At 54.1% G+C, this 69,662-nt stretch overlaps 2 protein-coding genes and 1 pseudogene across 2 annotated transcripts; 1 reads left to right on the forward strand and 2 right to left on the reverse strand.

Moving 5' to 3' along the window:
- Positions 1-5,132: 5,132 nt before the first annotated feature.
- On the reverse strand, positions 5,133-5,412 carry LOC132528270 (small ribosomal subunit protein eS27-like; annotated as a pseudogene).
- Positions 5,413-16,349: 10,937 nt separating this feature from the next.
- On the reverse strand, positions 16,350-19,053 carry FOXQ1 (forkhead box Q1). Its single transcript, XM_060163833.1, has one exon. The coding sequence runs from the start codon at positions 18,304-18,306 to the stop codon at positions 17,182-17,184; it is 1,125 nt and encodes a 374-aa protein (XP_060019816.1). The 5' UTR covers positions 18,307-19,053; the 3' UTR covers positions 16,350-17,181.
- Positions 19,054-20,070: 1,017 nt separating this feature from the next.
- LOC132527963 (uncharacterized) lies at positions 20,071-46,818 on the forward strand. The gene is made up of 5 exons (XM_060163956.1): positions 20,071-20,291; positions 20,604-20,659; positions 32,719-32,849; positions 42,804-42,937; positions 45,329-46,818. The coding sequence occupies exons 1-5, from the start codon at positions 20,071-20,073 to the stop codon at positions 46,008-46,010; spliced, it is 1,224 nt and encodes a 407-aa protein (XP_060019939.1). The 3' UTR covers positions 46,011-46,818.
- Positions 46,819-69,662: the final 22,844 nt, after the last annotated feature.

Consider the following 69,662-nt stretch of genomic DNA (forward strand, 5'->3'; position numbering starts at 1 on the left):
GCTCTGAGATCCTGACGGGGTGAGGGCCGCAGGCTGCCCATCGCTGCAGAGAAGGAAGATGGGGTAAGCCTGGCTGCCTGGCTGGAGATGCCGTCGGTTCTGGGAGCAGGAGCTGACAGCGCCAGGATGGGTTCCCTCTGATGTCAGTCCTGAACACTTAGATGGTGACAACTAGAAATGACCATGCCACCAGCCGGTGTCCTGACCTGAGCAGTGCGACCAACAAGAGCCAATCACGTCCACCTACGGACGCCCCTGCGGGAAGTGGGACGCGGGAAGCAGAGTCGCCGGGCAAAGTCACCAGCCACTGGTGTCAGCTCAGCCCTGGGCACCTCGGAGCTCATCAGGGAGGATCCTGCAGAGTCCAGAGCTCGTGAGTGTGTCCCGGTGAGCCTTTCAGGGGGGACCCAAGGCCACTGGGATGCACGGGCTCCCTGGCCCCCGGGACAAGGGCTGGAGAAGGGAGGCTGGCGGGAGAGGGCGGCAGCCCTTCTCGGGGTGTGGATGAGGTGAGGAAGCTGGGTGAAATTCCTTCTCTAAAACAGCACTTCTCAAAAGTGAAGGTGTGTGGAAATCATTTGGGAATCTTATGAAAATGCAGACTGTGTTGCAGTGGGTCTGGGATCGGGCCGGCTACTCTGCATTTCTAATGAGCACCCAGATGATGCCCGAGCGAATGGTCAAAGGTCGCCCGAGTCCCACGGCTTTACTGGAAGCTAAACAAAAACGGGCTTTTATTTTTTTTTCTTAGATCTCCTCCACTTACCTACCTGCCTGTGATACTGCTCCAGATAAGTACATTAAGAGTTTTCATTAAGGGCTTCCCTGGTGGCGCAGTGGTTAAGAATCCGCCTGCCAATGCAGGGGACACGGGTTCGAGCCCTGATCCGGGAAGATCCCACATGCCGCGAAGCAACTAAGCCCGTGCACCACAACTACTGAGCCTACGCTCTAGAACCGGGAGCCACAACTACTGATCCCACGTGCTACAACTACTGAAGCCCGTGCGCCTAGAGCCCGTGCTCCGCAACAAGAGAAGCCACCGCAATGAGAAGCCTGCGCACCGCAATGAAGAGCAGCCCCCGCTCGCCGCAACTAGAGAAAGCCCGCGCGCAGCAACAAAGACCCAACGCAGCCAAAAATAAATAAATAAATTTATTTTTTTTAAAAAAGAGTCTTCATTAAAAGACTGTTTTGTATCCATGGCATGTCAGTTCCTATTGGTGGACATTTAGGTGGTTTCTCATCTTTGTTCCTTTAAATAAAAAAAATCTTAATCTTCGTGGCGTAGAGTTGATTTACAACGCTGTGTCAGTTTCAGGTGCACAGCGAAGTGACTCAGTTATGCGTATACACATTTTCATTCTTTATAGATTCTTTCTCATCTTTGTTCTTACAAAAGCCAGACTGCAAGGAACAGCCTTGTCACATGAATGTTTCCCGTTTGTATGAAAAGATGTGAGTTCAAATGAAGGAAAGCGTATAGGAGGTGCTTGTCCACTGAAAACTATGATTATTCTAATGAGTGGGGACACCAGGGCTTAGGCTTTCTGACAGTCTGGTGTCATTTTGACTCAGGTCGAGCCGGCTGTCTTCCGAGATGCTGTCAGTTTTGCATGTGCTGCCATTCAGCCCCATTATCTTTCCCATCGTGCACTTGTGCAACCGTTCCCTGAAGTCTAAGTGTGGGAGTGCTTTCCACAGCCTGCTAATTCCATTTGCTAGCTTTAGACTGCCGTTCTCACCTGCCGAGATGATTGTGCTTGTTGACTTTGTCATCTAACATTTACCCTCGCTCTCCTGGGTTATTTCATCTTCACATTTGATATCTCCATCCATCTGTCCATCCGTCTGTCCACCCATCCATCTACCCAGTGACTGTCTCCAGAGTGCCCCACGCTATGCAAGCCTTGTGCTAAGCTCTGGGGTGTGCACCGTGGTGAATGAAACAGAAAGGAATTTGCGTTCTCCTGGACTTTCATTCCAGTAGGGAGGACAGACACTAAACAAAGATAAATAAGTTCCATGGATGGTATGCTGATGGCAGGTGCCCAGGAGGAAAATAAAACAAGGACGAGAGACGGGCAGGGTGGCCAGAGGAAACCTCACACAAATGTGGCATCTGAGCAGAGGTCTGAAGATGTTTCTATCCAGTTCATTGGCCAATATGGTGAACAAGAATTCTTTGATCTGTCACTAGAGGCCTCGCTATGGGGGGCGGTAACCCACGAACTGGCAACTTCGGGGTACAGCCGATGAATCCACTTACATGGTCTGTGCTTAAGTATCCAGCCTGCGTTTCTCTACGTTGGTCTTAAAGGTATTTGAGGAGTGTGAAAACCTGGACTCTTGGCATGCATGGCTCTTCCCTGAGCCCAGCTGGTCAACCTCTCACCTCAGGGAAGTGAGTTTAATGTGAAGGACAGTGTCCCCCCCCACCCCCCCCATCGCCTGACGGAGCGGCAGCCGCTGTGGGCAGAGGGCGGAGAGGGCGACTCCAGCCGTTCTCCATCCTCATGGGCCTCGCTTATAAACCGCAGGTGGAAAGACCAAGTTTTCTGGGCAAAATCATGGGAAATTCAAGGTTTTTTCTCGGGAAATTTTGGCCCTGCCCTTGTGCTGTCAGGAGGCTCCGTGCAGGTGACCAGGTGTTATCTTCAGTCTAACCTGCAGGCTGCAGTGTTGCCATGACTATCTCCTCAGCCACACGCAGGGCTGGGCTCTCCAGGTGAACAGACAGGCGGCGGGGGTGGTGGTGGGGAGGTTTCGGGCAGACACCGAAGTCACGTGAGAGACAGAGAGCACGTGAGATCGCCGTGCACCCCGACATCGGGGCAACGCAGGGCCTGCGTCAGGGCCCAGCCGTGGTGCAGTCAGCTCTCCTCGGCTCCTCTGGCCTCGGTTTCTCCATCTGTAACGTCAGGGGAGTAGCCCAGATGATTTCTAAAGACAGTTCTCTAAGCTTCTTGTATTGGTTTTAATAGAAGCAACCCGGGCAGCAACACTTTAGAACCTGATTTCACACATACTAATTCTGACGGAGGAAGACCCATGTGGCCGGGCGACAGCCTCATGCAGGCCTGGAGGAGCCAGGACAGGCCAGGCCAGGACGCGGGAGGCTCGGAGGCCCAATGGGAGGCGTGACCCCAGTCGGTGAGTGAGGCCAAGGGGCTGGGACCGAGCGTCTTGACCTGGTGGGAGATGAAACAGCGGCAACAGCAGCAAGAAGCCGTCGGCAGGACCAGAAGATGCCCACGGAGTCTGCAGGCAGCAGATACTCCGACCCTCCTCCGAACCCTGGGGACCCCTTCCGGGTAGAAGGTGCCGGCACTGTCTCTTTTCCGGAGAGCGGATCCGTGCAGTCAGTGCCTCCCTGGTCAGAATGGCCCTTTGTTCTGCGTCTTCATGACTAATGATGCTGCTATGCAAAGGCTTATGCAACCTGGCAGAGCCGGGCCCTCGCGCCCGACCCGGGAGCCTGTGATCTGGCAGCCGGGCCTGCAGTTGCGCAAGAAGCAATTAGGGGTCCAGCCGAGGCTTGCTGGCTCCCCATCGGCCGGCTCCCAGCCCCAGCTCCTTGACAGGCTCGTTAGTGTTGAACCCTCCGAGTGCAGGAGAGTGTTTTGCCAGCTGCGGGCACGGCTGTGGAGTTCGCTGTGGGGCTGGGCTGTAGGAGGTGGGCCCGTGGCTCTTCCTGCAGGGTTTGTCCTTCTGCAGGGTTGGCCCCGTGGCAGGGCTGGCCTCTCCTCCTTTTCCATAAAAGTCATTTTTAAAGCCCTCTGAAAATCTCTCAATTTTTACAGAGTTCTTAAAAAATAATCCTCTGCACCAGCCCATTATCTTCTAAAATAGACCTCAAATATGATTTTAACTTTGAGAAATAAGTGACAAGAATCAATCTAGCTTCCCATCAGCTACCAGAATCTAAAAGGGGAAGAGACAAAGCTACTGTATTTGGAAAACCCTCAAGTGCACTAGCGGCAGAGGCCGCCACCGGGAAGCCCTCCCCCTGCCTCCAGGACGGCCCAGGCCTGAGAAAGCCAGCCAGCCTCTTGACCTCGTCTGTCTCATCTCTGCAGAGCCGGGCGAGCTCCCTGCCTCGTGCTCCATGGCGCCAGTCGCTGGGCGGCCCAGAACATCGGGCAAAACGCAAGTCTGTGTGTCACGGGCGGAGGGCGCGTCTGCCTTCCGGGAGCCGTAAGGACTTTCTGCCAGCGCGGTTTGCAGGGACCAGGGAAACAGCCTGGCACTTCCTTGTTTCACGTATAGAAGAAGTTAGAGGGTATCGTGCTCGTGAAGTTTGGTAAAATTGCTAAAGCTTCAGTTGTGCTGGTGTCGGTCTGCATCCAAAGAGGCAAAGGGCTCATCTACTCCAGAGAATGAGAAAGTTTCTGCCCCAGCTTACCTGCCACCCTCCCTCTTCTTCCTTCCCCCACCCCTTGGTTTTCATTCCCTTTTCGTGAAATAGGCTTCTTTAAATTGTAGAGCAATGAACAATATGGTAAAAACTAGTTCTTCCAACCAGAATAAAAGCACGCACGATGAAAGAGAAAATGCTTTCAGCACACCCCATCCCTGCGGCCCCAGCAGCCACCCAGAGGTGACTGTGCAATGTAAGCATTTGGTACAATCTTTCTGAACATTTCCCGGACCAGCACTTTTGCGGGTGGAGACACGTGCAGAGCTCTGTGCTGAGAATGGGGCCTCTGTCAGAATGCAAAACACACATCCTTCCATGACACTGACGTCCTAATTGCTGAGCGGTCCACTGTGAGGCTGTAACCCAGCTAATTGAAACTTGATCCATAGATGGTATATAAAAGTTTTCCCCGGTTTTGGGGGATGACAAACGGTGCCGCCCTACACACTCTTACACGTGCACTTGTGCACAGTCGAGAGAGTGTGCCCTTGTGATAAATTCCTAGCAGTGGAATTGCTGGGTCAAAGGTTATGTGCATTTTACATTTTAGTGGGCGTCGCCCAATTGCCCTGCAAAAAGTTTGCGCCAATTTACAGCCCCGTTAACGTTGTATGAACAGCCAATTTCCTCAGAACTTCACCAAATTCACAGTCTATCAAACTTATGGCTTTTTTTTTTTAATCCAAAATGTGTTTATTGGGATGGTTTCCGATTCATCTGGATTCCAGGGGCTTTTAGTGCTGCTTCCGTCTGAAAGAGCACCGTTCTGTAAGCCTTGCTTTTCCTCCTGTAGGCTGGCAGAGGACGGTAGAGCAGCCAACACACAAAACTGCTGTCTGTGTGCATGGCTAGAGACAGTGGTGATTGTAGCATCCTGGGCATTTCACATCCCTGAAGTAGGACCTGGGGCTCTGCACCAGGCGCTTCTCCTTGTGTTTCCTCTTCTCTTCTGGAGACGGACGAAGGAGATCCTTTGTGAGAGGCATGTTCTCGGGGGAGGTCGTCACCGTCAGAAAGGGCAAACTTATAAGTCTTTGCCAATAGGCAAAAAAGGGCAAGTCATTATTTTCTTAAATTTGCATTTGTATTATGAAGAGTGCTTATGGAGTATTTGCCTTTATTGGATGGAAACATGCTGGTCTTTACTACTGTTCATTTCCATTAGGTGTTTAGTAGTTTTAAAAATTGATCTATAAAAGCTTTTATTTATCATTAGCCTTTATTTGTCAACTAAGTCACAAATACATGCCCTGCTTGCCTATTATTTAAGCACACAGCAGTTTGCAATATTTATAGAATACAATTTATCTGCTTTTCCTGGAGAGCATTTAGGGTTTCCACCAGGCTCACATGAGCCCTGCCTATGTAGAGAAGACTTAACCTCTCCTTGCTGTCCTCTTGCACTGCCAAGGGTTTGCTTCCGCACGTGCGTCTTTGCTACTTCAGATCCGTGTGCTGGCGTGTGCGGTGAGACGGGGATGCGGCTGGAGGAGGCTCTGTTGGGCTCTTGTTCCTCAGCCTATTGGCTCTACTGACGCGCTGCCAGGGCAGGGCTTTCTGCTCCTTTGGAAATAAAAGGATTCAGACAGGCTTTTGGAGGATCCAGGCAGGAACTTGCCTCCTTCCCTTCTTGGATCAAAGATTCGGCCCTTTTCCCAGTCGGGGGGGACCCTGGGCTGTATTTTGAAGGAGGCCTCAAGGAGTAAATGCAACAGGAAGATTGAGAGAAAAATGGAAAACAGGCTTCTGGTGCGAAGAGAAAAACACCAATTTAAAATGACAGAATCACTTACGTGCATAAACCACAGAGCTAAGAGGCCCCGTTTTCACGAAACAGCAGGAACAACAAACACGACCACTGGGCTGAAAGAAGAGCTGAGCAGATGAATTCTGTTTACCGTTTGTTGGTTCAGCTCTGCTCAAGAAAGAGAGAAGGAGTATCCAATTCATTTGTTACTCTCGTTTTAACAGTATCTCCACAGTGAGTTTTCCTGGTTGAACAGATGAAACTCCTTATGGAAAGTTCTAGAGGTCACATTCTGGCCCAGGTTTTCAGTGCTCCTCCCATAGCTCATAAGTAGGTGGGATATTTTTTCTTTAAAGACCAGGTAAGTTAATTGCACAGTCAGTAGCATCAGCGATTTCTATTTCTTGGCACGAGTGACGTGATATGCCTGTTGGCAAAGACCTACAAACTCTGACTTGCAACATAAATCATATAATCCTGTAGATTAAGTTCCAGGCAATCTAGCTGAAGGGTACAGAAGAACCCTTCCCCCACCCCCACCAAGCGCCTGCCTTGTGGTAAACTGTGTAATTTGTATAATAATTGTAAGGTGATCGATGAGGATATGATGCCATCATTAAGGACTAAGGTGTATCACTACTGTTAGTAGCGATCACCACTTGTGTTTCCGTGCTCCACGCGTAGATGCGAGTGTGTGCTCTCACTTCATCCCGCTGCCCCGTGAGCCCTACAGGACCTGTTCTGTGATGCCCGCTCTACGGACGCAGGTTCAGAGGCTCGGCTGACTGAGATCACACAGCCCCCGATGCAGAGTTGGGACCTGCAGGACCACGTGACCCCAAGCTCTGTGTTCTTCCCGTGATTTCTTACTGTCCCTCCCCCTGCAGACGAGACAGGGCCCCGGGAGAGGCAGGACCCTTTCCAGGGGTAGGGTAATCCCACGTCACCTTAAGGATCAGGGTCAACCACACTCTCCCCCTCCGTCCCTTCTGCCATTTACCGAGGAAGTCTTTCCTCAAAGGGCCCAAAGAGCGCCCACCCCTGACCCTGGCCAGTGTTCCAACTCTACCAAGAGGGTCCACAGGGAGCCCTGGGGGCAGGCCTTCCGGCTGAGGAAGGGCTGGACCAGGACCCACCACGACGGCCCGCGTCTGGGCCTGGCGCCCGAGGTGACGGTCCCCAGCGCCACTCTGCAGCCATCAGTCCCACCATCCGTGACAGCCCTGCTGCCGGTGGCCCCTGCGCCCCTGCGCCCCGCAAACGTGGCTCTTCCAGGCTTCGTGATTCGCTCTGTCCTCCCCCCGCCTCTTGCGGCTCCTTCCCTCGAGCCCCCCGTGTGTCTCGCATCCTGGATCCCCACCCTCCCCTCTGCTCACACCACTCACCCCCATTTTGGACATAACCTTAATTTTCTGTTTTTGTGTATTTCTGTCAACTGATTTCCGCCGAAGCCCGCTACACACTGCCCTGGATGACGTCGTCATGTCCTCGGTGGTAGACACTGTCCACGTTTGCACAGTGCCCCATCCCACCTCCAGCCCCTGTCCTTCCCGCACTTCAGACACTGGGATGCCCTACAGGGAGCCAAACTCAGTCACCTACAGAGTCTGCCCCATGCACTCAGGGCCATGCTCAGATGGTGCCTTTGAGCACATTAGAAAAGAGTACTTTCCTCAAAACACTTTAGTGCCATTGGGCAAAAGTCGTACTTGACACATGGAATTATTATGACTGTGACGTGAATAGCACCCCTTTATTTGTGTTAAAGGAGGAACAACTACACACTCGCACCGGCCTCTTGTCCTGCATCTTAGAGACTCCCCCGCTGCCCGGGAGTGTCCACCTCCCCAGGGAGGACGTGCGGAGTCTTAGTGAATTTCTCTTAGTAGAAGGAGTGACACGGGCTTGTCATCCTTCTGGCGCAAGCAGGGAGGTGTCCCCACTGAGCCCAGATCGGGTACCGCCTGGGCCTCCATCCAGGAGGACAACGCGAGCTTTGCTGGAGGAGTCCACAATTCTCCAGTGCGCTGGGGCGGCAGCAGCAGACAGCATATGTGGGACGTGTGCGGAGGGGGTCTCTCCGAATGGCTCTGTCCCCGGGTCTGGCGGGCAGCTGTGTGTGGTTACGTGACCCCGTGTATGCATCCTTCAGGCAGCTTCTGCTTCAGGGCCAGAGCCTGCCCCTGCTACGGGCGCGCTCAGCGCCAGCAACACGGCTTCATTCTCCACAAGGGCCAGGAGGGGACGTGCAGGCAGGCGTCAGGGAGCCGGGCCTGGGAGCAGCGTCCGGACCGAGAGCCAGGCTGGAGGGGCGGGCAGCGTCCTCATGCCCCGCGGTGCCCCGTCACTCCCGTCTCCCCGGAACCTGATGCTAAATGTGGGCTGTGGGCTTTGCTAAGTCCTGCATTTGCTTCCTAACTTGGATACTCAGAGTCGAAGGAATTCAAAAGCAGATCTATTCCAGCGCACTTGAACAATGCATTTGAATGTATGACTCACATCCTTGGACAAAGGAAAAGGGACCCCTAGGAGGGAAAGCTGCCCGTGGCCTGTGGGCAGCAGAACATCTTCACTGTATGGACTGTACTCTCTGCCGGTCCCCTGGACTCACTGCTGGTCACCAGAGGTGTTTCCTTCATACCTAATGTCTCCACTAGTGACGTACGGCAGGCAAAAGCTTAAGCTTGGCAGCAGGAATGTTTCCTGAAGACTCTGCCATTGGTGTTGGTCTGTGGACGGGTGCGTTTGTATGTGGACAGTCAGTCCTCAGAGGCCAGCAAGCCTGTACACAGGCCCTGTAGTTACAGCACGAGGACGGGAGTCGTGTTTGCGATGGAACATGATTGCCTTGGTCTCCCTGTGCCTGTTTTCTCTTTTCTCCTTTTGGAGAATTTATGCCCCGTGTCCACTATATAACTTGACAGAGTGACTCGAGACATTTGAGACAGCAGGGGGACAGGGTGGGCAGAGGGGAGTGGGGGACACGTCCCCAGCAGGGCCCTGTGGGTCCCTTTGCGAAGCACTCTGCAAGCAGCCACTGCTGGCCCAGATGTGGGCTGATGCTGTGGAATCAACTGTGACTAAAAAATGGGCTGGTTTTAATCTCGTGCGATTCGACAAGAAAGCGCCACTGGGCGAGCTGTTCCCAAGGCCCTCTGACGGCGGAAGGGCGTGGCTTGAAGGGGTGCCTGGGGCCACCAGACACCTTTCTTCTGTCACAAGTCATTCTCGGGTTACGAACTAGAAATTTGGGCTCAGATTTGTCTTTACTGGATCCAAGTTGGCAGACAGCTCCTGCCGACGTTGTAGGAAGCAGAGGTGGAGGATGCACGAGGGGACGGGGGCCCAGCGCTCACCTTTCCCGAATCCGGGCAGATGCACTGCACGGCCCGAGGACTTGCTTCAGCCCGAATCCGGAAGGAGCCTCGTCATTCTGCGCGACACGATGATGCGGCCTTTCGTTGCGTTTATAAATGTCCCCAGAGGCTATTAGTCAAAAGAGTTCAGCTAATAAACGTGTTATCTTGGTTCAGAGCGCTGACTTGTGTAACTGCTGTCGGGGTCAACGATGTCCTGTTTGCTCAACTTCCCGGAACCCCGACACTTGTGGGTACAGAAGCAGGGTGCAGGCCAGGGTCAGGGATCAGGGATCTCTTTGCCGCTGGGTCTGAGCGTGGTGGACAGGCTGGGGCTGTGTCACCTGGTCCTGGTGACTCCATCTGGGGCCCCTCTTTCGGTGACCTTTCCTTGCAGGGGTGCTGGACCCTGATGCAGGCCCTAGACCGGCAGCAGCCCGCAGAGCTGCTCTGGGAACTAATCTGGGCGTCAGGTGGGACCATAGCAAGGCTGCTTCTCTTCCTCTTGGGCGCTCGGTCCCTTGGTCTGTCCTCGGCCAACTGGTCAGCCAGAGGGAACAGTGCTTCTGAATGTAGGAGGAACACGTGGAGCATGCTGGGGGGTCCGGTTTGTTGGGTGGTCCGGAGACACTTCCTGTGTGGAGTGCCATGGGGGCCAGGGCCAGGGGCTGCCTGCCAGGCAAGAGTGAGGAGGGGGCAGCTGACCCCTGCGCATGATTTCAGAGGCATCGGGACGCTTACCTTTCCTTCGAAAATACTCCCCTGCCGACCTCCAGTTATAGCCAGACTTCCGTGAGTAAAGCTTTACTTCCTTCAGCCTCAGCGGAGAGTGGGAAACATCCTGGTTTGGGCAGTACAGTGTGTCTTAGCGCTCATTCTCCATAGGAGGGTGTCTGTCAGATGCAGGTGATTGGAGTTAATCTACAAACGGCAGCACATGCATTTCGGTGCACAGTCCTGAGTTTGGGTCAACGTATACGGTCCTGAAACCACTCTCGCCATCAAGATGAAGACTGTTTCCATCACCCACAAGTCCCCTTGTCCCCCTGAGAGCCCCCATCTCAGCCCCTGGCAAGGATGTGATTTCTGTCCCTTTTGCCTGTTTCAGTGCCACGCATGTGGCCTCGTCCGGAGGGAAGCTTCTTCCTTTGCGCGAGGCCCCCTGTACTTGCTGTCGTCCCCCGGGGGGCGGGGGACAGAGCCGCTGCCTGCACTGCCGGCCTGACCCCCGCTGCCCGCAGCCCAGCTTCCTCGTCCCCACATCCTCCCGTGGGCACTGTGGGTGTCCTCCGAGGGCCAGCAGGGGGAGGAAGTTCACACAGCAAAGGCCTGGCTGGCATCGCGCCTGGGCTGACCCCGCAGGGTGGCGCTGAGGGCGCTGATGACAGAAACGTGGACGAACAGGTGTGACTGAAGCAGGGCCGTTTGGGAGGATCTTCCCCAGAAGGAGAGGAGCCGGGGCTCCCACAGCTGAGCCTGGCGGACCTCTTCCCTGGGGTCCCAGGGACAAGTCAGCCCCCCACCGTTTGAGCTTGAGTCCCGCTGCCCCAGGTCCAGAGCCCTGGGGAGAGAGGCCGCTGTCCGGCCCCAGGCCAGGACCCGCAGAGCAGCCCACCGTGTGAGCAGGGCCTCAGGAACTCAGGGGGCAGAACAGATGTTTGCTCCCCATGAAAGAGGGCTGGTCCCTGCAGGCGTCATGTGGCCCTTGTCACTCCTCTTACCCCGGGCCTGAGGATGTGTCTGCAGTTCACTTTATTAAATAATACCTGTTACTGTAGGAGTTGGTATTTCCAGGACTTTTCTCTAGTTTCCAAGTTTGCCCTCCTTCTGACGGCCCACATTGACCTGATTTCAGTATTTAGTATTAGTATCTCCGTGCTCCACGTGTGCACACACAGACACACGTCCGTTTCCAGCCCCGAGTCCTGGGTGCTAGTGCGTGTTCGGGTTGTATCGACTCTGCTACCCAGAGAAGCGCCGTTGGCATATTTGGACTTTGTTCCTCAATAAACAAACGAAGGGCTGGTCTGATCCCCTCATCCCGGGGTCTGAGCACGGGCCTGGAGCTGTCGCTGGAGCGGGAACCCGCCCTGGATGCCTTGCTTATCGCGAAACCTCAGTAAAATAGCCCAGCCTCTCGAAGCCTTCGTTTCCTGTCTGTGAAATAAGCATGTTGGTGTTTTACACCTAATTCTGAAAGCTGGGATTCTGGGCAAAATTTAAGTTGTTGAGAACACACTGGGGCAAATGTTTATTGGAGCTACATGTTATCATGCACTAGAATGACAAGCTATAAATGTCTGCTGAGCCCTGGTGGTCTCCAATATGTTTTGCTGTGTCTATGAGAACTTTAATTATGTTGAATAATGCTCTAAGGAAGCTTGTCCCTGAAACACACATTTGCTCCCAAGTTGATTGAGTTTAAGGGAAAGGAGAAGCACCTGTCAGCATGACATCTGTGACATCCCATGAGCTGAGAGAGGTGCTGGCCCAATCCTCTTGTCCCGCTGAGGCTGGCGGGGGGCCCCTCCCCTAAGGTCGCCCAGCTTCCAGAGACCTGGCCAGAGTTCCGGCTTGTCTTCGAGTTCCCACTCTGAGCTCTCCCTTGACTGGACCACTTCTGTGGTTTTGAGCGTTACCAGATATCTAACTGCAGTGAGCCTAGCCAGCCACAGGTTGCCAAACTTTTCCACCTTTTCCCTTGACAGTTAGAACTTGGCGATCAGAAACAACAAATCCACTTCAAGGCTGTTGAATACATATGTTATTTTGGGCTCCAAACAGATGTGACAGAAAGGATCAGTTATGGCGAATCTTCTAAGTTAAACTTTTCCTGAAAATAGCGGCAAAGAGGGTCCAGGAGTGGTAAGGGAAGTGTGGTATTATGTTAATATTTATGTTGGGCTGTAGTTCACCAGGAAGGAGGGTGTAAGGCCTGTGTGTGAGCTGGCGAATGACAGGAACAGCATTTGCTCCTAGTCGCCCATCCGTCTGAACGCCGAGCAGAGAGGTCCACGCACCAGCACCGTGTGACGTCGGAGCCTCTGCGAATTTGAAAGAGGACCTGGAATCGGGGGCAGTTACAGTTCTATGGTTCTGATCACGAAATTAGAAGATGCTTATTAGGGCCATTTGTTGACAGCATTAAGAATTAACAAATTATGTTGTTAAAGCATGACAAAATTTAATGGTTTCATTAGAGAACTATAAAGTCTGTTACTTAAGAGAGAACTATGGTGGTTTTAGAAAGCGGGAAATATTTACTGGACTCTCTGGGGTCTAATTTCTATAACCCAGGCAAAGCTTAGCTATTATGATGTAAAGAATTAAAAAGACAGTAAAACAGAGGAGAGATACCTTTATATGTGTGACGCCAACGAAGCCCCTTACCACCTAGGAAAGTTGTGAGCCATGTGAGTCCACTGCGCTGGCATTTTCTTTAGAAGGTAAAATTGCAAGGCCGGTTATTGTAAGAAGTTCCTTCTTTCCAGAGTGGGGAAGGGGCCGTTTTTGTTGTTTGGGGAAAGTAGGAAAGGTGTGTGGGGAGAGCGCCCACCGCTTGTGGCACCAGAGACCAGGGCCCGTGGAGGGGCCCTGAGACCCTCTCAGCACAGAATGCTGGCTGCCCCCCTCGTAGGGATGGGGCTGGCGCTCTGCAGAGTGACAAAGGGCGCCAGGAGCACCGCTTAACTGACGCTTGAGGGTCCGTGACCCCCGCGCCTGGCCTCCCAGGCCGAGGAGGGGACAGTTGTGTGAGGTGAGGGTACAACTCTCAGTAACGAAGGCAACCATTTTCCAGTTTGGGAAGCTTGCCTACCGTTTAGTAAAAGTGAACCGAGACGATCACCTGAAGAGTTCAACTAAGTTAGGGCCACAGTATGTTTTGGTCTGAATTACGCGGATAATTGTGTTATGGTGGAGAGAATTCTGAACTGGAGTTGGATCTTGGTTTCCAGTTGGGTCTGTCAGGAAGGAGTGTTTAAGCTACTCGCTGGACCCCGTTTCCTCGCCTGTAACATTAGGGTCTATCCGAGAGTCAATGAGTCATCTGTGTACTTGTGTGTGAACACCATTCCCCGAGAAAGGAAAGCCACGTCTGTGACTCTGTGTGGCAGTGGAACAGGGTGGCCTGAGGACTCTCCTTAGGCTGCTGCCCGCCGCCGGCCTGCGGAGCACCCCCCAGCACCATGAGACCGCTCTCCCCTGCCAGGGGGAGACTCTCTCTGTTTCTCTTCTTTTCTGCACACTCCACGTGGGACCGAGAAGCTGGAGGGAGCCCGCGTGAGGCTGTGAGCCGGGAGCCCAGGGCCTGGAGTGGCCGTCTCCAGGGGTGGCCAAGTCCCTGCAGGGGTGGCAGGGCCGGGGCCACCGCCAGGGCCAGGGCCCTGCTTCCCGTATTTGGGAGACGACTCCTCCCTCTCAGGACGCGGTTTGCTGCTCAGGTTCTCAGCCCCCAAAGGCCGCAGACCGGCTCCTGGTCGCTTGGGGCCTGGCTGGGCACTGGGGCATGTCTGGGCCCTGCAGGCCGAGGCTCCAGGAAGGGGCGTGTGCGTGCGTCTCTCTCTCAGGCCACCACCTTCCGGGGATCGGGGGTCAGGAAAGGGGACTGCAAAGCACCCGGGGGCTGGGGGGCTCTTTGAAAACTGACCCAGGGCACCCTGGCCGACGGCCCAGACTCCCAGGTATCAAAGGGCGTTGCCCAAACCAAACAGACCCGCCCTCACCCCGCGGTCCCGAGCCCCCTACTCGGCCTAGGGTCAGCTGCCCGCGGCAGCCTGGTGTTTGCACAGGTGGGCCTTGGCCCCTGGGTCTGGAGGCTGGGGAGAGGGGTGAGGCAGGTTAGGGGATGGGGTGGGCTGGGGGAAGGGGATGGGCTGGAGGAGAGGGGAGGGGGTGGGGTGGGCTGGGGCCGGGGGAGGGTCCTGGGCGGGGAAGGGGGAGGGGAGGGGCTGGGGCCGGGGGAGGGCCCTGGGCGGGGAAGGGGGAGGGGAATGGGCAGGCGCTGGGAGAGGGGCAGGCCCTGCCCTTTGCCCACCAGAGCTCGGAGGAGGAACCGGATTTTCTGGGCGGATGCAGGAAGGGTGGACCTCGGCCGGGTCTCTCAGGGGACCTGCCGCAAGGAGGCCGAAGCTCCCAGGGCTGGGGCTGCGGAGCAGCGGCGGGACCCCGACCCTCCGTCGCCTCCCGCCTGGGTCCACCGCGAATGATGGCCGCTCGGTCGTGGGAGCTGGAGCTCGGCAGTGGTCGTGGCGCCGGACCGGGGCGCAAAGGTCCCGTGACCCTGGCCTTTCTCTAAAAAACCTGGTGGTCCCTGGTGACACGGCGAAGGGGACCCCTCACTCACCTAAAGTCCGGAGTGTTCATTAGGAAGGAAGGCCCTCTGAGGGGAGGGGAGAACTGTGATTGAGAAAACATCCTTTTTTACGTTGCTGTTTCTGTCCATTCGCAGAACTTTCCCGGTGTGTCGATTTAGAAATGAAACCAGTGGGGTTACAAACCCGACGTGGAGGTAGGCGGCAACTGGCCTCTGGAGGGGGCAGAGTCGGAGGGGAGGGTCAGTCCGCGGGAGTCAGTGATGGGGGCGGGGGCTCCCCAGGCGTTGGGTGTGGCGTCAGGAGCGCAAAGAACTGAGCGAATGGATCCCCGCCATTTCAACCCGCTGAGCCTGGACCACCGCTCCGCTCCCCCCGGCCCCCGCTTCAGTTTTATTTTCTAATTATTGGTCGTGTGGGTGCAAATCTCTGCTTAAATGGGTGCTTTTTGTCATAATTCAACCCTGTTATTATCCCTCTTCATGACTACTAAGTAGATATAACCAGATCGGTCAAGACTTGTTTCTTGTTAACTAGACTTAGGGATCGGCTTTTTTCCCCTCCCATTCCTGCCAAAACACAGCATCCTGAAATGAACTCCACTTTCTTTCCCCACTTCACCATACGTAGACCCCAAATCATCCTCTTGTCTTGGATAAGACGACATCTGCCCGGAGGCAGGAACAACAATGGGGCCGGCACTTACAGCCTCTGACTTTTTCCGTCTTTGTATTACTTTTCGAAGACTGCAATCCATGAATTGTTAGCGCTCTATTGCCTTTGAATTTGAGAAACCGATGTGCACACTGCTTTCTGGTACTTCTGCTGATGGAAACCTTTCGTTTTTAATATGGGTAATCATCTCTGCCCCATCGGAGGTTGCCTCTCTCCTCAGATCACAACTGAAATAGGCCTGGCAGCCCCACCTCTACAAACCTTATCCTCCTACAAAAGGAGAGAGTGACAAATTACTACTGATGGGTTCACACCCGGGTGGACTGGGCATGCCTAAAAAGGTGGTTTTGTTTTGACAAAAAAACAGACTTTCGAATTGCTCTTAAAACTGCCCTGAAGAAGTCTTCAGTGTGTTAACAAGTCCCTTGCCAAGATGGTTTCCAGCTTTTTGAGCAGATGATGAGAAGAACCACTGTACCTGACAATGTCTGCTCGATGCTAAGGCTGTTAATAGCTGAACTTGTCTACTAAAGGATTCTTGGGGAAGAGGGGCCCACACCTTATCTTGCTCTAGTAACTATTAAGTGAATTCTTAGAGAGGTTACTGGTTTGATGTTTAAGAAATCCCACTGATGGACGTTCCACCCCGGAGAATTGTACAGCAATTTGTCAGGTAAGGAAACCTGCAGCCTCTACCTTCACTGAATTATTCAGGAAAATATTTGGTACTCCACAGGGAGTTTCTTAAGAGTCAAACCCGAACCCATTTGGAGGTGGGGGGCGGCGGGTAGGGTGTAAAAAGCTCTCCATCTCCAACCCATCACCACAAAATGCCGAAGTCGATTGTGAGTTTTATTAAAAAATAAGCACTATGCCTGGCTTTCATAACATTCATACATGAACATGTACACAGACACAAATAAAATAATATTAAAAATAAAAATCACACTTGCTTTCACGTGGCAGTGGTCCTGGCACCCCACATGCACAATGTTAACTTGTCCTTGGAAGAAACCGTTTGGCCCAAGGAGACCACAGTTATGAGAGAACCCAACCGCGAATAAAGCCGTAACCGTTGCCTGCAACATTTTCAATTTGGGTTTCAAAAATATATAAATAATTTAACTACAAATCCCAACAATATATATATTTTTCATTTTTGGCACAGTGAGACGTGGGTCAAGAGCAGAGGCACGGCTGGAACTCCTCTGGCCCCTCCCGCCCTCAGCCACACCTGTAGAAGCCACACGCTTGCAAGGAGCGGGGCGCTACCCCCGCAGTAGTCGTTATCATGTATCCCATGGAATGGTTCCCTGACGTGCTTTTTTGTTTTTGTTTTGCTTTTTAAGGGACAAATCACTGGACGGTGCAACGAAAACAGGAGGAACAAGGCGGAGCCTGGACACTAGGAAGGGAGAAGTCTCCGTGGAGGGGACAGGGACAGGCTTGGTCAAGAAACGAGACCGTTGTGAAGCGCTGCTTTGCTCCGCTGTGACGTTAGTTATAAAGGACGAAGGGAAATGTCCGGGACCGCGTCGGACACTGGCGTCGGAAGGCGTTAGCTCTAAGGCACATTTGGTGGAGATGTTTTCTTTGACGGTCTCCGTTCTCTGGGTGGAAAGCTCACCCCCACCCTTCCCGAGCCCGCGTTCCCGGCCGGCTCCGTCGCGCTCAGGCCAGGAGCGTCTCGGGCGGGCCGGGCAGGTGCGGGCCCGGCGGGCGGGCCGAGGCCACGTGCAGGTCGTGGGGCAGCCGCACAGGGCAGTACAGGTGCGCGCAGGCGGCCGGGCCCCGGAGCGGCTTGGCGGGGGCCGGGGCCGGGGCCGCCAGGGGCGCGAGCAGGAGGGGCGGCGCCTCGGCCCCGCGCGCGCCCAGCCGCGGCGGCTCGGCCGCGCCGAACGCCCCGAGTGGCAGCAGGGCCGCGGCGGGCGCGCCCGGAAGCAGCGCGGGATAGGCGGGCGGCAGCGGGCAGGGCGCCGCGCCCCACGGCGGGCGCGTCCCGGGGCCCGCGTCCCCGGAGCGGCGGCTGCGGAAGGGCTTGCTGAGGATGCTGTCGATGGCGAAGGGGCCGGAGAACCTGCCCGCCGGACTGGCACGCCCCTCGGGCCGAGCGGGCGAGCGCGCGCGGGGCGTGGCCGGCGCCGGGGCGGCGGGCGCGGGCGGCGGAGGCGCGGCGTCCGGCGGCCCGGGGCCCGGGGCCGTCGCCCGGTGGCTGAGGCGCTTGCGGCGGCGGCGGAAGACCCCGTCGGCGAAGGTGTACTCGCTGCTGGGGTTAAGCATCCAGTAGTTGTCCTTGCCCCAGGGCCGCGAAGGGTCGCGCAGCACCTTGACGAAGCAGTCGTTGAGCGAGAGGTTGTGACGCACGGAGTTGCGCCAGCCGGTGTAGCTGCCGCGGAAGAACGGGAACTTGCCCATGAGGTACTCGTTGATCTCAGCCAGCGTCAGGCGCCCGCCAGCCGAGTCGCGGATGGCCATGGCGATGAGCGCGATGTACGAGTACGGGGGCTTGGGCCGCCGCGTGTACGGCTTGCCGCGCGCGCCCGCGCCGCCGCCCGCGCCCCCCGCCGCCGCCGCCGCGCCCGGCCCTCCGCCCGCGCTCCGCTCGCCGCCGCCCGCCAGCGCCACGGCGCCGCCGCCCGCCGCCGGGCTGTTGGCCGCGCAGTCCCCGTCCGAACCCAGGGAGTCGTCGCCCGCGGCCGACAGCGGAGACGGCGCCTCGCGGCCGCCCGCCCCCTCCAGGTCACTCCCCGGCTTGTCCCGGAGGCCCTCGCGGGGCCCGAACACCTCCAGCTTCATGCCCGCGCCCGTCCCCGCCCGGCGCGTACCCTTTTCCTCCGCTTGGTCCTGGGCAGCGGGCGCCGGGGGCGGGGTGGCGATCCTGGGCCGGGGTCCTGGCCTCTCTCTCCCGGAGCTCACCTTCCTCTTGGAGAGACAGTCGCTTTCCGGACAGCAGTCCCCTTCCACTGGAATTTTTCTTTGGAGGGGTTTTGCTTATTGGGTGAACCGAGAGGGGCGGAGAGGAAGCAGTTGGGGGGGGAGCCTGTTGCCTTCAGTTCGAGGAGTGGAGACTTCGGGGGAGGCGTGTAGGGCCGCGGTTCCAGCCTCGGGTGCCCGAGCGCGCGGGGCTTGGAGTTCCTGTTGGAGGAGGAAGCGTGCACATCTGCTTTCCGTTCCCGAGACGGGGTTTCTTCTCTGCAAGTCCCCGGTCCCGGGCAGGCGTCCTCGCGGGTCGAGACGGTGCCGGCTGCTGTGCGTGCCACCCACGCCGGGAGGGAGGGTCCGGCCTTCAGGCTCTAGCGCCCACGGAGCAGAGTCCCCGAGGCCGTGGCGCCCGCAACCGCCTTTCCGCCCCCGGTCTCCGGAGCAGCATCTCCACGCCGGCCAGCCGCAGCTCCGTCTCGCCTCCACCTTCGGCCCGGCCCAATATAACCCCGCGGCGCCCCGCGGGGGCGGGGCCTGGGCGCAAACCGAGAGGGGTGGGGAGCGAGGTGGCCCAGGTGGCCGCAGCTCCGGAGCAGGCGCGCACCAGGCGGGGGCCACGCGGCGGCGCGGCAGCAGGTTGTTTGTTTTGGGTCCGCTCGGCCCCGCCCTCCGCCTCCCGCCAATGGGAAGCGCGCGCGCGGCAGCGGTGCGCGCGTGCGCGCGCGAGTGTGCGTGTCCGCGAGTCCGCCCGCCCGGGAGGGGCCCCTGCGCCCTGGAGCTCACGGAAGCGATTTGGGCAAGTGGGCACGGCCGGGGGGCACCTGTAGGGGCACCTGGCGGGGTTGGGGCCCGCGGCCTCCCTCAGCTACACGCGGTGTGTTGGCTTCTCTGGGGGTTAAAACGATGCTGCTTCCTAGTGCCAACCCCTCTCGTCGCGGCCGGGGGCGGGGGACGCACAGCGGAGAACGCTCAGGACACACTCTGCAGTGACCGATCACCGGAGCCGCATGGTGTGTCCTTCTTGGGACTTCACTTTGAGGACCGTCTCTGTCTTGTTTCCTTCTTTAGTGAATAAACTAGTGGACTTGAAATTGGTTACGCTTTCTGAGATGACCTTGACTCGCTCCCATGTTGGCCTCAGATTTTCTTTTGTCTTCCTTTGCCTCTTCTTTTACGTGGCTGGTGGCCCCTGCGAGGAGCGGCGGGTCCCCTTCGCCCGCGCTGTGCGGTTCTGCCTGCGCGGCTCCCACCCCCGGGAGGGCGGTTCCGGAGGGCGAGGGCGGGCGCAGTCCTCCTCCGGGACGTTCGCTGTGGTTTCTGTGGCACCGGCGACTGACCGTGGGGGGACAGGGCCATCTCTCCGCGGCGGGACGTCGGGGTCTTACGCCCAGGTGGCGTGGTGCTCCTGGGAGGGGCGCCCGCCCCCGCGAGGGCGCATTTCTAACCCGCTGCCCTTCCACGCCGAGGTTTCGTCCTTTTCCGGCCTTTGTTGCAAACAGCTACGGAGATGCGAGTAGGCGGGACCCCCGCCCCCGATGTTTATTTTATTACTTTCCACCATTTGTGCAGAAAACGTACACAGCCCTGTCTTATCTTCATTCAGGCAGTTTTAAAGGCATTCAGCATGGGGCCCGAAAAATGACGAGCCCATCGAGGGCTCTGTTGTTTTTGGTGTTGGAGGAAAAGCTCTCGTTTGCGGAGTTCAGACTGACTTTCTTGCGTGCCTGCGCGAGTGGGGAGCGGGCGGGGAATAGCTTTCTTCCGGAGCCAGCCGACCCAGAGGGCTCAGCTCGGGGCCGGGGAGTTTGTGGTCCCCAGGACCTAGAGCGGGCAGTGGGCCGGGACAAGAAAGCCGCCAGGTAAAGAGCCAGGGTAAAAGCCATTCAGAGTGAGTGCTGTCCTGGTATGACCTCTGGGGGCAGGCGGACGAAGGCCTGTTTTTTGCGGGAGATAGGCCGGCAGGTTGAGGTGTGGGCCAGGTTGGCCGCTGACACACTCCACGGCCTGGGTGGCACGGGGAGAGTTCCATCTTAGAGACACCTACGTGAGCAGCCCTGCAGGCCCGGCCACCCGGCCGCCACACCGCTGCCCCCAAGCAGCCCAGCGCCTCTGCTTTGCACCAGCACTCACCTGGCGGGCGGTTCCCTCCCCGCCTCCTTCCCCATCCGCAGCCCCGCCTATCTTGGGATCGCCTTCCAGGCCCCGCAGCCGTGCTCAGGGCCCTCGGGTTAGTCTGGGAAGTGCTAGTGAGCTGGGCGTGTTGACGGGGATTTTGTTCAGAGAAGAGAGAAGAGGATCGCGCTCCCCGGCCCCGTTGCCACTCACATGTGACTATGTGACCCCGGGGCTGCATTCCTCCCTCCTCCGCCTGTAAAATGATGCCCGTGAGGCGGGACTCCTGTACCAGACAGGTTTTGGGCACGGCTCCTTTCTCGGGGAGAATTCCAGCAGCTGCATTTCCGCCGCTGGGGGCTTGGAGGGGTCCTTGGGTGAATTTTCAGCGCCCCGAGAGAGTCCTGCCCCTCCCCTCGGCTCTGCTCCAGGCTGCTCAAGCCTGGCCTGGTGAGAGGGGTGCACTGATGTGTGGTTGCTCTCCTTGCCTTTCCCCTACGCGGAGTCCCCGCCAGGGAAGTAGACCCCCTCTGCCCGCGGCAGCAAGCTGTCCTCCCCCCATCCCAGCATCCTGGTGGGGAAGGACCAGCCAGGCACTCCTGGGGGGCGGGCCTTCCCTTGCCTGGGGCTGGGTCACTGGTGGGCCGCAGGCTGCAGGTTTCGGGGGGAAGGGGGTGGCGTGGAGGTGAGAAAATTATCACCAAGAAAACCTTTTCTATTTTCAGAGTGACTTAGAACTTTGGGAGGTGGGGAGTGGGCTTTGGAAAGGAAGACCCCGCGGAGAATGGGGGCCAGTGGGCCACCTGGAAGGTTAAAAAGACCCCCAGGCGCGCTAAAATGCAGTCCCGCAGTAGGCCAGGAGTTCTGTCTTTTTTTGTCACTGCTGTGTCCCCAGTCCTTGCCTTGAGAAGGACACGTCATGAACGCTGTGTCATTCACTGAGGAAAAATGCATTTGTGTTCAGTTTCCCTTGTGATTGACTTTGCTCTGTTACCTTTAACTGTTCTTTCACACCCAGGAAGTCCTTCCCCTGCTGCAGATATAAGAAAACAGAAATGGATGGAGAAGGGCATCCCTCCTCTGCATCTCTGTCCATGATGCCCTCGACACCAGTGCAGGTTACGGGCTCAGACACTGCAGACATTTCACGTGCGGTATTTTGTTAGTTCACAAATTCCCTGGAAGTGCTTGGAGATTTCTGCTCCCTGATTCTCTGTCCTTCGGGGATCTACCCTTGATGGGTTAATGGTAAATGCCTGTAGGTGGAGCCTGACCAAATGCCTGTAGGGGTGGAAGGCTCTCCTTCATTTATTCCCTTGCCTTCAGTTTCTGTGGCGATAAGGGAATGAACTGGCATGGGATGAGTTCACGTTTCAGTGACGGGCTGGGCACCCTGAAGTGGTTTAAGGCAATGGAGGATAATGCTTCCACCTCCAGACACCAGGAGCGATAGCTTGACTGGAAACTGCAGATCCAGAGCTTGCTGTAATCTGACGGTGCCTCACGGCCCCAGTGCCTAAGCCTTGATGTGTAACTCCTAGAATGCCTGAGCGTGCTTGGTCCACTGGGACCTGACTCCCAGTGGAAACATGGGTGGCTGGCTCCGGGGGATTAGGAGTGCACAGAGCCTCCTGGCGCCAAGGGAACCAGGGAATCACGTCCCTCACACTCTCCCACCCCAACCCCCCGACATGTGGAACCAGCCGTGAGCTTCCGGCCAGGTTACCCTCTGCCAGGAGCCACCGTTGGCCCCTGGGTCTGAAGAGAAGGTGGACTTAAAATCGCCTTCCCTGGGGACCTGGGCCTCTGGAGAAGTCTACACTATAAAGCTGTTAGAGCAGCTCTTGTTGTGAGCCCCAGGCCACGGACATGGCTTTGATCTAAGCTCTGTCGCTTGGGAAGCAGAGGGGGCTGAAGGTCAGGGGGCCTGAGGTCCTCTCCAGGGCTCAAGCCCAGCTTCCTGTACACCCCATTCTCACAGTGAAAAAATGGGAGGGGAGGGAGCGCTTTGCACTTGGCTGTAGCCAAGGCGCCCTCAGCCTGTCCGCTCCTGTGCACATGGGCCCCTGGGAAGAACCTGCGGGATGAGGGGGGCGCAGATCCAGCCCCGCTGTGTGCGCATCGTGTCACAGACCTGGCCTTGCTGGTTTGCACTCTGCCACTTCTGTCCCCGAAGTTCCTCTTGGTCCTCAGCTGGGAACACGGTTTAAGCAAGGAACCCAGCATCTGTCCGGGCGTGGTCCACAAGGGGCAAACCCAAGGGCCGCGCTTGAAGATTCTTTGGAGAAGCCAGGGGTCACAACCAGAAGAAACCCCCTGTGAGCTCCACCGAGCTGTGGGAGCTCCCTCTAGGCCGTGGGTCCTGGGTGTGGGGAGGGGCCGGGGGCCGGCACAGTGATGGTGGAGAGGAGAGGAAGGGTCCGGAGACAGGGATGGGAAGGGCGGAGGGGAGGGGGCGTGAGGATATGGGGGGACCAGCCCCAGCACGTGCTGGGGGGTTAGAGGTCAGGGAGAAAGCTGCCTGCTCTGAAGTTCACAATAAACCTTGCGCCAGGTAGGGCATATTATCAAAGAAGGAAAGAAAGCCCGGGGTAATTTATCACAGTAAGGTGAGAGCTTTGATGCTGGGGTCAGAGCCGTCCTCAGAGCTGACCACGTCCAAGGAACCCTCCTGGTCCAGCTTTAGTTCAGTTTCCCTTTTACCTGAAGTGCTTTAATTTGGAAGTTTTAAAAGCAGGGCAAGAAAAACTGAGCCTCCCTTTGCAGTGAATTATCCAGTCCTGTCTTTTAAACGTTGAGACGGTCGCGTCCTATAGTAAATTAAAGATCAGACTCTCCCCGGTGTTTCTCGAAGGAAGGAGACTGTCTGTCCTTCCATGAGGAGAATTGCGGTGGGCGGGCCCTGACTCCCAGGCCCCTGGTTCTGCTCCTTCGCCCTGCTGTCACGGGGATCTGGCGAGAGAGGGGCAGGTGGCAGACGGGACCTGCTGTGTCCTTGGAAGAAGACGACGGTGCCTGCAGGGCCCACTCAGCCCTCCCCACGGGCAGGGAAGGGTCTGTGCCACCCCTGCCTTGGCTGGCAGCCCCAGCTCTTAGACCACAGGCCAGGCTTGTGCACGGCGAGTGCGGGCAGGAGGGGCGAACTCCCCATCACCCCGGAGAAGGTGTGGCCACTTTGGACCCCGATGGGGACCTTGGAGATAGATGACCTTGGGTTTATGTCTCTGCCCTTATCAGGCAAGTCCGCAGACCTCACTTTTGTCTTTTTAACCTAGAACAAGAACTGCTGTCAGAGTTGAAACAAACATCCTGATCAGTGTTTATCAACTTACGGCCCCTCTTGTTTCATCTGTATCTCCCCCACCCCGACTTCCCACCCTCCACTAGCTTTTTATGGAGCAAATCCAAGACATCATATTTTTTCTTCCGTAATTCCGTCAATATCTTTAAAAAATATGGACTTCTTTTTAAAAAAATAACAATGTAACCCCATCACCATTGTCAAACATTGAAAAATTGCCAGTATGTCCATAATGTTACCAAATATCATCATAATTAAATTTTCCCAGTGCTTTCATTTTTAATAAATAGTTTAATTAATCCAGGGTTCAAATAAGGTCCTCTTGCGTTAGATTGATAAGTCTTCTAAGTTTCTTGAATCTATAGATTTTTTTTCCCTGTTTTTAATTTAATTGTTAAATAAGCAGGTTGTCCCGTAGAAATTTCCTATAATTTGGATTTTGCTGATTACGTCCTGTCGGTTAGCACCGTCTTCTGCCTGCTGTGTTTCCGGTGAATTGACAGATCTAGAGGCTTGACCATGCTCACTTTTGATGTTGTTTTCAAGAATACTGATGATGTTGTGGGTTTCTGTCAGGAGGCTCATTATGACAGGGTGTTGCTCTTCTTGTGACTTAAGACTAATCAGTGAATTCAAACGTGAGCTTGACTCATCCACTTCAAAGCTCCCCATTAGCTTCTCACCTCCTGGTCTTTGCAGCCGTTGCTGACAAGTGCCCGTCACCATCAGGGGTGGCAAGATGGCGACATTCTCTCCTTTATTTACAAGCTCTAAACGTATTTGAAGAAAAACCGTTCCTCCTCAGCTCTTTGTCACTTGGAAATACCGTGTGTGCAGAAAAGAAGGTTAAATGCCTGATTCCTTTTATTTACTTCTTTTCAAATAATTTGATAGTTCTTCTAGAATCCGTCAAAAGACACACACACATCTATATAAGTATCATAGTTAACAAGTAGGTCTTTCACATATATGACTTGCTTAAATCCATTCATAGCTTCCTAGACTTCTACTATGACAAGATATTCCAGACTCATTTTCTACTTCCTGCCTCATACCTGGAGTTACCTGTTTATCCAAAGTATCCCTGGTTCTTTATACATAGAAATAGTACTGAGGGACCAAAGTCTGAGATCTAGACCTGTTCATTGCTCCTGGGTTGGTCATTGTTTCCAGGACTTTACAATGGACAGTACTAGGGAAAAAATTTTCTTAAACTATATGCTATTTCCAATTCCACTATGGGATTGCAAGGTTTTCACTTAGGGTTTTTAAAATTTTGTGTCTATATCTATTTTCTCTTATGCTGAATATCACAACGACATAGCTACTCATTGGCTTTATCATTCCTGTGTGTGTCTCTCTACCTATTCCTGTTTCAGAATGTCACTTTCAATTTTTATTATTAACATTGTGATCGCTGAAAACAATGAGTTTTTTTAAATTTTTTTAACATCTTTATTGGAGTATAATTGCTTTACAGTGGGGTGTTAGTTTCTGCTTTATAACAAAGTGAATCAGCTAAACATATACATATATCCCTATATCTCCGCCCTCTTGCGTCTCCATCCCACCCTCCCTATCCCACGCCTCTAGGTGGTCACAAAGCACCAAGCTGATCTCCCTGTGCTATGCAGCTGCTTCCCACTAGCTATCTATTTTGTCCTGCCCCTAGGTTCTTCAGACCATGTTTTTTTTTTTAGATTTGATATATATGTGTTAGCATACAGTATTTATTTTTCTCTTTCTGACTTACTTCACTCTGTATGACAGACTCTAGGTCCATCCATCTCACTACAAATAACTCAATTTCATTTCTTTTGTGATCACTGAAAACAATTTGAGTTTTACTTGCTGTTTTTCTTCTCCACGGGAATACAGCTCACTAGCCACACAGTCACATTACTGAGTTTTAAAGTTACTTGAGATAACTGGACCCTTGATATCAGGTTAACATCATTTGGTGCATTTAGCTTTTTGTTTCCTTCATTGTTTTAGTTTTTTCATAATTATGTAGTACTTATCTGGCTTCAAAATCAAAGCTGTAACCTGAGTTGTATTCAGGAAAATTTAATTTTCATCCCTGCTTTTTCCACCTTGCCTTCTTCTCTACTCTGTAGGTAACCATTTGATAAAAGTTTAAAAATTACCCTTTGCATTAGTTTGCTAGGGCTGCCGTAACAGGATAACACAGACTGGGTGGCTTAAACAACAAAAATATATTTCTCATGGTTCTGGAGGCTGGACATTCAAGATCAACGTGTCAGCAGGGCTGGTTTCTTCTGAGGCATCTCCTTGGTTTGCAGACAACATCACAGCACCACGAACTTGGCCAGTGAGAATGGAAGGTACATAATCGGTGGCATGTGTTGCGTGATGTGTAGAGGGTCCGTGTAAGATGAGGGGCTCAATTGTTTATCGGAAAATGCTGTCGTTTTAGGTGGTCTGACCATGTACTCACTGCCCAGAACAGTCCCATTTTCTGCTTGTTGCCCCCATGTAATTATTATAGGGTCCCCCTTCCTCTTAAAAGTGTTCCAGTTTGGGACAGTAAAATCTATGGGCACCCTAGTTTTGAAGGTCCAATAAATAATGATAAAACGGTTGGCCTCTGTGTTAAAAATGTTAGGGCTGTCGTTTTCTAGTCCTGGCTTGAAGTCTGAGCTCTGCATTATTCCCAGTTAGTTTCTTCGCAGATTCTGGTGCTAAGCCAGACTCAGCCTGTTCTAGGGTCTCCTCCATCCTTTTCGTAAATGATCCCATGAGCCTTCGACTTTGAGGTTCAGCTTTAGCTGGGAAGAGCCTTGTCCTGGTCTTTCCCAGCCTAGGCGGGTACATTCAAGAAGTGGTCAGCTGCTTTCTAATTAATTCCTCCTCCCAGGATGGAGTCTGTGCTGTTACCTGAAGTAGGCTGCATACCAGTCTGTTGGCGTACGCTGGCCCCCTGGAAATGGTGGGCAGGATTGTGTAAGGCTGCATCACAGCATGTGCAGAATTTAAACACTGGGTATAATGTTCAGAAAGTGTGCTGGCGATGCCGACCGAATCAGACTTAATCAGCGTGTTTGCTTTTGCAGCAATGAAAATAATGTGTCCTGTGTAGTGCTGACGGTAATCTGCCCTAATTCTCCCTTTTGAGTTTGGAGGATTCCTACAACTTCTCTACCAAGTTCTTCCCGAGTTATAGCAAGAGCGCCATCTCTCCATGTTACTGCTGTTTTCACACACCTCGAGTTATGTCCTTCACTTTCAGAGTCTTCCGTGTCAGCTGGTTTGCACACTGCCTTCAAGTTCACTTACAGTCTATGGGGCCGACTTTGTTCTCAGGCCAGACTGGAATCGAGCTATTCTCTGTTGAATTTATAGTGCCTAGTGCCCCAGGAATAGTGCCCAAGCTATTCTCTGTTGAATTTATAGTGCCCTACATTGTAACCGATATATAATTTCTCCATTTAAAATTCCCCATCAGGGAGTTTAGGTTATTTCTCTTCCTCCTTCCTTCTCATTTAAGCTCTTTATCTGTGAATTAGAAATCATCCTGATCGTGCTCAACAGCCAGCAGCCTAGCGCTGGTGCTACCATACTAAAGGGAATAGTGTACAAGTTACGATGGGCAGTTGCACCGAATGGAGACTACGGGCGTCTTTAGGACGCTCAGAAGTTCCCTTCAAAATTCCACCAGACCCCCATCTAACTCCTTAATCTTAGCTAAATGAAACTGAGTATTGACTATGGAGCAATAAGAAATATTAAGACAATATTATTCTACTAGTTTTATGCCCCAGAGTATCTGCCACTCAAAATAGTTGATCAGTTTACATTTTTAAATGAATAAACACATGACATCATTCATGTGTTTAAAGCACTTCAAAAAGCTTTTTGTTATGGAAAGTTCCAAACAATTATTTTAAAAGGTAGAGAAAATAGTGTATTGAACGCCCATGTACCCAATATCCCACTTCAACAACTACCAACTGGTGGTCAGTATTGTTTTATCCTTACTTCTTCCATTCCCCTGCCACCTACATTTTTTTTTTTTTAGATGTTGGGGGTAGGAGTTTATTAATTTATTTTTGCTGTGTTGGGTCTTCGTTTCTGTGCGAGGGCTTTCTCTAGTTGTGGCAAGCCGGGGCCACCCTTCATCGCGGTGCGCGGGCCTCTCACTATCGCGGCCTCTCTTGTTGCGGAACACAGGCTCCAGACGCGCAGGTTCAGTAGTTGTGGCTCACGGGCCTAGTTGCTCCGCGGCATGTGGGATCCTCCCAGACCAGGGCTCGAACCCCTGTTCCCTGCATTAGCAGGCAGATTGTCAACCACTGTGCCACCAGGGAAGCCCTGCCTACATTTTTTAAAGGACAAATCTCAGATATCATATAATTTCTTCTGTATTTCACTATGTACTTCTGAAGATAAGAACTCATTTAAAAATATAACATAGGGCTTCCCTGGTGGCGCAGTGGTTGAGAGTCCGCCTGTCGATGCGGGGGACATGGCTTCGTGCCCCGGTCCGGGAAGATCCCACATGCCACGGAGCAGCTGGGCCCGTGAGCCATGGCCGCGGAGCCTGCGCGTCCGGAGCCTGTGCTCCGCAACGGGAGAGGCCACAGCAGTGAGAGGCTCGCGTACTGCAAAAAAACCCCACAAAAAACCAAAAAAAAAACCCAAAAAATAACATAATACCATTATCATACCTACAAAATTAACAGTAATTTTTAATATCATTAAATACTCAATAGGTGTTAAATTTTCAATTATCTTGAAGATGTCATATTACTTTAAAGTCATTTTTATTGAAGTGCATTTTTCATGTAATAAAATATACCTATATTAAGGGTGCAGTTAAATGAGTCTTGACAAATGTACATACTCCTGTAACCACCATCATAGTCAAGTTAGAGAACATTTTCACCACCACAGGAAGTTCTTTCATGCCCCCTGCATGCAATTTCACCTCCTCTTCCCAATCTCAGCCCCAGGCAACAGCTCATCTGCTTTCTTTCACATTTATATGGGCATAGAAATAGAGGAATATAGATATCTATCTATCTTCTTCTGGCCACTTAAAACATTTACTGCTAACAATTGGTTCTCAGCAATTTGATTGTGATGTTCCCCTCAATGGTTGGTGTTTATCCATCATGTGTATCCCTGAGCTTCTTAGACCTATGGATTTGTTATTTGCATCAGAGATGGAAAATTTCCAGTCATTATTCTGCAAATAATTTGTTTTTGCCACCGGCTCTCTGTCTTCTTCTTCCTGGACTCCAGTTACATGTGTATTTGACTACTTGATATTGTCCCACAGGTTGCTGAGTTTGTGTGTGTGTGTTTTGTCTTTTTTCCTTTCTATGTATTATTTGAATGTTTTCCATTTCAACGTCTTCCTGTTCACTGACCTTTCTTTTGTAGCATCTGATCTGATGTTACAATTGTCCAATTAAATTTTCCCAACAAATAGTGTATTTTTCTTCTCTAAAAGTTCCATTTGATGCTTTTTAAAAACACTTTTCTTATGTCTCTTCATCATGTGCATGTTTTCCTTTGAGATTTAAGTATACGTATAAGAGCGCTTTAGAAGTCCTTGTCTGCTGTTTCTAACATCTCTGTCATTTATGGGTCTGTTTCTTCTGACTGATTTTCCTTCTTGTTATGGGTCATAATTAGCTGTTTTTTGCATGTCTAGTAATTTTTGATTGGATGTGGGACGTTATGAGGTTTAGGTCGTTGAGTGTTTGGGTTTTGTTTTCTTAAAGTGTTTTAGGTTTTGTTTTGCTAGAAAATTAAGTTACATATTTCTGATGAATCCTTACCAGGTTTGTATTTAAGCCCTTTTTAGGGCAGTTCTAGACTAGTCTGTACTTTAGGGCTAAGTTAACCCTATTACTAAGGTGTGCCCCTCTGGCATCTCTACATATTGCTCTGGGCGCTCAAGCAGGAGTGTCCACATGGCTGGTTAGAATGTGCATCCCTCCCAGCCCTGTGAAAGCTCTGGGAACTGTTCTTTGTCCAGCCTTGTAGAAATATCCCCTATGAATGCACAGATTTGGATTCAGCCAGAGGCTCAAGGGGCCCCCATGCAGATTTCTGGAACCCTTCTTTGCACAGTTCAGTTCTCTCTGGTACGGCCTCCCTGAAGTCTGATCTGTTTCCCTAAACTCAGATGTGGAGCTCCTCTTAGATGCTCCTGTCCCTTTGCTGTTGTTTTAAATTTGCTTTCAGGCAGAAATCCAGGAGATTGTAAAGCTCAGCTTCTTTGTTTCTTTTTCTCCAGCGTCAGAGTCATATTGTTGGATATCTTATGTCTAAAAACGTTTTCATTTATGTTTTGCACAATTTTCTGTTTGTTTGGGGGAGGAAAATAATCTGTACTGGTTTCTCCTTCATGGCCAGTAATTTAAGTTGTAATTTTAAAAAGCAGTTTGTATACTTGAATTGGGATTCAAATAAAATTCACACAATGTGATGGGCTGGTGTCTTTTTACCTTTTTAAATAATTAAGTCCATCCTTCACCTTCCTCGCTCTCTCTTTTTTCTTCCCTTCTCTTTTGTTGAAAACTGGGGAAGTTTGTATGTTGAGTTTCACACGTCATTCTGGATTTCACTGACTGTTCCCATGTGTCGTTTAACTTATTCCTCCATACACATTCCCTGGTAACTGGTGATTGAACTGAGAGACTCGATCAGATTCAGATTAGGTTTTTTTCAAGATGACTTTAAAGGTGTCGGTTGCTTTTCCATCAAGCGGCACATGCCTTTCTGTTGTGTTAGCAGCCACTGATGCTCAGTAACTAGACTAGAACATTTCATTTAATTTGCTGATTTATCATAGAGACTGGGCCTCAGCAAGGATGAATTTCTAGACTGGGCAAATGGGACTATTATTTCTAGCCGTGTACTTCAAAATATGAATTACAGTGACAAATTGGAGCTCCAATAAAAAGTGGAATGTTTTTAAACTTGCTCAAAGAAAAGTTGACCCATTTTTACAAAGTGGAAGGAGGCCAGCCTGAATTATATCAGTCTATACATGTGACTTTCAAAGTTGTGCTCTAATTAAAGCTGGGCTCAAGCGGTGCTGCCAGGGGGAAGACACCCTTTCTCTGCAATGAGAGGCAAGAACGACTCTTCGGATCAGTCATAAGACAAGGATGCTTCTTCGGTGCTTAAGGCACGTTAAAGCTTTTTCAAGTGTAAATTTGTTTAAATACGTCCTTTCCTGGTAGTTTGTGGGGATGACATGTTAGCTGTGAACGTAGGACTTTCTAGGTGAAGTTGAATATCTGTCCTAGCTCAAATACTAGTTGACATAATACTGTTTATTTTTACAAAGCACTTTCACTATGTTCTTTCATTTCTTCTTCCTCAAGATTTTTCTCGATATTAGCAACCTAATTTTGTAAGACATGGAAACCGGAGCACAGAAGACCCGGGACTGGGAGAAGCTCGTTCAGCTCCTGGCCTCCGCTGTGGTTGACACCCTCCCCCCTGCCCCACCCCATGCCCTGGAATACAGCCGGAAGGTTCTCCAGTCTCCCCACTCGGCACTCCTGTGCAGAGGAACCAAGGCCGGCATTTCCTCGTAGCTTTTGGGACAGTGATCGCAGGTCAGGTGTGCGTGCGGTGTCTTGCTTTGAGCTTCCTTCCTCCGTGGTGTCTCGGACTCTCCGGAGCATCTTTTCAGGTGTTGGTTGATCGTCATTGGTAAGGTCGACGAGCAGAGCATGTAGCTGTGCTCCCAGAGTGGTCCACGCCACACAGGCGGTCCGTCTGCAGCCGCCCCTGCCCTTCTGGAGCGCTCCCGGGATGACCTGTATCCTTGGTGAAGCGCGATATTGGTTTCCCAGGCTCCATGTGCTTATTTGGGGAGCATTGCCGTGTCAGTGACCTTCACCCATCACACTCCAGATACCCCTTAGAGGGTAACCTCCTCCTCTCTAAAATATTTGTTTAGTGTGGGATGTTTGGTTTCGACTTTCTGGGAAGTCCGTTTTAAAGGATGCTTCAGCTGTGTCAGCTCAGGTGTGGTGACAGCCGCTTAGCGTTGATGTGACCGACATTTTCTTCCTGCCACACTGGACCTCATATTCTCGGCCTCTTTGTCTCCTGCTCCTCAGGGAAGTAAAGTTAAACTTCATCTTCACTGTTCTTGTAGAGCTGCAGCCACCAGACATCCCAGATTTGGGCAAAAGCCCTATTTCGACTCTTCTGACTAATGGTCCACACAAATTGTTGAGATGCTCTCCGGAATTCTATATATTTCAATGTTGAATCTGTCTCCCGGGCTGCCTCCTTGAAAGCAGAGATGGACAGAAACATCTTTTGTAAGGTCTCACCTCCTGTTGATTTGAAAACTATTGTCATTGGATCTTACCGCAGGAAATTAGTTTCCTAGTCTGGGTTACCCTGAGAGAGGCCGGCAGAGAGGCCTGTAGGCAGGCGGTTGGTTTGGGAAATGATGCTGGCGAGCAGGGAAAGGGGGGAAAGAAAGGGGGGACCCTACAAGCTGCCTTACGGTGGGCGACTGGCCCCCAGAGGCCTGCCCGGGTGCCTGGAGAAATGCGTCTTGGAAATGTCTGCTTTACCCACGAAGGGTGGAGCCTCCCTCCGTGGCCCTGTCTCCCGCTGGTCGGCGGTGGCCCGGTGGGGCCACTTCCTGTGTCGGTCCCCATACGTCCCAGCAGGCACCCGAGAGACCTGGCCAAGCTGCCTGCTCAGAGCTGGTGGCAACAGTGGCTGGAAGGGGAGGTGGGCCGGGGGCTCCAGTGGTGCCCGCCAGTGGGGTTGGATGTTTTACTGGGGCAGAGGGAAACAGACGCCCCGTAGGGACCTTTACATGAAAGTACTTCATTTTTTACCAGATCTCCATTCCCGTTGAGACGTGAGTCACGGTGAGAGAGAGCGCCTGCCCTTACGCAGCTGCCCACAGCCCCTCCCGAGGAGTCCGTCTGCGTCCCGTTTCCAGTGTCCCCCTGCCCTGGAGGGGGCATGGTGGCTCACTGTGAAGAAGGTACATTTCTTTCTTTATTATTATTATTATTTATTTTTATTTTTTTTTAGAAGGTGCATTTAAACCAGCACAGTTCTGAGGGCCTGTCGGTTTACCAGACCCACGTCAGTTCAAGCAAATCACGCGTCCTTTTCAGTATTCTCTTCATCTTTTATTATCTTAAAGGGCATTGAAGGATTGGTCACCAGAATTGTGCGGAGGGACTCCTGTGAATGGGAATGTATTCAGCTGGTCGTACGCATGAGCTTGTAGCAGTGAGGCCTCAGGGCATCCTGACTCACAGAGAAGGACAATTTCACTTTGCCACGGAGACCGGGCGGTTGTCATGCAGACAGGAGCGGGCGCGGGCGCGGGGCTGGGTCAGGGGAGGCTGCCCTGTCTGCTTGGAGTCCCGTGCGGGGCTGGAGGCCGGGGCCGCGCCTTCCTCTCTCTGCTTGGACGCTGTCTGTCCACTTGAATACAGTGGATGCTTCACAGTCTGTGAGGACGGGGCAGGCTGGGACCCTGGGGTGTGGTCTGGCCGAGGCCCCGCCCTTTCTGGCCCCGTAATCCTGTCCGGTTGCCTCCCGTCTCCACAGCTCTTCCCTCACTGGGGGAGTGAGCGTCACGGGGAGGATTAAACACGAGCCTGCTTGGAGGCAGTCAGCTTAGCACGATTGCCTGGTGAGCGACGAGAGTGCAGAGGGTCAGCAGGCAGTGCCGCCCAGGCCCTGGCCGGTTCCTGTATTTTTCCCTGAGGAGGTTGACCTGCGCACCCCCGAGGCCTTGAGCAAGTTTAGGCCGCTGCCAGGACGGTTACGGGAGCTTGGAGACGCTTTCTGGGCCAAGGGGCTGCCCAGACTGCCTGTGTGTGAGCCGAGGGGCCTTGGGATGCTAACGCTGGCCGGCGCGTGGTGGCCCCCCTCCTGGCCCCAGAGTGTCCGAGTGGGTCGAGACCAGGCCGCCAGGGACGTGTCCGCCTCTCTGCTCCGGTGCACTGTGGTCCTGTGTGCACGAGGCCCCCGCGAGGCTGGGGGCCAGAGGCGTGAAGAGGGGCAGGCTTCTGACCTTTCCCCACCGGCTGGACCGAGTCCTTGGGAACAGCGACGTCACAGACTCTCTCACGAGCTCACCACACGCTTAGCCAGGGTGGAAGGAAGGCTCTCCTGCTCCAGGTCTGGGCGCCTCCTGGGTCAAGTTCTCAGCTGACGTGGGGTCACCGTTGCCCTCTGGGCGCTGTGATCTTGTGGGGACGTGCAGACCCAGAGGGCGTGGCTTGAGGATGCTCGGATGGCAGCACGTGGAGGACAGGATCACAGAGGCCGGGTGCCCGGTATCCACCGGGAAAGGACCTCTCGATCGGGTGAGTTTTGAGAGGGTTTTGGGAAACTTTGCTACCGCCCTCACCCGCGGGGGCAACTGCAGACCTGGAGTTTGGGAGAAGAACGGGCAGGACGGCGCTTTCCTCCACCGCGGGCGGAGACCACCCCGGTGCCCTTCTGTCTGTCTGGCTGTTTGGGGCCGGGAGGCGGCAGCCAACGTGCGGCGTCTCGTTCGCTCTGGAGACTGTGGGCCTGGACTCAGCGTGTGAGGATGGCCAGCGGCCCAAAGTCAAGGGCTGGGGGGTCTTGGCCCCGGGCTGACCACAGAGCCCCCGAGCTTTACACCGACGTCTCCTGCCCGACACCCACCGGGACGCGGCCGGGTCTGTGCACCAGGCGCCAGCATGGGCCCCTCCTGAGCACTTTTACCCATGGTCACTTCACAGCTCCGTGCTGCTGCTGGCCTGCGTGTCGGCCGATCGTCAGGTGCAAACGCAAAGCTGAAAGTAAATCAGGCCCCCCCAGCGCACAGGGTCCCCTCGGAGAGCTTCCTGGTCAGCGTGTCACCGGGGCAACGTTCCTGCCTGAGGAGGAGAGGCACGGATGTGTGTGTGCATGTGTGCGCACGTGTGCATGTGTGTGTGCAAGCACGTGTGCGTACAAGCGCATGTGTGCGTGTGTATGTGCGTATGAGCACATGTGCCTTAGACGCGTGTGTACATGAATGTATGCATGTGTGTACATGTGTGTATGCACGTAGGTGTGTGCATGTGTGCCCATGTGCGTGCATGTGTGTAGGCGTGCATGCGGGTGAGTGTATGTACGTGAAGGAGGACCGGAGGGAAATCCAAGCGCTTGGAAGCGTGCGTGAGGCGTTACTGGAGCCGCCGGGGTTCTGGCCACTTTCCTGCCATTGACCAGCGGATCCAGTCCCTTAACTAACCTATTTGGAGGTTAGTTCCGTCAACGGTTAAACACAGGGATTGGACTGGAGTATCCCACAGAAGCCTTGGCGACTCCCGGGTCGAGAGCCGCTCAGAGCAGCCTCCAGCCGGCCTTGCCTGTGGCTCCTCTCGGGGACGAGCCTTCCTTGGCGTCTGTGCCCTTGAACTTGGGGGGGGGTGTGGTTCGCGTGCCGGCCCTTCTTGTAGGTTTGTTCTAATCCTCCATCTGGGCAATGCTGGTTTTGGCTGCATTGCCCAGCTTCCTCCTAAGAGCTGTGATGGGTTTTACCTCCTATGGTGTGGCCCCGAGGGCTGTGGTACCACCCAGTTCACAGGTGAGCTGAGCCATGGGACAGCCCCGGGGACAGGCTGGAGGGCGGGGCAGCACCCGCTTGCTGACGCCAACGTGACCACCCTGGGGAGGACCGTGGGCACCCAGAGCCTGGGCCTCCAGGCTGCCCAGCGAGCGCTCAACCCTGACTTAGAGCTGCCGAGATGGGACGCTTGTGTCTTCCTGACTGAGGGCTTCTGGGCGGGGGCGGGGGCGGGAGGCTGCCTGGGGGGTGTGAGCTGATGCCTGGCTCCCATCAGAAAACGGGGACCAGGAGCTGTGCTGCTTGGAGGGTTTGGGGGAGACCAAGGACGTGACGAGTGCAGAAGGGCTAGGCAAGTGCGCGGCCAAGGGCACGGTGGCCAGGCTCTGGCCGGACGCACTTCGGTCAGCTGCGCGTTTCCTCCTTTGCGAGGAGTCGGGCTCCAGGCGTGGTGGGAACAGCCCTTCCAGTCTGCAGAGCTTTGGGAGCAAGGGCAGGACTAGGGTCAGCCGAGCCGGGGCCAGAGGCGGGCTGAGGGCGAGCTGGGAGGGGCGGCCGCGAATTGCGCAGTACTGATGGACCGGGTAGCCCCTGGCGAGGGCATTGTTTTGGTCGCGACAGTGAATTCAGCGGATCACTTTCTCCTCTGGCTTCCAGGGAGTTCTGACGTATTTGGGATCTTCTTTGTAAATTTTGACTCTGCCACCCTGTATAATAAAAGGCAAAGGCAGAGGCTTCTGTGCCACGGGAAGGCTCTGGACCAGCCCCTGGGGCCTGCAGCTGTGCGCGGCAGACAGAGGCAGCCTGCAGCCCTCCAGCTGGGTCGCTGAGCTCGGGCGCTGTCCTGCGGGGCGATTTTGGAGACACACAAGCTGAAGTTCTAGGTTCCTGGCAGGGCAGCCAGGTCACAGCAGCTTCACTCTCCTCCGGCTGCCCACGAGGCCTCCTCTCTGCTCCACGAGCTCCATCTCTAAGGGCCCCGGGGGGTGGTGGTGGGCAACGGGCCATCTGCTGAGACTCGGGTCCCATGAAGCACAACGCTCGACGAGCGTTTCCAGGCCGCCGTGTGACGTCGTCATCATTTCCCCATCTTGCTGGCGAGGACCCTGGGGCCAAGAGCCTGGAGCGACTTGCCACGCGGCCAGACGCCCGGGTGGCGCCCCGAGGCCTGGCCTCTGACCGCCCCCCCACCCCCTTGGCGTGCGCCCCGCTTTCTGGAGGATGGTCTGTCAACAGAGCCTAGTCTCTGCTTCAATAAAGGGAGGTTTAAGTTTGGGAATGAGAAGAGCAGGGTCGGCTCCGTTGGAACCATCCCAAGTGACAAAGGCCACTTCTTCGGGGGTGGGATGGGGGGTGGCAGAAGGGACAGAAAAAGTCCTGGAGGGGCAGCTCAGCAAGAGACCCAACAGAGCAGGAACCGCTGCTTTGGCTGACTCAGTCCGTCTCTTCCTTCCTCCCTCCCCCTCCTCACTGCCAAGCCCCTGGCTCGGTGACCGAGTCACCAGTGAGATGTAACATCAGCTCAGCCCGCCTGCCTGTGATTCTCTGTGCATCAGGGGCCCTACATCAGGCTCTTTCCAGCCCTCACTCAAACCCCTACACTGAATATAAACAGAAGTGAAAGTTGTAAATCGGGTGTAAATACATTCCACAGAGAAAAAGTCAGTAGCCAAAAATGACAAAGTTTATTATTCCTAATATACAAAGAGTTATTGCTAATTAATAAGAAAAAGATGAACACTCCGATTGTAAAATGGGCAAAGGGCATAAACACATAACACCCCCAGCTAGAAACATCCCTAGAAGAAACACAGAGTCAGCCCACTGGCATCTGGAGGTAAGTGGAAGCGCAGCCCCGCTCGAGGACACGGCTGTAGAGGCAGGTCTACCTGGACTGAGTTCGGGGGTCACTATTTATCGGCTCCTTGACCTTCGGCAAGTGAAGCTCGCTAAGCCTTTGTTCTCCGTGAAACAGGGGCAGCGGTACCTGCCTGCAGGGTTATCGTGAGGGTGAAAGAGCGAATTCCGTGAGGAGCTTAGCCCAGTGCTAAGCACGCTTTCGTCATCACTGCTAGCAGTACAGGTGCACTGATAACGAGCCATGTTCGTAAGTTCACACCTCACTGAAATCAGAGACAGGCAATGAAAACAGCAGTGGAATATTGTTTGTTACCTATCAGGTTGGGAACAAGGTGGAAGGATTGGTGACAGCCCCTGTTGGTGAGGTGCTGAGACAGTGGGACCCGGCACCCACCCTCCATGGAGCGGTTTGGTGGTTTGCACTGATGCTGGAACCGCAGACGGGTTTTGGCTCTTCTGCTAGAAATGAACCCCACGGAGGTAATGGGACCAGTGCACAGTGACGAACGTGTAAGCATATTGATCCTGCTGTCGTTTGTATGAGCAACAATTCAGAAGCAACTATAGATGGGTCAGGTTAACACGTTTGACACCTTAGATTTACACAATGTTATGTGTCAACTCTACCTCAAAAAAAAAAAAATTCAGAAGCAACTTAAACGTCCCTTAGTGAGGTTGATTAATAAATTGCACTTCCTCCGTACGAGGGAATCCTACACGACCTCTAACGGCATAATGAAGTGTCCTAGCCCTCCACTGGCCATCATGGGTGAAGCTCTCTGACACTGATGGATAAACAAAGTGGGTTATAAAGTAACATCTTCCTGTGTCTCCATTTGTGTCCATCCACCTGTTAGTTCAAAGGATGCACCCACTTTAAGATGCCGACATTCTTTTCTTCTTGGGAACTAATTTTATGATTTGATTTTTGTGTGTCTATTATCTTTCAATTAGAAAAGAAGAAAGGAATGGATTTTTTTTTTTTTTTGTCCTTTAACAGCTTACTCTATAAACAGAGATCTGCATGTTGATTTTGCTCATGTAAACTGACTAGGAGTTGTGGTCCAAGAACACATCATCCTAGCTTTCTTCCTTTTCTTTTTTCCTTGTTTGTCGTTCAGAAGCGTTTCTTCATTCTTTAGTCTATGACTCACGCAGGAAGACAGAACCAGTGTTTGGCAAGATCTTTCCATGCAATGGAGAGAACCTCAGCCTTGGCGCCAGTGAAAGGCAGGCACGTGGCCTTGCCTCTCCGCCCTGAGAGTGATGCGGTTCTGCAGGGGTGGGGTGAGCTGGAATGATCCGGCCAGCGTCAGACAATCAGACATTCGGCTGCTGTCACACACAATAGCCCTGGGGCCAACGGCGGTAACAAGACAAACTTAAAACCTCCTTTGCTTGTGCTGCTGAGAATCACTGCAGCAGAAGGATCCCTGAGGCGTCCGCTGGACTGTTACCCAGCTGGACACTTAGGGGACTGGAGGGTGCACCACGATGGCTCCCAAACAATCCTCTACCCATCTCTTCCCCTCCTGGCTTGAACTTCCCACCGTAAGCCGGACGTTCACGGTGCCCCAGTCAGCCTTGTTCTGTGCCGCGTTCAGTGTTGAGCAACCCTTGCTCCAGCTGAGCTGCCCAGAGCCCTGGGGGCAGGCAGGGCAGGAGTCGCCATCATCATTTTGCAAATGAGGGAGGAGCTCAAAGAGACCTGGGGCTCGTCTGGGGACACACGGCACGGCCGGAACTGACTCTGGGTCCTCTGTCCCCACTGGTTTTGTTTTCTTCCCTGTGACTTCACAGCTCTTCAGAAAGCCATTGCCATCATGCTCTGTGGACCGCCCGAGATCTGCCCTTCAGTTTCCTGACTGAGACACACAGATTTAAAGTGTGATCCTGTCCGTGCGCGCGCGCGCGCGCACGCACGCACGCACGCACGCACGCACACACACACACACAGAGAAACCGAAGTTTCAAGAAGCAAAGCTTAACCTTTCTACCCCGTGTACTCCATGACTCAGCTGTTTTCTAGTCTTTTCATTCCATTCCATCCTATTCTTTTTCCAAATAGGAAAAAGACTCAGTAACTTGATTTCGTGACCCCTGGGGACGGTCCTCTGGCTGCCCAGCGAGGCAGATTTGGGATTCCTGTGAGCAGCTCCGGAGGGTGGGCTCCCAGGCCGGGGTCGGTGGAGCCAGAGGGGAAGGGCTGAGCTCGCCGTCTCTGCAGGACGGAAAGGGGGGCTGGGCAGGGTGGGTGCAGACGGAGGCGGGCAGGTGTGGACGGTGCACCTCTCGGGCTGAAAGGCCTGCTTCATTTTCCTGCCCCCTGTCTTTCTTTGCACGAGGATCTTCCTGGTTGCCTGGAGGCCTCTCGGCCCTGTCTCCTTTCCAGTTTGGGGACGGGCAGCCTCTCTGGGGAAGACTGGGCAGGAAATGCAGCTTTCCCGCCCCACTGGCTGGTCAGGGCATCACGGCCACGCCACCAGCTGCTGAGGGCCCTCACTGCGGCCGCGTCCCCGGGTGACTAGACCAGGGTCTCCCTGGAGTCGCCGTGGGCCTTCAGCAGGCTTCGGGCCGGGGTGCCCTTGAGCTGCACCCCGACAGAGACCCCACCCAGCCCGGGATGGGAAGCCTGCAGCTGGGCTCTTCATCTTTCCTGGTCGGAGATCGTTCTGAGCTCTGAAGAACCTCACGAACCTTACAAAACACACAAATGCACACGCATCAGAAAACTGGGGGTAAAATGTCTCGTGTTTCACAGATGCAGAAGTCGGTACCTGTCCAAAGCCGGGAAAGGGCTGTGGACCCAGAGGACCCTAAAGGCTGAAATTCAATGAAGGTGGTGCTAGGAAGTGATTCGCAGGGAAAATTCTTCCTTGCTAGCTCAATTTTATCTTGATTTTCCGGTGAATCTCACTGTCTGTTGCTTTGGGCGTCACAGAGTCAGCCCTCTTCTTTTCCATACTCTCCCCTAAATTTCTAGCAAGTTTTCCTCATACGTTAGGCTGTGTATCATTTATGCTGACACCCGATTATCCCCCAGCCACGCTGCAGGAAGAGCTGCCTCCAGGAAGGCTGCCTGGAGCTGGCCAGGCCCTGTCTTGGTCCAAGGGCTCCAGCTGCTGCTTCCTCTTTTGCTACATGTCACCCCCACTGGCTCTCGATCTGGATCTGGATCTGTCCAACGGGGCAAGAATACCCTCCCAGAAAGTTGCTGCAGGGATGAAATGAGTCTGTTCATATAAAGTACTCAGCACAAAGTGTAGCACACAGGAAGTGCTCAGCAAATGCAGACTGTTATCAGTATCACTGGCCGCTGCCTTCACTTTGGGACTCTGCGTGAGCTGGGTTACTTCGTGCGCATCAGTGTCGGGCTCTCCCCTTCCTTCAGATTTCTGGGGTGTGTGGTTAAGCGTTGAGGGCGTGCGTTCGCGTTTCTAACCGCAGCATTAGACTTGGACTCAAGCACTGGGTCCCCCCGTGCTGAGAACCGGCCGGCATCTCTCTCGGGTGGTCCCACGTCAGGCTCAGAGCAGCGCCAGAGGTAGGGCTGCTGCCCTGGGACCGCGATGAGGATGCTCGAGACTGCCGAGCCGCTGGCGTCTCGTGTCCGCGCTGGTGCCCTTCCTGCTGTATTGCTGGGCTGCCTTCAGTTCTGCTTTCAGAAGAAGGGCCATTTGATCTCAAATTTATGGTTTTCCATGAGTCTGAGCACTCGCAGTAAATCTGGGTTGCTTCAACCTCATTGCTAAATGGGTCTCTTGTAGCCTTATTTCTTGTTGCGATGAGTGAAAAATCTCCTTTGATGGACGAGGACAGTTGTAGACTCTTATTATTGTTACATAATAATTCACACTTAAACAGATTTATCACTTCAGATTCTGGTTTAGGACACGGCAAAAATCCATGTTTTCATTTAAAAATTATGTGCTTTTCATAGCCTCGTAAGAAAACGTGCATGGCTGTCGTCTGGGAGCTTGAGAGCAGAAGTCGCTGTGTATGCCTTCTGTGTCTTCTTAGATCCCAGGGCAGTTTAGACGCAGAGTAGACAATAAATGCCTAAGGCGCTTAGAAAAGGACCAGCTCCCAGTTTGTATGAAGTGGTGGCCAAGGGATGAACACCTGAAGTTAAAAGGCAGAGCAGCCAGGTCAAGGGGGCCAAAGCCGCAGGACTTGCAGGGCGGCTGGCCCCTGTCCACCGAGGGCCTCCCCAGAATATGGCCTCCCTTCTTGTCTTAAAGGTGTGCTTTGGGAATAGTCAGCAGGAAGGAGAAAGCTAACCGCTGCAGTCAGTGCTTTGGTGGAGGAAGGTTCTAGATCACGACAGGTGCCTGTCATCGGAGTGAAGTGTCTGAGGCGTGAGATGTACGGCTGGTCAAGCTTGATGTGCCCCTAAAATACTGGAAGATGGGCAGTCCGGGGCTAGCACCGCTACTCCACTAGGTCCTCAGAGGCCCAGGCTCCTTCCTGCTGTCTGTCCTGTCACTCCCTAGGCTTCGTCATCCACAGTGGCTGCTTGTGCTCCTGCCATCACACTCACATTCCAGCCAGCAGGAAGGAGAAAGGGGCAAGGAAGGGGGCCTCTCTTCCTTGTATGCAGGATCTCCCACTCTGCTTGAACCCCATTGACCAGATGCACTCGCGTGGCCACACGTAGACAAGGATGCTGGGAAACGTAGTCCTTACTCGGGGCAGCAGGGGCGAAGAACAGGGAGCCTAGCATTTGAGGAATGGGGAGAACCTCTACGGGGCCCGGCGTCAGCTTCTGCCACGCTGCTCAGGGACTTGATAGCTTAGGCAGAGGGGGTTGGAGGGTCCCGCGTGAAGCCCTGGAGGGTAGATTTCAGTAACCTGGGCTCTGTGTTGCGGAGCTGAAAACCCGGGTGACTGACTGGTGGGCTGGGCCGCTGCACCGGAATCGATCCGGAAGGCGGGGAGAGGCAGGGACAGGGCTCCAGGGCGACGGCGTCTGCGGAAGCGTCTGCGGTGGTCAAGCGAAGGTTGTGGAGTCACTCTAAACGTGGACTCACGTCCCAGAGCTTCCGTGTGATCTTGGGAAGTCGCTGATCTCTGGAAGCGCCCATGTTCTCGTCAGCCCCGTGGGATGCCTGATATCCACCCCAGGGCTGTGAGTGGGGCTGAGGGGTGTAATGTGGGGTGGGGTGGATGTAGGTGTTCAGGAAACGGCGTCCGTTTTTACAGCTGGCCACCCGGGAGCAAAGGTGGGCCCGACACCTGGAAGGGCCGCCCATCAGCCTGGGCCAGCTGAGCTGCGGGCAGTGGGGAGGGAAGGGCCGGGGGCGGGGTCCCGCCGTCCGGTCTCAGCTCCTGTGTGGGGGCCCTGCCGCAGGAGGCCGTTGGCTCGTGGTTTTCAGGGTCCCTGCAAGCCCCAAACTCCTTGGGCTCCTCATTCAGTGCCGGTCAGCCTAGTGCAGCTGCACCAGGCAGTGGTTTTGATGCTGACACAATTCAGTTATTTTAGAAACAGTTTCCATAAACAGAGAGAAAACAAATTGTTTTTTACTTGCGTTTCAGGCTTCAGTAAATACTGACGAGTGCTGGCAGGTAAGTTTCCGTGATGGAATCTATCACCTGTTCAGACTGCACATCGCGGGCACACAATGGACTCGGGCTGGACGCGACACAGAGAGCGACACGGGCACCCGGAGGTGAGAGGTGGGGCGGGTCACGACAGGGAGAGGCTGTGCCCGCTTCCCTTGGACGCCAGGACTCTCAGGTGGAAACGTCAACAGCGTGTTTCTGAGAGCGATTTAATCATCGTCCCCAGCAGCAGTTTTGTATAAATAGCCCTGACTGAGGGCTTGTGTCCGGCTGGGAGAAAGGAGTTCCAGCACTCCGCTCATTCTGTTAGGAGCCTGTGCCTTTGGGGAACGCGGGAGGGAAGAGGAGAATCTTGTTCTCAGTCCAGCGCGCTCACTGGAGTCCCAGGGGCCCTGCCAGTTGTCGACATGGGGGACCCACCGCTGGGCTTCTGAGCCGGTGGGTCTGGGAGGCGGCCTGGTTCTCACCGAAGGGTTTCCATGCGTCCCGAGGCTTGGGGACCACGAGGTGAAACCATGGAGTCATCACACCCCTCCGCTGGCGCTGCTGAGGGTCACTGTTGAGCACACCCGCCCCGGTGCCCCCATTTCATGCCAGGGAAGCTCTGGGTGCTCAGGTTTCCTGGGTCCCCTGTGCAAGGGCGCTGCTCCCAGCGTCTCTCAAGCAGAGTCTTATTTGTCCCCAGAAAAGGGACACCTGGGAACTCGTTGTGATGAATTTGTAAGCCTGCTGGGACCCAAGGAAGTCTGGGTGCCCCTCGCTGGGTAGAGAACGGCCCAGAGCAGCTTCCCGTCCTCTCCCTCCAGGCCCGTCTAGGCACGGAATGTTCCAGAATTGTGCTGCCCTGTAAGCAGCTGCAAGCCTGAGGTGGTTCCTGGGCACGCGAGGTGCAGCCGGTGTGGCTGAGAGCATCTATTTTCATTTCACGTCACTTCAAACGTGCATCTAAACAGCCCATGGGGCTGGTCCTGACCGCACGGGGCAGAGCAGGTTAGGACAAAGGTCGGTCGTGGGGTCTTTCAGTGCCAGGCCGCCGGGATCTGGACTTTGTTTTGCACGGAAAGGGGAGGAAGCTGAAGCTTCTGGACTGAGTGCAGGGAGCTGGGGGTGGTGACCTGGAGGAAGGCTGGAGGTGGTGGCAGTGACCAGGTGAGTGACAAGAGGGGGGGGCATTCAGGGGTGACGCGATCAGGCTTAGCGCCGGGAGGTCCACACTGGTTGGGCAGCTGGGCCAATGGCGGACGTGTTGAGTCAGGAGAGAAAACCTCAGGATGCAAAGTGATTTCGTGGGCAAAGACGTCAAGCTGCTTTTGGACGGCAGCCTCGCTGTTTGCGGAGAATAGTTTACTCTCAAGGCAGAGATAGTGCAGCGTCAGGGGCCTCCCGGGACGTGAGGTCCATCCTCGCTCTGCCCGCCCACATGGGGGTGGGCTTCCCCTCCGATGGGCGGCCTGCGGGTGGTCCCGCACCCTCATCAGACCCCTCCCCTCCCGGCCCGAGGCCCGAGACCTCATCCCCAGAGCTGAGCGCCCACAACAGAGCCTCCCCGGGCAGGACCCTTGATGCTCTCCCCCACCCCAGGCACCACTGAGCACACCTGGGTCCTGGGGCAGGTCCAGAAGCCAAGGCGGGGGAGGACCCATTCCCGCCCTGGGCAAGTTCATCTTCTGATGCGAGACAGGCGCGGGGCCTGGCCCAGGGTGGGGATCCTGCGTGGGGCAGTTTGCCCTCCAGGGCCCGCGTCGCAGTGACCCCCCGTGCCCGGGGGGTGTTTAGGGAGGCTCCTTGGGGGGCTGCCAGTGAGCTCGAGCGGGGGCCATGTTCCGAGTGAGGGACAGGGAGCCAGCATTGAGGATGCCGCACGTGGGGCACAGCGCAGGGCGGGGGGCAGAGGCCGGGGTGCGCCCGGGGAGGGGGGGGTGCGGCGGGGGAGGCGGACGGGGCCCCTGAGGAAAGGCCTGTGTCTGGTGGGCGCTGGGGGCGGGCCTGGTTTTAAGCTCAGGAGCGACACGTGCTGCTTGCCTGCTTGAGGTGGTGCAGCTTCTCCCCCATCACAGCCGGAGAGACACTGCCCTGGCCGGCCCTCTGCCACTCTCCATCCTGAAACGGGTGTGGTGTGCGAGTTTCCCGGGGAGAACGAAGCCTTGTAAGGTCCCTGGAAAATAAATGCTGTCTAAAGACCATCACTGCTGTCAGTTAAGGAGTTACAGCGGCATTACCTTATTGCAAGCAGGCTGGCTCCTGGCCCCCCGTTAGCCAAGGAGCTGGCAGGAGCGCTTTGCATCCAGGTGTCGAGTTGAGTTTCTTTAGAGTTGGTCCCACATACCTGAGTGGCCCCGCCTGGGGGCCGTTCTTTCCCTCCCATCACTTACGTACGACTTGCTTGAGAGGTTCCCCTGCTTATTCCACAAACTCGGGAATTCTCAAACTGTGAGCGAAGGGCCGCCGGAGGTGGTACGCGAGATTAGAGGTTGCTGTTATCTTCCCGTTTTGCACAGAACACTGAGGCAGGGGGCGTCCAGGGGTCAGCAGCCGCGTGGTGCCCAGGACCGGCTCAGGCTGCTGCCCGGCCGCCCTGCGCCCCGCTCCTCTCAGCTCGCCCTCCGTCCCGTCACCTCCTCTCGGCTCGAGTCAGCCCAGGACCCCGGTCTGCCTCGGTATGGCTGCCTGCGCCGTCATCCGCCCCTCGGTCGCTTTAGAAATGTGGCCGTAGAGAGCACCTCGTCATCCAAGGGCCTCCTTTCCGGCCGCCGTCGAGGCCCCCCCGGGGAGGCAAGCGCGGCCCCTGCTCCCGGCGCCTCCCCAGCCCGGGTGGAGCCGGATGACGGGGCCTCCGCAAGCTCTGGATGGGTGGGTTCTGCGCCCAGCATCTCCAGACATGGGCGCCCAGCCGCCCCTCCCTCACGGAACTCCCACCCGGTGGAGCGAGCAACCGACCAGCACCCACTGGGCGAAGGGACCAGCACCACGGGGGCGGGGCCTCAGCGCCGAGGGGAGGGGCTCTGGGCGGGACCCACTGAGAAGCTCGCCCCGACCGGACCAGCCATCGTGCAGGGGTTCGCCCCCTGGAGGGGCACCGCACCCATGCGCGTGGGGCCCTGGCGCGTGGCCTGCCCAGTGGGCTCACCGCGAACCGCGTCTCAGCCCGAACGACGGCTTCCTTTACCTCATGTGTGCTGAAGTGTGGGGTCCTAGGACCCGAGTGCCCGGCTAGCGATGATGTGGGGGAGGCACGGGGGCGGCCCCCGGGGCTGGGGTGACCCTGGCTCCTCCCTGAAGGGGCGGCGGGGCTGGGAGCCCCCTGCGGAGCCAGGCCCAGCCTTGTCTCCGGGGTCCTGAGTCCTGTGCAGGTGTGCGGGGCTCAGTGCTCCCCTTTACCACGTGCTCCCGCAGCGCTTCTGTCCCCGGAAGGACCCGGCCGAGGAGCTAGAGGTCCTGGCCCAGCATCCGCGCCGGGGCCGATGCTGGGGCGGATGTGTCCTGGTGCTGGGACGCCAAGTCAGAGCCCCTGGTGGTGCGTTCCTCTGTCACGTCCACTTCTGGGGGTATTTCAGGGTGATGCCATCATTAAAGAGTAAGCCGTCGAGAAAAACCAGGGTGACGTCTAAGCTGTCTGGTAGCTTCTTCTTCACAGTCATACATCTTTCCCTCCAGACACATGTGCAAGAAATGAATTTCATGCCACTCACAGGAATTCCATGTGTGTTTGACTGGATCTTCTAAGATTTCTGGGTTCAAGAATGAAGAAGCTTAGCTCTGGGAGAGCAGACAGGTTCCCGGGAAAGTGCAAGCTGGTTGGACGTGTAGATGCTGCCATGGGGCTGAGTGGGGTCGAGAGCCGTGTCTGGACCTGAAGGCCCAGGGCGCTATCGCGTCCCTCGCAGCCTGTCCAGCTGGGGGGCAGGCGGGGGGTGGGCTGGGCCCTGTACTCACTGCTGCTGGGCCTGCCTGAGAGTAAGGGTGTGTGTGTGTGAGTGTGTGTGTGTGAGAGTGTACGTGTATATAAGCGTGAGTGAGTGTGAGTTGTATGTGAGTATATGTGTGTATATGTTCATGTGAACATGTATGTGTGTGTATGTATGTATGTTTGAGTGTACGTGTGTATAAGTGTGAATGTGTGTATGTGAGTGTATATTTCTGAGTGAATGTGTGGGTATGTACGTGTGTGAGTGTGGATGTGGGCGCCTGAGTGTACATGTACGTGTGTCTGAGTGTATATGTGCGAGTGAATGTGTGTATATGAGTGTATGAGTGTGTTGAGTGTTGGTGTCCACGCCTGTTTCTCCCGAGCCCGCCCCGGGACCTTTCTCACCGAATCCCACTCTGCTTTGGGAAGCTGGACTCTCTCCATTGTATTTATGAGGAGAAGAGCCGTGAACAAAGGGTGTCGGGCTGGCGTGGACCTCTGCCCGCACCCTGTGCGAGTGCAGACCCCGTCGCTGACCCCCGCCGTGGGCTCAGTGGAGATCCCCTAATGCCGGGGCGGGAAGGCCGGCGGCCTGGGCAGGAGGTGGGGGCTCAGGCTGGATCCCCGTGGATGCCACCCTTTCCCGGCCGGGGCTGCCCTGGCCCTGCGCTCACACGGGGCGTCGTGATGTCCCCCCAAGTTTAGAAGCCATCGGTGCCTGGGCAGGCTCGGGGAAACCCTCTCTGCCATCTCAGCCGAATGACGTCCAGGCAGCTCGGCTCTTATCCCTCCAAGTTCCCTGTGGTGGAGCTCGCGGCGGAGGCTTACTGCCCCCCGCGCCCACGGTGCAGCCCCTGCAGAGGCCCAGGGGAGGGAGGCACTGCGCTGCAGGCCGACCTCCTGGCCAGACAATGACTAAGGAGCAAATTACATAAAGGCCCGCGACTCGCAGCCCGTGTGTTTGTGCTACATCCATAGGCAGAGACGCTCTAGGTAAACACCTGGGAGAGCAAGGATCGTGCAAGATGCCGGCCACAGACCTCTGTCGAGGTGATGACTTCCCGGCTCGAGACGAGGCTTCCACCCCTGTGGCCTCCCCGCAGCCCCCAGGGCTGCTCACCAGGGCCCCCGCCTTTCACCAGCACCGGCAGGTGGTGTCAGGAGGCCAGGATGATGGTGCCCATGACCCCTTTGCAGGAAGTTTCTTGTCTTTAATAATAGCTGATGCTATTTTAAAAAATTATGGTAAAATGCACATAACATAAAATTTATCACCTCCACCGTCTTTAGGTTCACAGTTCAGTCATGTTATGTGCACTCCCAGTGTTGTGCGACCACCCCCACCGTCATCCCCAGAACCTCTCCATCCTCCCAAACCGAACCTCCGTCCCCGTTAAACCCGGACTCCCCCCCCCTCCCCCAGCCCCTGGCACCCACCCTCCTGCTCTCTGTCTCTGACTCCTCCAGGGACCTCACGTACGGGGAACCACACAGTGTTTGTCTTTTCCTGACTACTTTATTTCACTGAGCATCGGGTCCTCAAGGTTTCATCCGTGGTGTGGGCTTTGTCAGGATTTCCTTCCTTTTTAAGGGCGAGTCGTGCTCCACTGTATGGATGGACCACGTTGTGTTTATCCATCATCTGTGGATACACACTGGGCTTGTTTGTATTCCTCTTTTTCTTAACTTTAATGCCGCTTCTGGAACCAGACATGTCGTGTGTCAGGCATGTCAGGCGGGCAAGATGTATCAGCATGCCATGTGTGTCATGCATGTCATGCGTGTCAGGCGGGGGCCGGCAGGGTGAGACGTGCTCCCGACACCTCACTGCGGAGCGCAGCCCTCTGTGGACGGCGCTGCCTGTAGGAATCCTGCCTGTGCGTTACGTCAAGTCTGTTCCACCCGGGCTGCGTCATGGCTGCAGGACAACTGAGCTGTGGTCTTTGCTGGTGACGCTGGTCCCCGCACGAGGTCAGTGCTGTGGACTGAACATTATGTCCCCCAGATCTACACGGTGAAGCCCTCATTCCAGTGTGGCTGATTCAGAAGCAGGGTCCGTGAGGAGACGGTGAAAGTAAACACGGTCCTGAGGACAGAGCCCTGGTCCGGCGGGGCTGCAGCTCCTACAGGAAGAGGAAGAGACGCCCTGGCTTTCTCTCCACCACGTGTGGACATGGTGGCGGGATGGTTGTCACCAGGGATGGAATCAGCCGGCACCTTCCTCCTGGACTTCCAGCCTCCAGGACTGGGAGAATTAAATTTCTGTTGTTTAAGCTGCCTGGTCTGGAATATTTAGCTCTGGTGGCCCTAGCAGACTGGGACAGTTAGTGACCTGGGAGAGAGGTTGGAGGTGGGAGGCCGCTGTGTGTCCTTCAGTCATGTATGCGGCCTCGACGAGGAGATGTGAAGCTGTGAGTCCTGAGGACCTGCACCCCTGGGCCTGTCACCCCCTCCGTCACTGCCAAGAGCTGGGTCCTGTTGACCAAGACTTCTGTGCAAATACAGCGACTTCATTTGGAATGTCTTTGTGATTGTCGAAATGCACAATCCTTTCCTCGCTCTTAGGGAGAAATTTAAATAGTGTTAGAGGCTGACTGGCGGCAGTCGGGACTCAGTTAATCCATTAACGCCTATGGGAGAAATTTCTTATTTCCTCTTGGAATACACTGCAGATTCGCGTTGTTCTAACCTTCGTTATTATTTTTCCGCATAGACCAGCAGTGAGATTAGCGTTTTCTGAGTGAATTGGTGGGTGGAGAAAGGCCGTGATCCACATCCTCGGACATCTGGGCTGTTTATAAAACTGGCCGCAGCTGGAGCGGAGGCCGTGCTGGGTCCTCCGTCACCACCTCCCAGCAGCAGGGCCCCCCAGCGGGAGGGGCCGGGGATGCACTCGCCCCTCTGGGACGGCAGCTCCCAGGTATTTGGAGGGAAATGGCCTCTGACACAAGTTTGGAAATGCCGGGCTCTGCAGAGTTAAAGGGGCTTCTCTCCATCTTTCACCCACTCGTGCATTCTGCACTTTCACTGGACGGTCCCCGTGTGCCAGGCCTCGTGTCAGGGGGAGACGGGATGGGTCAGGTCCCCAGACACACTTACCGAGGAGACCCTCTTCCGGGACCTTTGCTGGCCCGCGGGTTTGTGGGTGCCCCTTGGAAAACACAGCCGCCACCGAGGAAGATTGAGGTGAGCAGGAACCCGGGGGTCACGGTAGCAGCTGTACCTGCCCCGCAGGTCACACGTGCCGTCTCCATCCTCACCACCGTCCAGAGCCAGAAATGCGCCCATTTTCCAGGTGGGAGGATGGGGGCCCAGAGCCCTTCATGACGAGCCCCAAGCCCAGCTGGCAAGAAGGAGCTGGGAGTGGAGTCCAGTCTGTTTGGGTCCAAATCCACGGTTCTTCCACCTCGTGTTGCTGGGGGTCCTTGTCCTGAACTTTCTGCTCTCCAGCCTGGCTGTCTTGACCAAGGCCTGCAGGTTCCTGGAGGCCACGTGTGTAAACGGTTAGGAAGAGTTAACGTCCCCGCTCGCCACGTGCTGAGTGGTGCACGGTCTGCCCTGCGAGGAGGGACGGCACCGTGTGGGCAGCGCCATCTGCGTCCCGACCATCACGTGTGAGTTGGCGGGAGGGGCAGGAAATTGGGGGTACTGGGTTCAGCTCCACTCAACACACGGACGTGATGCTTTGGCTCCTTGAGACCACGTCCTGGACTCCAAGTGGGGGGTCCTCTGCAGAGGAGCCTCCCTGCCAGCTGCCTCCGTAGACAGGTTCCTCCTCACGACGCTCATTGAAGGAGTTCCCAAGAGCCATGACACCTGGGGGCCTGTTCATCACCATCCCAGCTCACCGGAGATCCACTACACATGAAGGATGAGGGCAAAAATGCCGTTCATGCAGCAAACCACTGAGAAAACGAGAAAGGAGCACCTCTGGGGCGGAGGCCTGCAGTCCTGAGCCGCTGTGACGGTCCGCAAGGGCGTTCAGGCCAGGCGTTCTTGGCTTCACAAGCACAGGGGGTTCTGCCCTCGCCATCGTCGGGAGAAGCATCTTCCTCTGGGATCCAACCCGACAAGCGGCGTATTTCTCGGTGTGAAGCAGGACCACAGGCCCCAGGAATGCTTGTCTTTAGCTTGACTGGGGTGCTTGCTCTGTTACCGGGATGGGGTCCTCTTGCAACATGAATCCATAAACCCATCCAGACGGGCCCGAGCGCGTCAGGGGAGGTGGGACGGGCCTGTGGGCGGCGGGGGCTGCACCCGCGGCAGTGCCTGGCCCGTTGCAGGGGAGCCAGGAAGGCGTCCCGAGGAGGGGACAGTCTGAGGGCCCTTGCCTGGAGCAGGGGCCTGTCCGGCCTCTCGGACCGGGAGTGGGCGGCAGCCCTGGACCTCCCTCTGTCCCCCCAAGAGCCCTTGAGGGGAGGTGGCAGTCGGCTCCCTGGACCCATGGCCAGCCGGGCTCTGGGGTGGGCATAGCCCCGAGGCCTCCGCAGTTCCCAGCGCCTCCGCAGACAAGACCCCCTTTACCCTGGCCAAGTGCCCTGCACACTTTCCCGGGCAGAGCTGGCTCTCGGGGCCAGGGCAGATGCTCAAGCCCGGGGTCGCGGGGCCATCGACTGGGGTCAGAGAGGTGTGGCTACTGCCGTGCGGCCGGCAGGTGGCAGAGTCTCTCCTGATGGTGCCCTTGCGCGAGGCGAAGAGCCCGTCAGGATGGGCAGACAGGAGACGTCTGGCTGTGTATATGCGTGTGTGCACGTGTGCCTGCGTGAGCGCCGTGCCCGTGTGCACGTGCATGTGCTGGTGTGAGCACGTGTGCCTGTGTGCGCGCATGTGTGTGCACGTGCGCACAGTGGCCTGGGTGTGTGTGCACGTGTGTGCCCATGTGTTTGCAGGGCACACACGTGTGCCTGTGTGCACATATGTGTGCCTGTGTGTGCCCACGTGTGCACGTGCCCATGTGTGCGCGCATGTGTGCATGTGTGTGCGTGCATGTGCGCATGTGTGCATGTGTGTGTGCGCGCGCATGTGTGCATGTGTGTGCGCATGTGTGCATGTGTGTGTGCATGTGTGCATGTGTGCGCATGTGTGCATGTGTGTGTGTGCGCATGTGTGCATGTGTGTGTGTGTGCGCGCGCATGTGTGTGTGTTGGGAGTGGTGCTCCTGCGTGGTTTTGTGTGAGCCCATGTGCTCCTTGGGTGGGCGGTGTCCACGTGGGCCAGGTCTGACCCTGCGGGCGAGGGTTCAGCCGGTGAGACGCTGTGTGAATGAGACTGGAGACGCACACGTCAGCCGTGCACGGCCCCGTCTTTAGAGCACCAGCCGCGTGGGAACCGGGAGTGAACAGCATTTACTGGGCACGTGTTATGTGCTGCCACCCCTCCCATCTCCTAAAGAAAAGCCGTCTTAGAAGGAAGTCCACGGCCTTGGCTCTGACTTGACCCGGCCGGGTCCAGATGCAGGGAGGGTGGTACCCAGTGAGTCAGTCGGCGGGTGAGCAGTGAGAGCTCCTGGATCCTCCCCATGTGCTCCTGCAGCCTCACCTCAGTGCCCACGGAGACGATTATTTGACAAGTATATTTATGTCCTGGGGCCGCCGTAACAAAGTACCATAGGCTGAAACAACAGATGTGTTTTCTCATGATCTGGGGGCTAGAAGTCCAGGATCAAGGTGTGGGCAGGGCTGGTTTCTCCCGAGGCCTCCCTACTTGGCTTCTCCCTGTGTCCTCACGTGGTTGTCCCTCTGTGTGTGTCTGTGTGCTCATCTCCTCTTCGTATAAGGACACTGGTCCTGTGGGATCAGCGCCCATCCTAGTGACCTCATTTTACCTTAACCACCTCCTTAAAGACCTCTACCCTCAAATAAGGGTCACATTCCGAGGTGCTGGGGGCGAGACTGTACCATATGAATTGGGGTCAGGCCCAGTGCAGCACGTCACAATAAGCGAAGATCCCAGCTGGGAAGCTGGTATTTGTTAATGCAGAGTGCTCACCTGACCTGCCTTCAGGGCCCCCCGACCCCATCTCCTCTGTCCCTCGGCATCCCCATGCCAGGTCGGCTCTGGCTATGGCACTGGGCAGGGGCCACGCAGAGAGAGACAGCCGGCGGGGAGGGAGTGCAGGGGTGACCCGACCCGTGAGTCTAGGGTGGGGTGGGGGGTAGAGAAACGTCAAACAGCCTGGGTCTCGATGGGAGGAAAGCAGAGCCATTCTGCGGGCTGCAGGAATCCCCCCGAGGGAGGATGTGGCCCCATAACCAGCAGGGCTTTGTGCTGAGTTGCGGCACCTGTCACCCTGGCCTCAGAGTCCGGTCCTTCTGTGCGGGTGTTTTCTTCTGGCCTAAAACATGTCTTTTAAGGCTGTTGGGACACTGAGGTGAACAAGGTGCTTTTAGCAGGAAGGGCCCCTGGGGGAAGAGCTGTATAGCTCCCAGACCTGGAGGGAAGTTTCCAGCCTGCAGCACAGAATGGTCCCAGCCAACACCAGGAAATGGGACGTGTGCTGAGATAATGAAGAGTTCTGGAGATGTGTGTGAACAGATGTATATATATATTTGAACCTCAACTGGACATACTCTTGAACATTAAAGGGTTAAATAAAAGGCAAGCAAAAAGTAAACTGAAGTTGATGACAGTGTGAATGACCACAGATCCATGTTTGTACACGTGGCCTTGGAGACTGCCCTGTCGAGCTGCCCTTTTTACAGATGAGAAAACTCAAGTGCAGACGCCTCGAGGCCAAAGCGGCCCCTTGAGAAGTGGAGAAGCGGAAACGAACCAGAGCCTCCACTGCGGGCCCCACTCTTCTGAAACCCTGTGGACCAGAACTTCATCATCTGGGGGAATTTCATCCTTCATAGCAGCCTGCCTTGACAAAGCTGGGTTTCCTAATTCTCCTTGGGTCTAAACCGGGTGCTTCTCACTCAGAAATTGGGAGCTTCAGAATCTCAGTTACGCATTCTGCCATGAGGTTAATTCTCAGTAAAGTGAAGCTTCAGGTATTTCTTCCTGGGATATAATTTGAGGGTGCTCTCATTTTTTCTACTGAGTGTTTTTTAATTCTTATTTTATTCTTCATCCATGAATACAAACAAACAAAGAGGCCTCTTCCTCCGTGCCGTGGCGAGCATTCTAGAGAATGTACATTAAAAAGTCTAGGACCAACTGACAGTACAATTTCAAATTTTTTGAAGGGCTGTTTCTTTTCTCTTCATTTTCCTTTTAGTGACATACCTAACAAGTTTGCCCCAAAACACCTGACCCCATTGACACATTTTTTTATTTTAAAAATGTGTATTTTTAAAATAAAATTTATTTTCTTTTTTATTCTTGTACTCAGTTTCCCTTAGCACATTTTGCTTTCTAAACTAAGAAAGGAAACAGAAAAAAGGAAAAAATTACCTTAATCTAACTGCTCTAACACAACTTTGCAGTCCTCTTAAAGACCAAAAAACCTACAAAACACAAAAACCAAAACCTGCAAAGTCTAGGCAATATTAAACATGCTCTTGACAACCAGTGAAAATACGATTCTGTGAACAGATCATCTGTGGAGCCGGAATTTCCAGTTTGCTCGCGGGACTTCCCAGGGCGCCGGGCTCTGCCTCTTGCCCTGAATAAATAGCAGATGATAAAACGTAGAAACAGTTCCTCTTTCCTCGTTGAGCAACCAGGAAACGCAGAAGAAATCATTTTTTTGTTTGGAAAGATAATTAACGAAAGTGCTGTTTGATGGACAAGGCATGACGTCACCCCGCGCTGAGGCTCCTCTGGGTCCCGCATTCATTCTGGCGCCTCCACTGTCAGGTCACCCGTCGTCCAGGCCGGAGGCTTGGCATCCACACCACGGAGAGCGTCAGCCAGAGGCCGGGTCCGTGGGCCCCCCACCCCCACCCCAGAGCCTGGAGCTGGAGGTTCCAGGAGGCAGGAGGCTGTAGCCCTAGCGCCCGTGCACCCTGCGCTGTGTCGTTAAGCGGTTGCCACGGCTCAAACGCAGGGTGTCTGTTATGGTTTCGACCTTCCTCGCCTGTGCCCACTGTGTTGTTCCAGACCGACACCTACATAAACAACCCTTCTGGGGGCTCCGCAGACGTGCCTGCGGTCACTTTGGGTCAAAGGATGGCGCGGGCCTGCCCCGTGACATGACCAGGTGGTGCCCGACCCGGTCAGCACGGGTGGGCTGGGAGGAAGGCATCTCCTGGACCAGCGAAGAGAGGGGAGGGATGAATTCCAAGACGCTTGCGTCTGAGAGTCGGGTCTCTCCTTCTCCTGTGACTCTGGTTCTGACTGACACTGTCTGCTGGTTTATATAAAGTCTCAGACCTCGGTCTCGGTTGGCTGAGTGCTTGCCATCATCTTGGGGGCTGCAGTTCTGTCCCACTTAGAAGGCAGAGCGGGTGGTGCTCGGAGCGCTGACTGCAGGCTGGACGCTGGCATTCACATCCCAGAACCGACACCCAGACGCTGTGTGACCTGTCTGAGGTTCTTAACCTCTCTGGGCCTCACGGTGAGATTTGTTTCAATTCGGGGGAAACCTGACACCTAAAGTTGCAGAAGGTTCCTCCCTTGAAGTGCATCTGAGCGCTGCCCACTGAGCCCTGAGAACCTTGCTGGGGTCTGCAGGTATCTGTGGGTACTTATTACAGCTGTCATCACCTGTTGACGTTCTTGCTGTTGGGAAAGGCCACAGGACGGGGTGTTTCGTGGTGGGTGTGCGACCTGGGCTTCTGCCTTTGAAGCCAGCCCTGCTGGCCATGTGGAGGAAGCTTCCTTCCCAGCCTGTCCCCCTGTGACCCTGTCCACGATATGTCTTGTGAAATTACAAGAGTAGCTAATATGTCAGAGGAGAGAGAAAGACCCGGATTCCGGGGCTTGAGGCTCAGACAAGTTGGGGAGGCTCTTCAAGGAAAGCATGAGAAGCTGGTGTGCTGAACGGCCTCCGGCTTTTGGGATGAGGGGCTGTCGCCTGCGCAAGGTCACACGTTAGCGCTGGGTGTGAGGTCAGACCCCCGAGCCTGGCACCCAGATCTGCGCTCTACCCCGCTGAGCTGCCTTCCCCGAGATTGCTACCAGCAGTCTCTGCCTGACTCGCCCAGTTTGGTTTACTGGTCTAACCTTATAATGTCCCCTCTGCTCCCCGGAACCATCGGCCCCACAGATCTGCTTACGCAGCCCTTCCCCTCCCGCCTGGAGAGCCACTTTCCAGCTACGTGATCTCAGGCTCCTCCAGAAATTGAGACCATATTCAGCCCTGTTCATCTCACAGCAATGCTATGGCAAGAGGAAATGTCCGAAGGCACTTAGAAAACTGTACAGTGCTGTGCCGTATATGTGAGCTGCGGCCGTTAGCTCCTGTCCACACCGAGCTTTCCTGTCTTACACACTCTGAATCTGTCTCACAGGTCAACATTTCAGCGTCACCTGCTTGTTTTCTATGAGTTTGTTTCTATTACCAAATCGTACATTCTTTGCAAAGAAATCAGACGTTTTGCCTCTGCATCTTTTCCTAACTAGCACACTTAGAAGTCTCTTCAACATATTTCTTATAAAATTTTAAAATTTATTAACTTACTCAGATTTGTGATAGCTTAAAGTTTTGCTGGTTGCCTCAGATATTCATGATTTTATCTCAATCGCTTCCTAATTGTATCTGAACGTTAAGTTATAAATTCCGTGGGCTCTCGTGTATGTCCTAGCTGTAAATTACAGGTCAGACAGGCAACTTGTCTCCTGATGTACAGAGCGCTCGAAAGGCCTCTACAAGTTTCACGGGGCCTGAGCTCGCCGGCTATGTGGGCTGTGCAGCTGGCCAGGCACACAGCGTCAGGCCTTCCCGGCCGTCGTTCTGGTTAGAACTCTGTAGGCGGAAGAAAGAAGAAAGCAAACCCTGTATGAGAGTTTGACACTAAAGAAATGTAGTTGTTAGGAACTCATTGCCTTGGAGAAATTTTGTCCCAGCGCGTTTCACAGTGAGGACTGGGGTCTCCACCAGAGTCCACCTCCATGGCCCAGCAACCTCGCCACACCTGCCTCACTTATGTTTGCCCACCAGCTGCCTGTTCCTGCATCCGGCTGCCAACGCATCTTATTTTTAAGTACCTTTCAAGAACGTCCTCCTCTCCATAAATACTTAGCCTTGAGTGAGTTTGATATTTACTCACAGTTTTTCTCTTTTGAGGTAAACTTGACTCCAAGTGAGATGCAGATCCTAAGTGTCCTATCCTTCGGGTTTTGAGAGACGTGTTTATGTAACCCAAGCCCATATCAAGGTGTTGAACGTGACCATCAGCCCAGTTCCACGATGCCTATCAACTCCATCCCCGCCATCCTCGGATGAACTTTTCTTGTAGAATTTGATGCAGATGGACTCACGTGACGTGTCCTCTTGGTGTAGTCTGTCACTTAGCAAAATGCTCTTAGGATTCACGTGTGTCGTTGTGCATAGGAGCAGCTCACTGCGTTTCGTGGCTAAACTGTAGCTCATTGGAGGAGTACACTGCAGGTAACTTACCCATTCTCCAACAGACGGGCCCCAGGGCTGTTTCCACCTTTGGCTATTGTAAATAAAGCCATTACAAGCATTCTTATGCAGATCTTTTGTAGCAATACACTTTCGTGTCTCTTGGGCAAACACCTACTAGTGATTGCTAGATCATAGGGTAGATATATGTTTAGTTTTTAAGAAACTACAAGATCTTTTCCCAAAGTAATTGTACCATTTTATACCTCCACCTGATTGCTTTAAATCCTCACCAATGTTAAGTCTTGTCAATCTTTCTTCATTTTAGGGAATTCCCTGGCGGTCCAGGGCTTAGGACTCCACACTTTCACTGCTGAGGGCCCTGGTTCAGTCGCTGGTTGGGGAACTGAAATCCCACAAGCTGCACAGCGCGGCCAAAAAAAAAGCCTTCTTCATTTTAGATCCTCTGTTTGGAGCCTAGTGGTACCTCATTGTAGTTTTAATTTGCAATTCCCTAATCACTGGTGATGTTGAACAGTTTTCACATGCATCCCTTCTTTTGTAAAGTGTTGAAATCTCTTGCTTTTACTTACTTATTTATTTGCTGTACGCGGGCCTCTCACTGTTGTGGCCTCTCCCGTTGCGGAGCACAGGCTCCGGACACACAGGCTCAGCTGCCATGGCTCACGGGCTCAGCTGCTCTGCGGCATGTGGGATCTTCCCAGACCGGGGCACGAACCTGTGTTCCCTGCATTGGCAGGCGGACTCTCAACCACTGCGCCACCAGGGAAGCCCATCTTGCTTTTATTTTTATTGAGTTTTAGGAGTCCTTTCTATAATGTGACTATTTCTTTTGCAAATAATTTCGTCCAGTCTGTGTCTTGCCTAATCATTTTCTTAATGGTGTTTGTTAATGACCAGCAGTTCAAAATTTTGATAAAGGCTAATTGTTTTTACTTTATGATTACTGTTCTCCATATCTTGCCTGAAAAAAAACCTTTGCTTACCCAAAGTCACAAAGATATTCCTATGCTCTCCTCTAAAAGCTTCATGGTTTTAGCTTTTACATTTTAGTCTATGAACCATCTCAAATTAATTCTGGTGGATGGTGTAAAATAAGGATCAAAGTGTGTTTTTCCCACACCGATGTACCGTTTGTTTGATCTGTTTTCTTACAGGGTCTGACGAGCAAGGCCATCTTTTTTCAAGTCCACTTGTCCCTCTCAAAGGCCCACAGGCTCCCTTTCTCGTTTCTGAACAGCATTATGATGAAGATTTTCCTTATGTAATAGATCAAGGTCTAGAATACAGCAGGCCAAACTTGTTTGAAAGCCATTTCAGTACCTCAGATCGCGGCCCACCAGCCCACCATTAAATCAGTTATGGCGCACCTGCATATTCTAGTTGCTGCCTACTTATTTTTCTTAACTCATCTCCAATATTTTTAGCTAGGATCTTTACTATTAGTATTTAGAGCACTTTGTTTCATGACAGCATTACTCACTTATTGGATTTTATAGTCAACTGGAAATAAAGTTTTATTTCATAACTCGTTTTATGTAAGTAAACAAATGACTTTGTTGAGCAAGGGTGTTTCATCTCACGATGATGGCAAAGAATTTGGGGATTAGCTAAATGATGGATGTTGAATTGAATAGGTCCTGACAGATCTGAGGCATAATCTTTTAAATCCTTATGAATATGTTTATATATTGCGTTTTACTTAAATACTAAATAGTCAGTATCTTTGGACTCATAAAATCTCCCATCTATGTCAAAGCTTAAGAATTCGTAATATGCATAAACTGTTCATTCATTTTGGTTCTTTGATTTGTTTTTGATAATAGCCCGTAGTATAAATTCCTCAGAAGAATCTCTTCAACCAACAGACAATGCCCCACACATCCATTACCCTTACCCTGCTTAGCAGACTTTCCACAGCTTATAAAATTGGGAATCTCCTTTCATTCTATGAGGAGAGTCTAATGAGGGCTTTTCTCTTTAGCAGGGCAGATACTTTTATTTATATTTTCCTTTCCTTGATACAAACATGGAGACCAAGAGGGTCTCTTTTCTTCGACCTAGAATATACCCTTTGGTGTATGATGAAATCTGATGTGAGCTGAGTACGTCTTGGGCTCCAGGGACTCAAGTGTCTTGGCTGAAGAACTAAAGGACATCAGGATGGGATGATCGCCCTGTGTGGACAACTTGAGGGCAGGACTCCAGGAGGCAGTAGAATTACCCGGCTGAAATCGTGTGCCAAGGATTTGTAACGAATGTGTGTGTGCACGTGTGTGGGTGATTGTATCAATTAGGTAATGTATTAACTACCTAATACTGCGTAATGAATTACCCCAAGCTTAGCACCCTACGACGACAAACTAGTATATCACAGTTTCTGTGGGCGGGGCATCCAGGTGGATCCGGCTCAGGTCCCACCGTCGGCCAGCGCTGTGGTCATCCAGCGGCTCTGGGAGGGGGCGTCCACCTCACGTGTCTGTGAGCGGACCTCTGTCCTCGGTGCCTGTTGGCTGGGGTCTCAGTTATCTGCCCCAAGGTTGCCTGAGTGTCCCCAGGATGGCGGCTGCTTCCCCCAGAGCTGGTGATTCAGGATAGAGAAGAGACACAGCGTTTCACCGTCACTGGCGCTGTGTTCCAGTCTGTTATACAGACTGACTCTGGTGCAGCCTGGGAGGTGGTATCACAGGGGAGTTCCTACTGTAGAACTGGGCACGTTGGTGATGTACCTAATATACAGATGTTTCTCTATTTCATTAGCTTTAAATAGCACTTTTCTATCCAGCAACACAGCCATGATAATGTTACATTATCATAACTGAATCATTATAGGTAGTATAACAAGGCCTTATTATTTTTTGGAAAACAATCTTTTCTGTGTAACTCCTCACTCTGAGAAGATAAGAGAAACACCCATAAACCAGATCTTCAAAGCACCAGGCAGAACATGGCAGCAGCAGTTACTGGTACTCATCTGAAGAACAAGAGATGCGACAAGAGCGGCTGGCCTGAATGTCCCGTGCATGGGAGGGAGGGACATGTTACAGGACAGCAGGTGGAGGCTGGGTAAGGAACCGGGTCATAGCGCTGGGAGGTCACACGTGGAGCTGAGACTCAGCCCAGCACTTCAGGCTTGAGCCCGTCGCCTTCCCGATACCCCTGCTCTCCCGGACAGAGCCCCAGACGCCGCAGGCCTCAGGGGGGCCCAGTCTGGCATCAACGTTAGGCCTCCATGATGTGACGAGGTCAGTGTGCAGCACAGGTTAGTGCTTCACGTCTGACCTGTGTCTCAGGACAACCAGGGCCCTCGTCCCCACTGGACTCCCTGACCCTTTGGGGCTCCTACACTTGGCTGGCACTTGGACCTTAGGACATTGGGGTTTTGCAAGGAAAGGAGCGGTGTGTGAGCTGAGAACTGGAGAACGCCTGGAAGACCCCGGACCCCCGTCCTTCCCGGCTCACCCTAAGCCCCCATCCCGCCTGGCGCCCTGGGCTAAAGGATGCGTGACGGTCAAACAGGTGTTTGAGCTGTGAGGTAGGAAGCTGTGACCTTCCTCGCACTAGCATCCGTCACAGACTCATCCTGGACTCCCACACCTGAGGTCACCTGGGAGGAGCCGTACTGGGGCCACTTCCCGAGGCTCCATCGACCCCCTCCGGCCGAGGTTCTCAGCTGCAGCGGAAACCAACTTGGGCCAATTTTGGGAGAAAAAGAATGTATTAAAAATAAAGCGTGCTGACGCTCCGGGAGGCCTGGACACTCTGTCTAATCCATCTTCCCATCTTGCAGAGCCAGGAAATTCCTATGGTGACATCACAAACTGGGAGCCAGTTCCCGCGACCAGACCACTGGTGCCTGTGACGCTGACATCATTGAGGCCACCCTCTGAGGGGCACTGGTTGCCACCTCTGCAGACCAGAGGGAGCTACTGCTAGAAGGGGGTCCATGCATCACCCCTGCTTTGCATCCCTGGCTCCTGAGCCTACGTCCCCTGCCTGTGTACCAGCGGCAAGGTCGGCTCCCACGGAGGGGGCAGCCTGTCCCCCATCACGACCTGCAGAGCATCCCTAAGCTGAGAAAAGAAGTGAAGATGGAAGGTGGCCCAACAAGAATGACAGATGTTGGGCTTCCCTGGTGGCGCAGTGGTTGAGAGTCCGCCTGCCGATGCAGGGGACACGGGTTCGTGCCCCGGCCCGGGAGCGGCTGGGCCCGTGAGCCATGGCCGCTGAGCCTGCGCGTCCGGAGCCTGTGCTCCGCAACGGGAGAGGCCGCAACAGTGAGAGGCCCGCGTACCGCAAAAAAAAAAAAAAAAAAAAAAAAAAAAGAATGACAGATGTCCCTCAGGGCTCTGCCTGCAGTTCTTTTCTGCACTCCTTCTAGTGAGAGCATCCGGGAAGCCTCACGCCACCCGGTTACTATTTTAACCCCTTCCAGTTAGTTTCCCCTCAAAATGGGTGAGTCTGTAGTCACCCATCTGATTGGACGGGGTTTGGAGGAGAAGGAACTTTGGGTGGAAAGAAGCAAAAAAGAGAAGTCAGGCGTGGAGGGGGTCCAAAGAAAATGCCACAGGTTTTTCCTGGAGTTGACCTGTCTGCCTTTTGTGTTAAAGGCTCCTGTCATTTTCACTCTGTACTTGTTCATTCCAGGGCTGTAGGTCCACCCGATTTAATGCAGTCGCCACTGTGGGCCACTCCAGTGTTTGCCTGTCCCGGTAGGCGGCCCACGGAGATTCTTTGGAAAGTGGCCTAAGTTATCCCTGCGTGTGCTCACCCTTTTCCTGAAGCCTCCCAGACTCCTCTGGCCTCCCTTGTGTCAAGATCAGCAGAGACCTCACTGTTTTCTAGTTATTTACCAGCTGGTGCCTTATTCTCTGCTCTAACGCACAAGCAACCAGCACGTGCATGGAGGAGGGAGGCCCGGGACGCAAGGGGAGCAGAAGGGAGGCTGTCTGACCTCCACTAGGTCTTCAGCAACGGCTTCTCGGAGGAGCTGACATCTAAGGTTCATCAGTCTGTCTGACCTTCATAAGTGTTCACCCCTCACCCCCAAGAGAAAAGGGCTTTGTTACACACATGAGGAGCTCAGTCAAGAATTCCTGAGTCAACGCCGCTTACTTCAAATGCAATGGGCACTTTGAAAACAAGTATGTTTGTTTTGTGTGTGTCCAGGGCAGCATTTTTTTTTTTTAAACATCTTTATTGGGGTATAATTGCTTTACAATGGTGTGTTAGCTTCTGCTTTATAACAAAGCGAATCAGTCACACATAAACATATGTTCCCATATGTCTTCCCTGTTGCGTCTCCTTCCCTCCCACCCTCCCTATCCCACCCCTCCAGGGCAGCATTTTAAAGCAAGCGTCTATCAGACCTGCGGCAACTTCAGCCTCCGGACGTTGTTGAGCAGAAGAGCCTCATAAGGTTTTAGAAAGGATTAGCCGTGCATGTGAATAGGACCAGGTTCTGTAATTCTTCCTGAAACCCCTTCTCAATGGGCAATTAGGGGATTAGCCATACAATTTGATCAAATGTTCAGACCTTTTACATACTGTACGGTACTTACGGGCCCAGGAATAAATCCATTTGTCCTACCATAAGTCATCCTTAAAAGAATCGCTCAGCTAAGAGATTTACCACCGATACTTAAACTGAAAGCACTACCGCTCAGACTAACACAGCAAAACTTAATGATTTTTTTTGTCTCAAACATCACAGAGAATTTCAGCCCTTCTTAGAATTTCACAACAGCACATCATCCGTCCCGTGTGGACCGTGCTCCAGATCAAAGGCCCTGCGTCCACACACGAGTTTCACATTCAGTCTAAGTAATTCTTACGGAAGAGAATGGTATGACTAAAGGTTAATTGTGGAACGACAAGGGATAATGCCGTGCATTTGATGAAGTCAGTGGGCAATGAATAGATGTTCTCTGAAGGACAAGCTTCCAGCATCTTAAGGAGTGAGTTACTCACAGTAGGGTCGCAGCCTTCTTTGTACGTGAATTCAGATTTTCCATCAAGATTCCAGCGCAGAGCTTGGCATTTGCAGTTCCCTTTACATGAGACATTCACTTTGAAAATAAGGGGACTCTTGACAATGATTTAAAAATGTTTTAAAACTTTGTTGAGTTTAATAACACCCACGCACCTATATCCATTTTTTTCAGAGGAGAAGAGGCCAGGGTCTTGATCTTTCAGGAATCTAGCTGTGCTTCTCTCTCGGGCTCCCTGGCCATCTCTCGTCTGTGTCCCACATGTGCTGCCTGTTTCTCGCCTTCTGCCTTTTGTGCGCTGTTTCTTGCCTGGACTGCACGTCCCACCCCTGGTCTTTCTTGTCGCCCATCGGACGCCTACTTCCTTAGCAGGGCCCTGTTCCAGCATCACCCCCTTGGGGGTGATCAGTCTCAGGTAAAGATGCTTAAACTTGCTTTTGTGCAACACCCTTACTTTTATGTTTACTACCGCTAAACTTTTTATATTCTATTGCAAATATTTGTCTGTGTCCTCAATAGTGGTGACGTGGTGGGCTGGTGGCAGTGATTTTGTTCTCCAGAAAACATGTGTCAGTGTCTGGAGACGTTCCTGGTTGTCACGACTTGGGGTCCAGGGGTAGAGGTCAGGGTGCTGCAAAACATCATACGACACAGGACAGACCCACAACAAAGGACCGTCTGGCCCCGAAGGCCAGCAGTGCTGAGGCTAAGAAGCCTGGTCACACAGAGTCCTTTCCTCTTAGCCGGAGTTCTTGTCAGCAGGGCCCGACACACAGGAGGCACCCAAATCTTTTCAGACGAATGAATGTCGTGCATTTTTTTATCTCTTCTCCCAAGCCCACAGCTGGAGCTGGGTTCATTGTGGCGCCAGGAACCGGTGTTGAGAAACTGTTTAACTGAAGAGGTGAGTGAAAGAAATGCCCTTGCACTTCGCCTGGAGACAAGCGTCCCCAGGAGCCCCGTCACCTTCTCCAGTCTCCTGCCCAGTTCACTTCCTTCAGGGCAGGCCCAGTTTCAGATGAAAAGTTCCTTTTTTCTGGCCCAGAATTGTTTTGCCCAGAAAACATCTCCTTTCCAGCCCCGTGGTTCCCACGTGGGGAAAGAAAGTAAGAAAGGACGGGGTGCTGGGCTGCTGAGTGAAGAGAAGCAGCGGGGCCTCCTCCCTCCAGCCGCGGGGAGTGAAGTGTTTGGATAAGCATCGCTCTGGGCTCATCTGGAAAGTATGCGTCTCGAAAGGGAGATGAGGCAAAAAATCCTGCTTGATCCCCAAAACTGTCGCCGGGAGGCTCGGTGCCCCCTGAGAAAACTGGGCGACTCCAGGCTGGAAAAGTTCAGAAACCCATTAGGCGGCCACTGGGGGTGCGGGCAGAGTCGAGGCCTAGCTCCGCGAAGGCCACAGGTCATCGCAGGCCGGCTTCAGCCGGATCTCGCCGCCCACGCGCCCCTTTGAAGGGAGGTTCATTAACCTCTGGTCTCACTGAGACCAGACCTTCTCTCACCTGCCTTTTGAAAGAGCCGGTTCCGTTGGCCGTCCACCAGGACAGCAGACAAAGGTGCGAGACGGGGTTGCGGGGTGCGGGTGGGACGCTCAGGCTGCGTGCCCAGGTCCGCATGATTATGGTCTGTGTGGACAAATTGCCGATTGTGTCCGAACTGCGATCACAAATGAAACCCGACGGCGGGGTGGACCGCGGCGCTGAGAAGGGCAGGAGTCGGTTTCCCCATGAAGGAGGTCACCGCCGCGAGTTCCCGTCTCCTCGAGCAGGGCCCGGGGTGCTACACCTCCCGGACGACTCCTCGATGGGTTTCCATTCTCGGCTTTGAGTTGACCCTGGGCAGGAAGAGGCCACCTGGCCCCTCAATGGTTAACCGTGGCCAAGTGAGCTTCCCAGAAGAGCCCGTTGGCTTTAGATGTTGCCCTTCTGCTTACTCCGAGGAAGTGGTGTGTGATTATGTTTGTATGTGTGTGGCTTCTCCTTTTTAAACACATAGATTACAGGGTGATTGCACTGTTATTTAGAAACCGGTGAGTCTAGATGGGGCGAGCGCACCCACAGGAGGAGGGCCGGGCACTCAGTGACGGTACCACCGGGCGCTCCGCCAGCCCGTGGCCCGACGTGGGCTGCTTGCAGAGACCCGCGCGCCGGTCCTCCTGTCACTGCTGGGTGGCGGCGAGCACACTGCTCCACACAGACTCCAAGGAGCAACTGGGGGTCGGTGAGGCTGGTCCTTTCTGGGGGCCCCCATGGCAGGTTTTCACATGACCTTGTGGAGACCTGGGTATCAATTTCTGTGGCTTGTTTCGCCTCCTGGAACTTGTAGCTGTAAGTACCAAATGCGCTCGCGAGATACACTGTAAAATAATTCTGCCCGAGGGCCAGCGGAAAATGGAGGCAATCGTGGCTTCCTTAGGTTGTTTCTGAGACAGGGATCACACTGACCCCAGGGGAACACAGTGTATGTTCTTGGCAGAAGCTGGTCCTTCATGGGGTCTGTTTCTGTCTGGCGCTCAGGTGCTGAATAGGGAAAGGGGAACGGTCCCAGGGTGGTCAGCAGAGGGTCAGAGGTTCCCAGCTGGGGTGACTGTGCCCCCAGAGGACATTCGCCAACGGCTGGAGACGTTTTCGTTTGTCGGTTTGGGAGGGTGGTGGGTGTGCTCCTGGCATCGAGTGGGCGGAGCCTCGGGCTGCTGCTAAACGTCCCCCGAGCACAGGTGGCCCCTCAGCGCACAGGATGCCCAGCCCGAGGTGCACGGTGCCCAGGGGACAGACGCGGGGGACGTGGCAGTGAGACAGTGCCTGCAGAGCCCCGGCCGCATTCCGCACTCGCTCTTCACTTACCTGGAGGCTGCAGCGCACGGGAGCGGCGCTACCACCTCCTTCGAATCACACACCTGCAGGCAGCGCCCTTCTCTGTGTTCCTTGGGCCGTTTCCCCCGAACCCAGTGTCTGTAGACCCCGGGCTGCTGGCCCCTCTCTCCTGTCGTCCTGACATCTACGTGGAGGGGACGTGCGCCCCTCGCCTCCGGCGTCTGGACTCGGCCCACAGGCTCTGCCCCCGCTCTGGCCCCGGCGCCGCCGTGTCTGCTCCTCTGTCACTCTCATGGCCCGCCCCGCACGCTCTCCCCGCACCCTGCGGGCACCCAGGCTCTCGGCGAGCGCTCGCCTCCCCGCAGCGCCGTCTGCTACCGCCCTTCCTGTCTCTCTGTCCGCGCCTGGCTGACCGTGGGGGTTCTTATGTGAGAAACTAGAAGTAGCCCTGCCTGCACCCGGTGCTGGCGTCTCTGTCCTCTCGTCACGGTGAGGACCGTCTCTGCGCCTCTCCCAAGACGCCCCCCTGCTGCGCGGGGTCCCCCCCCCCTCCGCTTGCCCCTCCGTACAGAGCCTACACCGGCGTCGCTGACTCTCCTCCCCTTTGCTTCATCCCAAACAGCGTACAGACATTCCAGACTCTTCCACATAAAAAGTCCTTCCTGACCCACCGGCCGCCCGGCTACTGCCTTACTTCTCCCTCCCCTTTCACAGCAAAACTCTTTACCAACCACACTCTGGCCTATTTCCGCTTCCGATCTTAGCATCTTCTCCAGCAAATTCCGTGTGGCCAGTCACGTGGTCAAGGGCCAGCCCATCTCGTGCTACTTCTGTCAGTAGCAGCTGACAGATCCACAGCGATCGTGCCCTCTGTCCCCAGGGCTTCTGGAATATACAGGCTTGTTTGGTTGTTTGTCTGTTTTTGTTTATTTTGGCCTCACAGGCAGCTCCCTGCCAGCGTCCTTGGCTGGCGCCCGTCTTCCGTCTGCCGTCCTGTGCTCCCTGACGCAGGCCTGGGGCTCTAAATGCCGTCGATTAAGTGTCCTCCACTGATTCCCACACGGTCTCTCCCTGAGCCCTGGACTTCAGCAACGCGCTGTCTGCGTGGCCTCTCTCCTTAGACGGGTCTGAGGCTCCGCGGATTTTAAATTGCCGACGTTAGAACTGGGTCTTCCCCGTCTCCTTTGTTGCCCTGACACATGATCGTTGGAGCCTTGGTTCCTTCATTTTCCTCACCCTCCTGGTCTAAACTCGACCACGTCCCATCCACCGTCCCTGGAAGGCCCGTGGCTGGTGTGGCCGAGGCCCCCGGCTGGTCTTCTGCGGGGACATTGCTGCTCCCCTGTCCCTGCACCCCCGGCCCTGGCCCTGGCCCCGGCCTCTCTCCCAGGCTGAGCTCTTCAGTGGCCGCCAGCGTGACCTTTAACATGTGCATTAAAAGCAGGCCCCTCTCCTGACCAGGGCCCTCCAAGGGCTCGCTCGTCCTTAGGATCTGGCCAGGCCCCTGCCCTCAGGCCCCGGGCCTGGCTCCTCTGAGGACCGGCCACTCCCATGCTCAAGCTTTGGGGTCAGGCCTCAGCCCCTTTACCCTCCCTGTTCCCTCTGCCTGGGACCTTCTTCCCCAGGGCCTTTCCATGTGCTGCCTGTATAACCCCGGGCTTATTAATGACCTCCACCCGCCTTTCTCTTGTTTTATTTCCTGCCTGGCCTTGATCACCCGACAGTGCACATTCTACGTGCCTGTTTACTCTCTCTTCCCTGTTAGACTATCGGGCCCCCCGGGCAGGGATTTCATCTCTTTTATTCACAGTACATCTCTGGTGCCTGGAACAGTGACGGGAACAGAGTGGACGCTGGCTGGATGCCTGTGAGGTCCTCTCCCCTGAGACGGACCGAGAGAGACTGAGCCCAAAGCTTCGATTCCCGCAGTCCTGAGAGCAGCGGTATATCGCAGCGTCTTTTTCCATCGGTCTTAAAAGTAGGTGGAGCGGGTTAGTCAGGAATTCCTCATTTTCTCTAAAATTCTTGGGGGGAGGGTAACCAGGAGTGTGGAAAGCTGGCCTCGGGTTTTGGGCACTATGATTGCTTGTCCAATGCTGTCTCTGTTTGTTGTGTGGTCTTGAGCCATGAACTTCGTCTTAAATTTCCATATCCTTCCCTAAGGGTTGACTTGTTTGCTCTGTTAAAATGCAGACACCTCTGGGAGACGCAACATTAAAGTTCTACTGGAAAGGAATCGGGAGGCTCTTTTCTCTAGCTCCTCCAGGGGGTGCTGGACAGGGGAAGTGACCTTATTCTCACTCTGCTGAGCTCACGCTAGAATTGAAGAGTTTTGAAAATTATTGCTATTCTTTCCAAAAGTGATTTGAGGCAAACAGCGACAAACCCAAGATTTGTTATTCTTATTGTTGCTATTATTTATTTATTGTTATCATTAACAAAATCTGTGACAACCGTCGCAATAGCTCTAAAATTGTACCGAAGATAAAATAACCAAGACTCTAGTCCTAGTTCTTCTATGACCAGAGTGAAAGGACTGTTTCAGGCAGTTCACTTCGCCGACGTTGGCAGGTTTGCAAAGCTCACGTGAGTTCCTGGGGGCATCGGGCTAGGGGAGCTCGAGTCCGCCCCGCCCTCAAACATGGATCTTCCTCACGTGATCTTCCCCGCGAAGCCGTGTCTGGGAACCTTTCATGTTCTTTATTTGTGCCACGTGTACTCATGTGTTGGTGGTGTATTCTACCGTGAATGTTAAGGCAGGCTATATATCTATACAGAAAATAAATTTAAGGTTAAGTACCTTTTGGAGCAAGGTAGGTTTAAAAAATGAATAGCTACGAAGTTTTATTTCAAGGAGACAGGATAGCTTTGAGTGATGATTATCCTTGACCCAGTTTCTGTATTTTGCTAAGAGTGTGGAAAATACTTTTGCAATTACAGGGGTTGGATTTGGGCTTCTTGACTCTGTAACGAGCTTGAAAAAGGATGTTTATGTAATTGAACTCAGGGCCCAGCCTCACCAAAGCAGCAAACAAGTCGCTCTGCTGTTCTCAGCGCCAGCAGTTATTACAACGCCGCATTGCGTCACTTTTCTTTATATGGATCATCAGTCACTGGAACCTCTTCAGGTCTCTCTTACCATTCTCCCCCTTGGCCTTAAAACAAGTTTACTGAGCTAATTCATTACTCTTGCTTTTGAAATATAAGCATTGATTAGCAAGTTTATGCCAAACGTCTTACATAAGTTTTTCCTGGAAACTGTGAAATCTAATCTGAAAAGGAAAGAAGGAACAACTTTTACAGACGTTATTATAACACACGCTGAGAGTTTTCTTTGTTGCTGTCCAGTTATCTCTGTAGCTTTTTTTTGTAATTGGAAATAGACCCCAAAGCTTCTGATGGTTTCAGGCAAATCAGGAAATGAATTTAGGTGTTTGATCCCTCCTGGCTAATATGTATTGATTGGTAAAGTAAAATTTTCCCTCTTACTTTCACATTTCAAAGAGTTATAATTATTCTTTCCTTTTCTCTTATATTCAGAGAAGAGAAGTTGATTCAATTGAGATCACTTTTTATCAACTGCTCCCTCCCCCGCACTTTTAAAGGACATATTTAAGTAGCTCTCATTTTAGAGAAGAGCATTTTGCTCAA

The sequence above is a fragment of the Lagenorhynchus albirostris genome, chromosome 10, assembly GCF_949774975.1.
Source record: "Lagenorhynchus albirostris chromosome 10, mLagAlb1.1, whole genome shotgun sequence".
Taxonomy (NCBI): domain Eukaryota; kingdom Metazoa; phylum Chordata; class Mammalia; order Artiodactyla; family Delphinidae; genus Lagenorhynchus; species Lagenorhynchus albirostris.

Coding starts and splice junctions, on each gene's coding strand:
- FOXQ1 (XM_060163833.1), bottom strand. CDS start 18,306: ATGAAGCTGGAGGTGTTCGGGCCCCGCGAGGGCCTCCGGGACAAGCCG.
- LOC132527963 (XM_060163956.1), top strand. CDS start 20,071: ATGACGAGCCCATCGAGGGCTCTGTTGTTTTTGGTGTTGGAGGAAAAG. Junction 20,292..20,603: donor CGGGACAAGAAAGCCGCCAG/GTAAAGAGCCAG, acceptor CCCCATCCGCAG/CCCCGCCTATCTTGGGATCG. Junction 32,850..42,803: donor GGTGGCTCACTGTGAAGAAG/GTACATTTCTTT, acceptor CTTGCGTTTCAG/GCTTCAGTAAATACTGACGA.